This window comes from Strix aluco, chromosome 1, assembly GCF_031877795.1.
Source record: "Strix aluco isolate bStrAlu1 chromosome 1, bStrAlu1.hap1, whole genome shotgun sequence".
NCBI lineage: Eukaryota > Metazoa > Chordata > Aves > Strigiformes > Strigidae > Strix > Strix aluco.
The window spans coordinates 19,276,885-19,348,973 of NC_133931.1; the positions used below are offsets into that span (position 1 = coordinate 19,276,885).

Consider the following 72,089-nt stretch of genomic DNA (forward strand, 5'->3'; position numbering starts at 1 on the left):
TCATCTCTCAGAGGAATGAATGTGTTTCAGTCTCTCCCAATAAAGTTACTCCATACTCCCAAATTAACTAAATATAAGAAAGAATAATGTTAACATAGCACCAAGTACCAGCCTGATGCTACCAGCTCAGCATCACAGCTCCTAAGCTTTTCTGTATGTCTATCTTCTGGAAGGAGGAGTAAACCTCTAAATTATTCAGAAAATTCTATACAAATCGCATAATGTAACAGCAGGTGGCACTGTCACGTCAAAACTCATACAATCATCTTATGTTCATATTTAATCGGGTCTTATTCATAGATAATAGAATGGAAAAATGAGTGACATGCAAATTTGCACAGAATAATTAAATATGACTTGTTAATAATTCTTCTTCATCTCTGATTAACCATTTGAGTCTTGCAATGTTCTAATCCTGGATTTGAACTATCACATTTGCCAATACACTTGTGCTGATTCCTTTTGCTCTCTGTTCAGCCATCACAGCAGTTCTACATTCCCAGTAGAAATAAGCTGAAGCATGCATAATTATTTTTTCTAAAACTGTTCCTCATCACATAGCTAATAAGACAACAAAACTGAAATTTCCTCTCCTTTCACATACAGTACTATCTACAAAAGATGTAATGACAAAGGAAAAACAGCTTTTACTACATCTTAAAAGCAAACAGCTTCTTACTGAAAGGTTTACGAAATGGCTGGAAATAATCAGACACTTCATGAATGAGGAACAGGAGCAGTCTGACCATTCTGAAGCACCGATAGCTACAGCCATAACTGTGCATATGTAAAACCGTCAGCTACAACCACCTCTGGAAAAGGCCTCAAAACACATGTCCCTGTTTGGTACCTATGAGATACTTCTGAGTGTTTCTGCCCTTTACATTTGTAAGGCAAGCTGATATGTGTTTTTCAAGCCCCTTACTCCCACACTGAGGCCAAATTTCTAAAGCACAAACACTTCACAAGCCACTGGGCCATGTGATGGATAACTAACTTCAGGTCATGGTTATGAAGCCTAAGCCAACTATCGGAAGAGAAACTGTCTGTTTAACTACTAGTTCTCTGCCATGCAAAACCCTTCCATGTCCATTAATGACAAGCTGGGCTTCAAATGCAGACTCTCTGCCTTCTCAGGGTAGGCAACTTGGATCATAATCTTGAAGAAAAAAACAGTCTGTCAGAGATGAGAGCTCTACTTCCACAGAGCCATTCTGGCCCCAGGAAAGCTTTTCATATCAAAAATGTACTTCCAAATCAAAAGTGTAAGATCCCTGGATGGGAATGGAGGATGTGTTGGTCTATTTTTTATTGGTCTGAACTAAGAAAAGCTCAGTTTCATTTTGGGTCAAACATGAAACAGAGGATGTTACATGAGCATGTGTTTGTAAATTTGTCTGTGATCGCAACTCCTCCTTTGTGCTGTCACCACAGACCAAGGCACCACTCCACCCTACCCTCCACAATGAAGCCCCCGGGAACAGGGCACCAAACACCACATCCTCCACCATACACACCACGGAGTAGGGCATCACCCCATCAATTCCTCCACCATGAGGCACTATGCAAACACCACAGCAGGCCCCATCAGGCTGCTGAGGTGTACCAGGCAAACTCAGAGAAAAGGCACCACTGCAACTCTACATATTCTGATATTTTGTAAAATCTCAAAGGGTCCCTGAAAATTTTCAAAACAGAAAGCGCAGGGCAAGCCATCTCCTTCTCCTCTTTGAGGCAATGCATTGACTGCCACCTGGTTTGGTGACAGGGGAACAGCTGAAGAAGCCAGATCCCCTACGCCCCAACCCTGTCTCCAGTGAGGCCAGACATGGGCTAAACTACTAATGTAAGGCATTCAAATCCCATGAGATATTTTAAGAAGCATGTCTTTGAATACTAGTTTATTTTAATTCTCTCTTTTGGGTTTGGATTATGAACAAAAGATCAACACTTTCTTAACAAATATAAGAGCCAAGACTTTTATTTTACTTTCTATTAAAAAATGAGATTATTGTTTAACATCACAGGATTTCTGGATCCAAGACTTTACAGAAAACAGGAAAATAATATGAGATTTTAAAGAGAATTGTAGAGCTTCAAGTAGGGATTCATAATAAATGGGTGATTATCCATAAATGGAGTTAGAGGGAATCTCATCCCAGAGGGAAATTTTATATACAAACATTACCTTTGGCTTGCACTGGAAAATATAGATTAATAAAAATAAAATTCAAAATTATTTCACTATTGAAACACTGTAAGTCTTACTGAAATAGTTGTATCTGGTAATGTAAAACTGTATTTGTGTTTATAACTGAAAAGCCAAGTTTGTGACTTACCTTGGTTTTTTGGTATAATATCTTACAGTTATATTGCAGGAATCACAATACAAAAGATAAGGCCAGATCCAGCCCAAATCTAGATTAGGGCCCCTGTGCAGCAGCACATTCTATGTGCCTCAGAAGGCCAAAATAGGGGAGCACAGCTCATTGCTGCTCCAAGGCAACTCCACGCCAGTGTACGACACTGAGGGGAAGGTAGGGACTCTCATTTAAATAAAACAGGTGACATTCTCCCATCAGGATTCCATCTTCTTGTTGCTAGATGTCTCCAAACCAGGTCTAGCTCTCCTCGGCAGCACCTGTGTTTTCATTCTCATGGTTCTGCTAACAACCAGAACATGGAATGAAGTGCAACAAACTGAAGCTGAGCAGGGGGGATGGACCACATGACCTCCAGAGGTCTCCTCCAACCTCAGTCACCCTGTCATTCTGTCATTCCAAGTCTTGTCTAATCAAGATTTGCTAAATGAAATTAACAGATACTAGTGACCTGCTTATGAACAGCAGGAAAACTTTGGTGTCCTTTTCAAGCAGTTCAATTAGATTCATTTCCCTAGGCTCTCTCTGTAGTTAATGTGTTATCACCCCTCCCTGTCTACTATAAGAAATCCAGAGAGAAGCTCTTCAAGACAGCTGTGAGAGTGCAAGGATGTGATGCAGAATTTCTCAGCAATTGCCTCCATTTCTGGGCCGTTCAGCATCCCATATGAACATACTACCCGTGGAAAAGCAATACAGGCAAAACTCTCCCTGTCTGTAAGATACAGAGTGTATGCCATTGGCGGTACACATGTTGATGCACAAGTGGTATACAAGTGGAACATGCCCTTGCCGGATCTCTCAGAGGAAGGTCAAATCTCACCTATGCTGCTGAGATCTGTAGCTCACAGCCACAGACCCCTGTTCTTCACCTTCTTTTAGTGAGGGACAACTCTCTTTCTAGTGCTTTCAAAATTTGTTTTGTACCAAACTTCCTCTCAGAAGTAGGATGTAAAGGACTACATAGAAAATTCAGGAAAATAAGCTTTCTAACCTAAGTACTTAAGTCTGTAAAACTAAGTCCCTTAAAAGCCTCTTCATGTAGTTTCAGAAGTTTGATGTTTAGGATATGTTCTATTCTGCTGCCATACAAAATTAAATCAGAGTAAAAAAAATCAATTGTTCAATTTAAATTTAAGCTAAATTAAATTCAAACCCATGCTGTTTTAAATTCTTCAAAGGGCATATAAACTTTTCGGGTGAAACAGCAGAAATAGTTATTTGCTATCAGCAAGACCTTTCCTTCAAGTATTAGCAAGCCATGTTCCCAGATGCATAAAGCAATGTCTCAAGCCAAAGAAGCTTATTCTAATTTATTCCAACTTGTTCCAATTTATTCCAACCAAGAATCTGGCCCAGTACCTTTAAATTTTCTCATACTACTTTCTCACTCAATTATATTTCAGTGCACTGATTATGGCAGAATTACTGAGTTAGGTGATGTATTTAACATATTAGCATATTTTTGACAACTTTGGAAAACAAAGGAATATTCTTTCTTTCTTCTGTCCTCCAAAACTTGTACTACTGTGATGCTCCTTGTACTCTGAATCATGTCACAATGCTAAAACTGATGAAGGTTACAACTAATATTTTAACATGTGAGAGCAAGCCATTGGGCCTGTTTCTGATTTCACTTCCACCAGCATATTTTACATACTGCTTCAGTGAAACTGAGAGTCAGAGGTCTTTCAGAGGAGAAACAGATATAGACCAGAAAGAACTGAGCATTTGCTTATAACTCTTCTGGTGTGCTGTATTTTAAGAATTCATTAATCATTCACTAGGTGGGGCTGATACTTCACAACCAAGAAAAAGACTGAAAACAACTGGAAAGGAATTGCTTCAGTAAAAGTAATGCTTTTATTTCAAGGAAAATCTTTGGGTAGGGTAAAATTAATAATTAGCCTTAAATGAGATTTTTTTGAAGTTTGACTTTCTATATATGAAATTTTACTCATTTAACTATAAAGTATTTGAATTCTTTTAACATGGATATTTTGGGCTTAACTCACATTTTTAAGTGCAGGTGTCTACTGCCAGTTGACACTCCTAAAGGTACCTAAGGTACCTGAGATACCTGCTTAGGACTAGCAGATGTGATGCAAAACTGATAAAAGACCCATGCTTCCCCAAGGAAGCAAGTGAGGGCCAAGAAGCAGAAGCATGATTGTACATATAAGGTGGTATGAGATGCACACAGGTGGGTAACATTATGGCAAGAAGCAGCTGAGCTGAATATGATATGACAAGTGCAGGAAAACAACAATAGGGAAAAATAGTTTGAGAATAACCCTTCTCCAACTTATCCAGACCATAAACCCTCACCTCATCTGGACAATTTGAAAGCTGATTTGGAAAACAGGGGCGGGAGACCCTTTTTTAAAAGTCATATACAACATCACAAGCAAAGGCCAGAGACAAAATTTCTTATAAACCACTTTCCAGAAAAATGCCTTGGTTTAGATTTAACTAATGATGTCCAGCCTAGAGATTCCTGCCTGGCAGCTAGGATTTAGACAAATACCCCAGTTGGAGCCATGAAAAGGGAATGGTTGTGAAGCAAATAAGCAGCAGAAGTTTCCCTCATGCAAAGGCAAATTCTATCCCAGAGCAGCTTAAAGGGGCTGGCAGTCACATTGTGTTGCTGAAGCAGCTCAAAGCAGTCAGCTCTGATGAATGAATTGAGCCCTGAGTCACCAAGGTTCTGGAAGTCATTAAGATAGTAGAACAAAGGGGCATGAAACAGTTGATTCATACAGTTCAGTATAGTTATTAAACCTGATGATCTCAGGACAAAAATTTGTGAAGGGAAGGCAAGGCAAGGCAAGGCAATGCAAGACAAGGCACAAGACAAAAGCTGACATAGGGAAGGGAGCACAAAAACTGACATGGAGTGTAGCCACTGGCTAGTTTTAAATTTTTCATGCAGAAGGGAATTCAAGTGAAAATAAAATAAAAACTAAACTTGAAAGAATTCTTTAAGACAGTATTTGTTCCATAAATCACAGAAATCTCGTTAAAACTGCTGAAGTAGATTATAAGAATTTTGTTACTTGTATGAGCAGAATTTAAACCAAATGAATTTTAGCTGAGATCACTGAGATTGTGCTTTGCAGCAAGCAACAATGATATATAGAGAAGGACCATTCATAGTATCTATGAATTCACAGAGAATTTATAGCTCAGTAGCCTTTGCTCAATATTTCTGCCATTTGCTTTTAAAACATTTTTACTCATTAACAAAAAATTATTCCTACTATAAATGATCAAGTAAAACACTAATAAAGGTGCATACATTTAATTATGCTTTCAAAGACAAATCAAAAGGGATTATTTTACAGAATCACATCCCAATTATTCATCAAGAACACAAACTCTTTGATTAGGATTATTACACATGTTCAGTTACAGAAAAGCATATGTATGTGCTGGAGTTTAAGGCTTCTCCCTGAAACAACTGAGTTTATTTGCATGCTAAAGTTACACTTTTTTTTCTTGATGGTGGTCATTTTGTCAGGAATTTTTCCATTGAGTCAGAAGTTGAGAGCTATCAAGGGCAGCAGAATGATTAAGCCAAATGGAAATCAAAACAGAGTGGAAAGAAACTACACAGACAAAGCAGTAGTATAGGAAAGAGAAGGGAACAATATGACCATGAGTCTTTCAGGCTTTCTACCATTCCATTTAAACAAAACCTTGATGCAGCACAGAGTTACTGAAGAGCAGATTTGGGTATTACAATAGATTACCCTCTCCTTCTGGATTCTAATTCCCTTTCAGATGTCAGCATGACTGTAGTCTTTTATGGTTACTCATGGTTATTTATGGTTTTATTGACATTTAAGGTTATTACTGCTATCATATACATTATTGTTCATGGTTTGTATTACAGTAGTGTCTAGAGGGGAATTCAACTGTATTTGCTCCCAGGCAAGCTGAGAACAAGGTTTCACTTTCAAGGCTCTAAATACCAACCTTAGTTCAAGACACAGAAGAGAAAGACCAAGGGAAGGAGAGATGACTTCCTCTCTACAGCAGGGACAGGAGTATGTGCTCACACAACCAGTGTCTGGGCCCTGTCCAAAGTCTTTTGAAATCAAATCACTCATTGACTTAAATGGGCATTTAACCAATCTTTACATATACACTTACAAGACAGAGATCTTGAAAAGTTTAGAAATGTATTTTACAAGATCTGGCTAACAAGTTTCAGATCAAGTTAAACCTTCTGTGAAATTAATACATTTTCTTTCACCTCCACCCCACCAAAGATCCTCTAATACTCCATAGACTTTAGAACCCTAAAAGTCAGTGTTGCAAAATTCCCTTGGAAACTGTCTGTGGAACCCAAAACCTGAGTATTTAGCCATTTAGGACTGTCACCTGTGAATTCATTATTGACATTACCTAAGGAGACCTCCTGGAGTCTGATAGATTATGAATCCTCTCTTATTTGCGAACATTACATATTTGATTGAAGCTATAGCAAGTCTCATATAGCCTGAAGAAAGGAGTGAAATTGATCATCACACCCATCATCACCCCTAGGAAATTCTGTCTGACAACAATGAAAGATTTACAAAAATTGGAGACATTAAACAGATTTTTTCTGACAGCCTCATACCCATAAACATACACCTACTGACATATATAAAAACATCTCGTACTAGAGTTTTAATAAGTGAATACCAAAGATATTGACACTGAAGCAACGGTAATTGAAATACTGTATATGAGGGGAATCAATATTAACATACCTAGTTTCATAGATGTTCGAGGTGATTACTTTCATACATTTGCTTATACGCCATTATTTCCTCTTGCTACATGCATTCAACCAAATCAAGAAAAACTTACTAATGCTGTGTGGGAATCATCTGTGAGATTAAAAAAAGCCTACAATAAAGAAGGTGGTTTTTAGCTACTGAACAGAAATTACCATGATTGCTTATTACTGTTCAGATGTAATAAGATGTGACCAGATTAGTTAGAATCCAGTCTTCTCCTACATAAAAAAATGTCATGAAACATCATTGGTCCCTATGCCCACAGTCAGGTATGCATGTCACAGTGTATGAAACAAGGGAACTGTTCCAGTGATGTTCAAGTCATGTTGTTGATGCAGTTGAAAACCTTGGAAAATTTGTTATGGCCATTTATTATGAGGTACTATTTATGCAAATGTGACAGGCTGAATCTGAGGAACAAGGACTGTTTCTATCCGCAGAAGTTTTCTCAGAATTGAGTTCCCAAAGCTCTCCAGAGGACAAGAACTCCTCTCCCAACACAAATAAACTCTAATGCATGAGCTAAAAAGTCAACAAATACACTTTCCCTTCTATGCACCCAGAAGCAGTGATGAATGTCTCCCCCAAGAAGTTCAGCACTTCATCATGCAGACATATATGACACAGATCCCTCTAAACATTCAGTCACCTGGAAGCATGAGGTGTCCTGGGGTAGTACAGCTTAATTGCACATGGCATTAAATAATTGTCATCATTTAATCATAATGTTACTTACTTATTTCACAATGATGTTGTGAGGATTAATGAAATGCTGCATTTCTAAAATTATTTGTGCCATCCAGAACAAATGATGTTATTTCAAAAATACAAAGCATTTTCATAGTTATCAAAGTAAGTGATACACTGGTAATAAATGCTTGTGTTGGTAAGCAAGAACTAATAAGAACTAATAACTGTACTTATTTAAGTAGTAAAGAATTATTTTGTTTCTACAAAAACATAAGAAAATACAAACCAGTAAAAAACAGTTGAGTCAGATTCATCTGGGAAACCATATGCAACGTTAATACCTTATCTCAGATGTTGTATAGAGACCAATGGACCTTTGGAAGGTGCAATTAATCCCATCTTAAAGCAGGGGTGTATAAAACAAATAATTAATTGCTTCTTTGATGCTCCTATTTCTCTTCTTTGACTGAAGAGGGTGACTGTGAGGGCAAAGAAACCTCTGCTTTTCATAGGCAAAGTTGGTCAATTATGCACTTATATGCACAGGAAGTCAATTTACACATAATAGCCACTTAACAACCACAATTCCTCTTACAAAATTAATTATTCTTGCTACAGGATATATATGAGGTTAGCCAATATACCCAAATTAACTTTGTAAATTTAAAGGCTCTTAAGCTACTTTGAATTCATGAAAAGACGGTGAACAGTCACCTTACATACTACGCCAAGCACGGGTTTTTGCATTATTAATTAAAGGAAATTATTCAATACATAAAATGTAAACTGAGTGATTGTGGGGCAAAGAAACGCCATTTAAAGTCAGCAGAGAATGGCAGCAGAGATGAAGTTGCCTGAACACGTTTCTCTTTTGCACTGCATAAAATCATCTGAAGTTACTGCCATCATGGTGCTTTTTCTGTATGAAGACGTGCCTGTTCTCGTTCTCCCGTTTGTTATTGGATGCTCAGCTGTTATGCCTGTTCAGTGCTGTAAATGGAATTGTTAAGTACACAGATAGATGAATTGGATCTTTTTGTTTTAATGCAGATATAGAAATTATTACAATAAAAAAGTTTTATGAATCACTCAATATTTTAAATTGCCAGAGGTAACTGCAATGTTAACACTCCAATGGTGTTACACAAATTCTTAACAAATAATGATTAGTTTTGCCTAAAATAATTATTTTCCATACTAACTATTGCTCAGAGATTGCTACTGTTTGATACGTACAAGTAATATTTTTAATAGGCTGGAATTGATCATATCACTTCTAAAGAAGATATTCTTGCTGTTGGCTGTTATACTTTCTGTCCTTTTACAATTGGGAAAAATAAAGGCAAAATTAAAGCTTACACAAAAAGGATCATTTTGTTATCCAGTATGCCACCGGAAGATCATCATGTACTGCATAACACAATGAACATTCACAGATTCAGGAGCCAATTTCTTTGAAGGGTATGGACTTTATTGCCTGAGACATGTTTAAAGTTTAAAGAGCATTGTCTTCCATCTCTGCTATGATGTTCTAGGGAGAAAATAAAACAAATTCCTCAAAAAGCCTTCACTTTTGATAATCCTCAAAGATTCTTCACTTAAAAGTGAAGGGTCAACTATATATTTCATGTGAAAATTCAAAGTTCTGTTGTACACTGTACTATGGTATTGTAATATATTTTTAATATATTTACTTTCTGTTATTTATTTATGATACTCAAAATTACACATAGAATGGCTGAGATTGGAAGGGACCTCTGGAGGATATCTACTCCAACCTCCCTGCTCAAGCAGGGTCAATTGCCCAGGACCGTGTCCAGATGCATTTTTAGTATCTCCAAGGATGGAGACTCCACAATCTCCCTAGGCAACCTATTCAAGTGCTCAGTCAGCTTCACAGTAAAAAAGTGTTTCCTGATGTTCAGACAGAACTTCCTGTGTTTCAGTTTGCATCCATTGCCTCTCGTTCTGTCATTGGGCATCACTGGGATGGGTACTGTTCCATATCTTTAATAATGACATGGACAGTGGGACTGAGTGAACCCTCAGCAAGTTTGCAGGTGAAAACAAGCTGTGTGGTGCGGTTGATTCACTGGAGGGAAGGGATGCCATCCAGAGGGACCTTGACAGGCTTGAGAAGTGGGCCCGTGTGAACCTTATGAAGTTCAACAAGGCCAAGTGTAAGGTCCTGTATCTGGATCAGGGCAGTCCCCAGTGCAGACTGGGGGATGAATGGATTAAGAGCAGCCCTGCAGAGAAGGACTTGGGGGTACTGGTGGATGAAAAATTAGGTAAGAGCTGGCAATGTGCACTTGCAGCCCAGAAAGCCAATTGTATCCTGGGTTGCATCAAAAGAAGTGTGGCCAGCAGATCAAGGGAGGTGATTCTGACCAAGAAGATCTACTTGAAGATGCCCCTTCTCATTGCAGGGGGGATTCTCATTGCTAAATGACCTTTAAAGGTTCCTTCCAACACAAACTTTTCTACGATTCTAGAATTATTCCCTTCTACTCCACCCTCATGAGACCCCACCTGGAGTACTGCATCCAGCTATGGGGACCCCAGCACAAGACTGACATGCTCAAGCAGGTCCAGAGGTGAGCCATGAGAATGACCAGAGGACTGGAGCAACTCTCCTATGAAGAAAGTCTGAGAGTTGGGGTTGTTTAGCCTGGGGAAGAAAAGGCTTCAGGGACAGCTTACTGCAACCTTGCAATACTTAAAGGGGGCTTATAAGAAAGAAAGAGAACTTTTACCAAGGCCTGTAGTGACAGGACAAGGGCTAACAGTTTTAAACTAACAGACAACAGATTTAGCTTAGAAGAAAGACATTCTTTATGATAAGGTTTGCCCCATCCAAGTTGTGGATGCCCCATTATTGGAAGTGTTCAAGGCCAGGTTGGACGGGGCTTTGAGCAACCTGATCTAGTGAAAGATGTCCCTGACCATGGCGGGAGGGTTGGACTAGATGATCTTTAAAGGTTCCTTCCAACCTAAACCATTTTATGATTCTATGAAAAGAAACTGGCTCTGTCCTGTTTGCACCCTTAGAAGAGACGAAGTCCCTGACTATATAATGTCTTGAACTCTTCCCTTACCAGCTATTCAACTATCTAAATAGAGAATTATCTTGAAGTTGGACAACAAAGTTCATAAAGTGAAGGCTATGTATAATTCTTCACAAGATCTTTCTGCTCAGAGTGTCTCTGAATTCACCTGCATACAGAGGTCTCTCCACAAAACATAGCTTACAGAAATGTTTCTTCTCATCAAAGGAGAATAACGAAGAGTTATCAGAAAGTCAATGCTGTGTAAAAAAAGTTGTAACAGTTATACCAGTTTTTTATGTTCTGAAGGGAAGAGTGGGTATTACTTGTTTCATATACTTGGTTTTACTAACCAAGTACATAGTTGCAGCAGCACATCATGTTATCATATACAGTCTTCTGTGTTCCATCCTGTGGTGGGTTGACCCAACTGGCAGCTAAGCCCCCACCCAGGCGCTTGTTCATTCCCCCATGGTGGGATGGGGAAGAGAATAGGAAGGGCAAAAGCAAGAAAAAACTTATGGGTTGAGACAAAGACATTTTAATAACAGAAAGGGAAAAAAGAAAAGAAAAAAAAAAACCACAAGTGATGCAGAGGCAATCACTCACCACCTCTAACCAGAAGAAAAATGTCCAGCCAGTCTCCGAACAACGGCTACTTCCAAAAGACTTCCCCCTCCTAAGTTTTACCACTGAGCACAACGACATACGGTATGGAGTATCTCAGTTTGGGTCAGCTGTCCCAGCTGTGTCCCCTCCCAGCCTCCTGCCCACCCCCAGCCTACTCCTTGGGGTTCAGAGTGGGAAACAGAGAAGTCTTGATGATGTGTAAGCACTGCTCAGCATTAGCTAAAACATCAGTGTGTTACCAACACCATTTTGGTCACAAATCTAAAACACAGCACCATATTGGCTGCTTTGAAGAAAACTAAGTCTATCCCAGCCAGACACACTACGCTTTCCTTAATTTATAAACAAATGGTAGACCTTGAGAAAATGAGGTGTTGTTAACATTAATGATGCAAAGTTATATATGGGAATGTAGCAGCTGTCCATGGAGAAGAGCAGTGAGAATTGATGTTGGCTTGAAATTCCCGAGGGACCCAGAAGATGGTCCAGATGGTTTCTTGCACTGTTGACTAGAGACCAGCAGCCTAGAGTGCACTAAGGTAAGCACTTGCAACTCAGTTCAGATACAGCTATAGAAATAACTCAGGTAATAAAGTGTGAGTGGTCTTGAAGGAAAGCAAAAGTTTGGGTGGTAAATTAGCACAGAAGAAACTAGTGAAGAAACACAAACACTGAAAAGTAATCATCGAAACAGACCACAGGAAAGAATTAATACAAAATGGATTTAAAAGCTGCAAAGTTTAGCTGAATTGCTAGCAGAAAGGAACTGACATCTGAAGGCTAAGTAATTTCAAGTTTACATACAGAGAATACCAAAAGCTTTGCTCGTTGGCTGATCCAGCAGTGAGCTTAGCTGCTGAATAAAACCAGTAATCCTGGGGAGGAACAGTAGCAGGAACAGTACATAGATTTTTGCATGCATTTAATGTGCAAAACTTTAGTCTCTTTTGGTGAGGACTGAAAAGGCTTTTCTGTAAATTGATTCTGTCTCTGATAATATGGATTTAAATCTGATTGATTTAAATCTCATCCTGTGTCGAATGACTTCACTCTCTTCAATCTATTTTAAAAGTTCTTTTGAATAAATTTCTTTTGGATACTAAGCCATTGGAGCTTTCCTTCAGAGTAACAAATTATGGCCCTATTTAAAGAGAAGTACTCTTCCTCTTAATATTTGTATGTAATCTTCCTTGGCATTGCTGTGTTGCACCTGTTCATTTATAGGAGGATGGAGTAATAGCTCCCAAAAAATGCATTTGGTAGGTTAACAGGTCTGATTGCATACCTTTTATTCATCTCTGAGGACTCTGGGGCATTTGGCATAATGCAGCTAAAATTAAAATTTGAAAATTTTTATTAAACCCCTTCACCAATCTAATAAAATGAAAGCAACATTCAGTCTAGTATTAGACACACTGTTTACTAAACTCAGTTTTATATATTAAAGCCCATTTCCATTACAATTTCAACAGAAAATATCAGCAACTTGCTTTCCTATGCAGTTGGTGGATGCAAAGTTAGCCCTTACTTTGAAAATAAAACTGCTCATATGTGTAGGTTGCTCTACAGAACTACCTCCGCAGCTACTCTTTTTTTACTTCCTACCACATTGTAAAAGGCAAGAAAATAAATAGGGTCTGAAAGTGGGTAGTGTTCAAAGATACCGAAAACAGCTTTCTTAACATAGCCCTTATTCCATACTCTCTTAAACTGTTTTCACACAATGTGGACCAAACTGTGTGTCTTCTTCTGATCTGTCTGTTCTATGCAGCTAGCTCAAAGAAAGTGAGATCTGGCTGGTTTTGGCTGGACCATTTCCACAACAAAAGCAGAATATCCCTGGAGGGAATAAAGCTGTTCTGATAAGCTCTTATTTCACTTGTCAAATGAAACAGCAGAGACTTGTCTAGAGAATTTCTAAGTTTCATCTTTTCTCACCTGTTATTGCAAGAGCGAGGTTACAGCAGCTCTCAGACTACATGAAAGGACAGGCTTCAGGTAACTTGATTGTAAAGGAGCTACAACAGCTCCCAAAGAGCACTGCTTCACACTAAGCAAAGGGGAAGATTCAGCAGAGGATCTAGCCAGTACCACTGTCACGTTTAAAGAAGTGACTCTTGATCTGTGTCAAGGAAATTCAGTTTATGATACGGATTATGTCTAGTGTTGAATGCAATGGAGCTCAGGGCTCAATGGCTTGCACCTTGTCCAAAATTTGTAACAGACAAATACTGGAGCTGCCAACATCCATTAATTTTAACTCTTGATATGATGTATTACTCAAAAAGCTTGGCTCTGTATAAAAAACTTAAAGACGTATTATTGAAACTAGCCACTTCCATAGAAACTACTGTGTGGCAGATGTCAGCAAAATCATGAACGGTGCTGGCAACATGAGCAGGATGCCATTATTCAGCAGTCACGGCACCAGGACAAAGGAAGGTTTAACAGGACTGTATGGTATCTTTCACCCTGTGCACAGTTAAATTGTGGAGAACCTTGCACAAAGCGTTATCAACATCAAAACAGAAATTAGTTCAACAATTAATTTGCAACATCATGAAATGTTATTAAACATGTTTGGCTCCATGCAGCCTCTGGCTCATCAAGTCCCTGTGCTGCTGGACTATGAAGATGTTCCTGGAGAAAGTTTTCCCTAGATGTGTTCTACCTAGAATACTCTTTTCCTAACCTTTTCTCTCTATTCTACTACATAAAGTCCAGGAGAGACACTCCGATTTACATTCCAAATACAGACTAATATACAAGATCAAAACAATTTAAAAATTTGGAAATATAATGTGTCAGAAATCCCAGTAACTTACAATCAGTTGATTGTGAAGAACTACTCCTGTGAGAAGAGAATCAAGGCTATTTGAGAAGATAAGGACCAGTTTTGGTATCTGCACATCCTGGCTTTTTCCTGTATATCACAATATTCCAGCTGGAAAAAGTGACTACACAAATGACATAAAATCATAGCTTTCAACATGAGTACAGAAGATCAGGAAAATATATTATAATAAGAGGGTTTTTGTAACAGCTGGCTTTCTGCTGAAGCGAATTTTTCAACTCCCACAACAGACATACTGGGTTGCAACTCATATTTCAGCATTCCAGCAAAAATTTTTTTGTACTGTCTCTTGAAATAATGAAATCTGTTTTTTTCAGTCAGTAGTATCATACCAGGGAAATATCAGCTGGAGCATTGGTAAAGACAGTAGTTCAGACAGATGTCACTACCATTCAGTTGTTACAGATATTCCTGACATGACAAAGCAGTACTCTATAACCCCTTCGGTCTGAACCATGCAGGTTCACTTCAGCAGCAGCACTTCACTGGCAGAGTGAGTAAGATCAAATTACTCTCTTTGTACTGTTATATTAGTTTTTGCCGCTACTCCAGTGGCATAAGAATATGGTTGTCTGAGCAGGTTTGCTAAGGGAATGATAAAATTATGAAAGCTGTTGCTCTGGTTCCTCATGTACAAATGAGCAGGAACAATGAATAGCTGATCCTTTGAGTTCCCCAGAAAATGAAAAATGCACCAGTAGTCCCTGTTTCTTGTGTCTCTAGTGGTAGAAAAATAAATCCTCTATTTCTGAGCCTTTCTACACATAAAACATTTTTCTCACTTCCTTGAAATGTTCCAGCTTTATTTTATTGGTACATTTGAAAATAATTTTCTGAACAGTTTTCTGAAAGATTTTTAGTGAAAATCTAAATTGACAACTAGCAGAGAGACAGAACTCAGAAGTAAGATCATACTCAGATCTCCTGTCTAATTGTGGTGATGTGAGTTGACGTTATGGAAGTTATGGACACTATGGAAGTTGTTGGTAATGTCACTTTCCTGCAGTGAGAACTGAGCTTGAAGAATGCATATGAAGTGCACAAAACTTAATGGAAAACATTACCTTAACACATGGCTTTCTCTAGCGCCTTGAAGAAAACATTCTAATTCAAACAGTTGATAATCAGACAAAAAAATAACTTTGAAGTGACATAAATATACCTGTATACAGTCGTTATTCCACAAAGGACATAGGTAAACAGAAAACTGAACCCAGTCTCTCAAAGTCTTATACATGTGCTGAAAATGATACATCAGAGTATTTTAAGAACAAATGATCTAGAGTTTTAATGATGCTGTGAATTAGATACCCACTTCAACTAGACAAAATCAAAACTTTTAGTCAGGGTCTCCGAAATACCAGTGGATCTGGACTAACAGGGAAAGCATCCATCCCTTGAATCATGGTGAGGGGAGGAGAGTGTTTTCAGATCTCCCTTTTAACGGAGAAAATATGCCCAAAAAAGTCTTTCCAGAAGATAGAAAAAATGACTACTGAGGAGTCTGAAAAGAGGTTGAGTGAGCAGTTTAATGACTGAACAATTATGAGTCTATTACACTCAGTGAGGCATCTTGCTGCTCTGAGGTAGTTACTTCTCTTTGATGGTCATAATGAATTGGTCTTACTCGTGGTCTTAATGAATCTTTTAATTATTACTTTTAATTAAGTGCTGGCTTAAGTGCTATACAACAGAGGGACTGCACTCCTGAATGGCAATTCTGGACTAAAAAAGGGGTATACCTGAAAGCTGGCTGCATAACAGCAGTTGCTGACAGTTTCGATGGAAACTAGTGATTATTCACTTTAATTATTTATAAATTTGATTGTTTTAAACAATAAAAAGCAGAACATCTATGCAAATAAGTAGTTCTTTTTCTTTATGACACACTTGAAATACAGAATTATACATCTGGAAGGGGTCTCAGGAGGTCGTCTAACCCTTCCAGCTTGCCTCAGGAAAGGGAGCACCACACCTCCGCTATTCCTGACAGATCCTTGTCCAGTCAGTTATTTGACGAACAGTGAGAGAGAGACCAATGTCCCAGATGACCTCCTCCACTGCTTCACCAAAACCTTCCTAATGGTTACCCTGAAAGTCCTTCCTGTCATTCAACCTCATTACTTCTACACCTGTCCAATGTGGCCAAGGAGAACAGAGCATACCCTTCACCTTTGCAAGCAGCCTTTTACATATCTGACTTATAATACCCATTCCCCTCCACCATAGCTATCCTACTCTAGCTTTTCCTCTTCGGCCACGACTTCCAAACCTCACCCTTGCTGCTTTCCTCCGGATTCTCTCTGATCAGTGAACACTTTTGCCAACAGTCACCCTGAAGCAGATTTCTACCCCAGCAAGTGCTGAGCAGAGAGATCGCTGCGGGTGTTGCAACACTGCATTACTGTAAATGTTCAGCTAATCTGCATGTAAAATATGAAAGATTATCGGTAACCAAAAGAGGAACTGTTATGAGGTCTCTGAGAAATTAATGTTAGAAAGGTACATAACTGGATGCATCTGTATGCAAGTGATGGGGGATCAAAGACTAGTGGTACGACACACGATGCCTGGTGGCAAAACACACAAAGGCACATTTTACATGCTAGAGTTTCTCCTCCTGGCAGGCTCCACCTCAACGCAGGCTGGAGTAAGAGGCGGCAGAAAACGCAAATTTGCGAAAGTGAGTATTTTAGATTCGTCAGAAATAACTGTTCATAGGAGAAGAGGAAATGCAGTGAGGAGGGTGAACCTAACTCTTGCACTGTTTAACTGTGGAGCTACAAAGTCAGCACAGGACGGTGCCAAAGATGTTCTAGAGTATTTTTGAAAACAAGCTGACTGCGGCTAAGTTAAAATAGGCTGTTTCACGTACATCGACTGGCCTTTACAATGACTGTTTTACTTGAGTGACTTCAGACGTGTGGCCGTGGGAGTAGCGTGAGTGGGGATACATTATCTATTTAGAAACACGTTTGGGTTTACGTGTATTACAGGAGGGGCGGCTTCAAACTCGCCCCGTCAGCTCGCCTGCAGAAGTTCGCGGGTCTGCTCTGTGCCCGGGGGAAGCCCCCGCAGCCCGTCGGTGCGCCCGGAGCGGACCCGCCCCGCGCGCCCGCCGCGGGCACCGCGCCCGACACCCCGGGGGCCGACGAGGGCCGGGCCGGGGGCGGCGGCGGGGCCCCGCGGCGGGGAGGGCGGCGGCCCGGCCCGGCCCGCCCCGCGTCCGCGCTGCCCCCCCCCGCAGCACATGACCCGCCATGGAGGCGCCGCCGGCGCTGCCCAGAAGTTTGGAGCCGGGGGAACGGGCGGAGGCTGCTGCCTGCGAGGGCACGGCGGCACCCGGCGCCCGGCCGCGGGCGGCACAGCCGGGCGGCGCGCAGGTGAGGCGGGGCGGCGGCGGGGGGCGGCCGGGCTGGCGGCGGGGGAGGCGGCCGCGCCGAGACGCCCGGGCGGCGGCGGCTGCCCCAGCGGCGGCGGGGGGCGAGCGAGCAGCTCGGGCAGCGGCAGCGGGCGAAGTGCGGGCGCAGCGGCCGGCGCGGGGGCGTGGGGAGTGCCCCGGGACCCAGGAGGGAGCTGTGGGGCAGGGGCGGGCGAGGCCCGGCAGCGGCGCAGCCCCTGGGGATGCTGTCGGGGCGGCCCCCGGCTCCCGGGGACCCCGCTGAAGCTCTGTTGTCCCGGTTGGTTCCCCCCACCCTCGACCCAGCGGTGTGAGATGAGCGCCGGAGCGGAGGGGCCGTCGCGGCGGATGGTGCCGGCGCGGACAGCACGAGGTGACGCCGTCTGAGGTACCGCCGGTCCCCCGGCACCCTCCCGCGTGTCGGCACCGCTGGGCTGCTCGACACCCAGCCCGACCGCCGCCTCGGATGGAGGCGTCGCTCGGAGGAGGTGGGGACAGTGGGGTGTCCGTGGGGCGGTAGCCACAGCAAAGCGACACGTTCCTAGGCTGGCCCGGCCACCCCCCGCCCCCCCCTCCCCCGACGCGGCCGCCTTCTCTGCAGTTTTGTTGTGTTTTCGATCCAGGAGAGTGTGGGCTGCTGCTGGCAGCTACAGGATGAAGTCGCCTCCCTGCTGCATGTCTCTTTCTTCCCAAGCATCCCTGGAGGAACCAGGGAGTAGCACATCCCTGGGCTCCCTGGACTCCAGTGTTTTCTCCAGTGAGGAAGAGCGGGGACCCCTGCTCCAGAAGGTCATTCCCTCCTTGGACTCTTTTACTATCAATGTAGGAGGCAGCCGCTTTGTGATGTCCCAGCAAACTTTGTCTTGCTACCCTGACACCCGTCTTGGCAAACTGGCTGTGGTGGTCTCTGCTGCCCGGGATGTGGCCTCTGGCCTCCTTGAGCTTTGCGATGACGCCAACCTCGTGGAGAATGAATATTTCTTTGACCGAAGCTCACAGGCGTTTCACTACATTCTGAATTACTACCAGACAGGGAGGCTGCATGTGATGGAACAGCTTTGTGCACTCTCCTTCCTGCAAGAGATCCAGTACTGGGGTTTGGATGAGCTCAGCATCGATTCCTGCTGCAGAGACCGGTGAGTTGTGGGAGGATGCGGCGCGGCGGTATTGTGGGCTGGGCGAGCTCAGCTTTGACTTGTGTGCAGGGTCACTCAGGTGACAGAGGCAGCAGTGAGGTTAGGTGAGATGGCAGAGCACTGGGAAAAGTGTGCTCAAAACTGGATGAGTTCAGCTCTCAATCCTGCTCTAGAGGTGGATGGGTGTAAAAAATGGGACATGTGTTGGGTGAGGTCACTGTTTGACCCTTGCTGCGGGACAGGTTGGTGGTGGGGTCAAGATAGTGAGACCCTAACAGGAGCAGGGTCTGGGTTGTCCTGCACTGGCTTTGAACTGGTCCTGGACAATGTCAGAGATGAAAAAGATTGTGAAAGCAGAGATGTCCCTTCAGTCATCCAGTTTGGGATTATTTAGTTAGAGGGATTGGATGTGGAGTCAGGCATGGTGCTGGGAGGGTTTGGAGCCTCCCCACCCTGCACTTTCCATTCTGGAGGATTTCCAGATCCAAGCTGGAGAGGCAGAAGGGGGGTGGTCACCTGCCAGGCTGAGTGTGGGTGGCATGGCTCCAGGAGGAGCAGTGATGGGCAGCATCACACATGGAGGTAGCACCTTACAGGGAGGGGGCATCAACAGCAGGGACATGGCTCACTGGAGACAAATGGTAACAGGCAGTTTACAAATGAGGTGGGTGTTAACTGAACCACTCCCAAGATGTTTCTATTAATTTTATTTGCAGTTAATTTTATTTTTTTCCACCATTTTTAGTGCTACTGGTTTGTTAGTATTGAATAAATGAATTCTCTGAAGAGCGTAATTGCTAGTTATCTAAGGGAGTTATGTCAAAATTATTAGAAACAAACAAGCCAGCCCACCCTGAAAGGATACTGAAGTCATCCTACCTCAGTATGGTCCAGTTCTGCAGCTGAGAGTTGGATCCTAGTTTTCATCCCTTTCTTCCATCCCTGGTAGGTGTAACTGAAAGCTCCTCCTTTGGTGGTACAAGGAGCTACAGACCTCTTTGGCATATATGCAGGAGTAACTGTCTATCAAATGAAGGCAAAATTGCATAGCCCCTTTGTCTAAAGCTGGAGATTTGCAGCAGTCAAGAAATACAGATACGAAAGAAAATTATTTTTTTAGTGTTCTTTGGGAATGTTTTTGTTTAATGAAATTGTTCTGTAAATATACTCTAGATCTAACAAAACACTCAACCACGCAATTACGATCTGTAAGTTTGTCTCAGCACAAATGTTTTGTGCACTTTGTTGTGTGAGGATTTAGAGAAAGTTAACTCGTTGTCTTAGTGTGTATTGATCAAAACTTCATCCGTGAAGGGCATGGCTTTTATTATGCCTTCCCTTTTAGTATTACAGATACACATCAATGTAACAAATATAATAAAATTAATAAAATTGAGGACAATTTAGAAACAGAGGGTCTGGTTGCACCGGGATTGTCTATAAGAATGCATGTTAGGCATGCAGCAGATCCTACTGTAGTCAACATGATCCATGTAAATAACATGCTATCAGAATAAAATTACTCTGCATATACAAACTGTCACTGATGTGAAATGGGGGAGTAGAAATACCAGGTCAGTGGAAACATGCTGCAGGGTCTCAATTAATAAAATCTTCAACCGTATACTTTGACATCAGAGTTTTCTGAGCTCACAGAAGGTATGCTTTAATGTATGTTCTTATGCCTCACATGGTAGAGGATAAGAAAAACATACACATATTGCTATTAAAAATTTCTTTGGGGGGGTTCCTGGGCAGGTACTTCAGGAGGAAGGAGCTGAGTGAGGCCTTAGACATCAAGAAAGATGCAGAAGAACTGGATGCCCAAGATGAAGAAGAGGACTTTTCTGGTAGCCTCTGTCCCAGTGTCAGACAAAAACTTTGGGAAGTTTTGGAAAAGCCTGGCTCCTCTGCAGCTGCCAGGACTTTTGGCACTTTGTCCATGGCTTTTGTTGTTGTGTCCATTGCCAACATGGCTTTGATTTCAGTAGAGCTAAGCTGGCTGGCACCACCGCTACTGGATGCCCTAGAGTACATGTGCATTGCGTGGTTCACTGTGGAGTTTGTTCTGCGGTTCCTGTGTGCACGGGATCGGTGTCGCTTCCTAAGGAGTGTGGCAAACATCATAGACCTCCTTGCTATTTTACCTTTTTATATCACCCTGCTGGTGGAGAGTCTGTGTGGTGGGGAGAGCTCCCAAGAACTGGAGAACGTGGGGCGCATTGTCCAAGTGCTGAGACTGCTCAGAGCCCTGCGGATGTTGAAGCTGGGAAGACATTCAACAGGTAATTTTGGCCATGGCAGTGGTACTTCTCATTTTTGCTGCCTGCAACAGTTCTCCCTGGGCACAGTCCTCCATATTGTATGTGTTTCTGCCTAAACTTTTTTACCCGATCTGTTAGCAGTAATGGCTCTTGAAAGTCTTACTTTTGGACATTGATAATTGAGTGACAAGGGCCTTCTCCAATACATTTCAGGTCTTCATAAAGCCAGTATATATTGTTTGCATAGAACATTTACAGAAACAGGCCCCAAAGTTGCGTGCTGTAAATCATGCACCAGTCATTCACAATGCCATAAATTTACAAATGTGTATTTGACTTGATTTTATTAGCGATGAAGCAAGGGAAGAAGCAGAGATCACTGACCCATGCTTTTTGTATTATCAAAGGCCCACTAATGACCGCTTACATCTACCAGTCACAAATTTTTTGTTAAAAAGTATATGCAAAGATATATTACGATTTTGTCTACATCATAGATCCTGAAAACAACTGCAGTAGAGAATGTTTCAAGAAAACTTTAAACTGAATCTTACGATATTCAGTTAAACACACTGGTACCTGTTTGGATGTAGAGCACAGCTGGGTGCTTCTTGCCGAGTTGGACCTAGGTGGAGTGCAGAGCATCAGTGTCAGGTTCAGTCAGAGTTCACCCACTGGTGTGGGGCCCTTCATGTCCAAGTGCTCCTGACAAGTCAGCAGACGGATGAAGAGCAAGCAGGGGTAAGGTGAAAGGTGAAACGCATTTCTGAGAACATTTTTGTACACTCTGAGTGGTGAAAGGAAGGCATAAAAGGTAATGGTTTCCGGTGGGAATTTGTCAGAGGAAGCTGGAAATGACTGGAAGATGTTGCATTTGCATTTACCCTATTTTTATTATTACTTCTTGACACATGCATGTCTGGCTATATGAAAGAGTAAAAGCTGTACTCCCACCACAGCCTCTGCATGCCATGATGTTGTCCATTGCTTGGCGTTTTCAAAATTATTTAATTATGTTCCCACTTAAATCAGTGGGTGCTGAATTTGACGGGAGAAATGTTCAGTCAACACTTGGAGCTTTGAAAAATTAGATCCTAAGAGTAAGTCATTGTCTCTGTCCTGCAATATTAGCCTGTTCTGAAGACAGTGATGATCATTCTTACATGACGCTCAACATACCCTTCCAGGCTTTCCTGCTATGAAGCAGGAATGGGTTAATGCCCCTCCATTTTTTGGAAAGCCATCTCCACCCTCTTTGTGAACTGTCTCCAACTCAGCAGGCATTACAGTGTGCTCACAGCAGCAGAATGTGGGCCTTTAATTTTGTTGCCTACCAATGGCAGGGAGTAGCTTTAATATTACTGAGCATAATCATAGTGGTTTGGGAAGTATTTTACTTGTCTACCCTAGATTATGCCTATAGTGATGCATAACTGTCCCTTAGAAAGCAGTTGAAAGGAAGCTTGTAATGATTCATTCAGTCAATGAGTTTGTTTTGCTTCATTATCATTTTTGCAGGGTTGGGGCGGGGGGCTTGCAAGAAAGGCTGCTATCCACTTTTGATGGTAGCTGTAATGTGAATGTATTCTTCTCTAACTGTATTTTGAAAATAAGATTTGAACTCATCAAGGTACTTTTGTGCTGAATAACAAAATAGTGATCCAGAAGTATGTGGATTCTAGTTCTAGTTTCCAGTTTATCGCATTTTACTGTTACAGAATGAATGCATGAAACTCAGTTCTATGGCTCAGATGTTTGTGTAATAACTGTTTGTTTGTGTAATAACTGTTAACTTCCGGTATATTGACTTTCAGGGATGGTCTAAACTTCTCTATTTATTCTTAAATTCATTAAAATATTACCACAGTTTATATCACAATATTGAGTGCCATTAATATTGAGTTTAGTAATTCCGTGTTAGGTAGAAGTGAATTGATTGTATAAAAATCTATTCTCCTAATCTGGAAGTGAGCTATCATCTTTCTACTGGTACCAAAGTACCAGTTTCAACATACAAGCAGTGACATATGTATCTGGATGGTTTCATCCAGAGCAGCATTACCATCGCTGTGCTTGCTTCTTTGGTAGTGTAGTTGCTACCCACTTAGGCGCAGAACACTAAATCAAATCTGTATCATTTAAATGTAGAAAGTCACTGTTTTGATCTTTGGTCAGAGGAGATCTGTTACTAAGATGAAAAATATCCCTAATAAATCAAAATAGAAGCATACAGTAGCAGACCTGAAGCCCTGTTTCTGACCACTAGAGGTATGTAGCAGAAGAGTTTTGTTAACATAGTTCTAAACACATCCTTAACCACAGCTGCTAATGTAAGATGAACCCCATAAGTACCATACACAGAGACCATCCTCCTTGCACATACCTAGGCAGTCCTGATAAATTTGTGTTTAGGGGTGGCTCTTCTGTGCCCTTGCCTTGGATCTGGCAGCTTAAAGCTACCTCCCAGTGAAGCTTCCCTCTGATTCCTGCACTCTCAGGCCAGACAAAGCTTCAGGCACTGCTCACCTGATTTGTGTGGCAAGAGCAGTATGAGATCAGAAGAAAAGAGATGAGAAAATTTGTAGCTGCAGGCAGCAACTCCCCTTTCACCAAGTAGGGGTGTTCACAATCATAAGGAGAATGTAATACTGTGCAGCCCCACAGCAAAGCTGGGATCACAACAGCAGCCTGGCTCTGCTGTTGGGGGCAGAAATGAGTTAGGAAAAGATGTATCAATTCTTTTTTTCACTTTAAAGAAATGGCAACTTAACCCTTTTTGTGGGGTTTGAAAGCTGAACCCAGCTAATAGGAGGGATGTGATGCCTAGAAACACCTGGGCTAGACTGTCGTGAGTGGTAATTATTTATGCAAAGTGCTATACTTCATCAAGGAACAACTGAGAAATCAGTAGTACCTCTACCCAGAAAATGTATAGCTAGAAGGTGAGACTACTCCATGGATTTGAGTGGCTTCAAGAATAGGTGAGAAATGAACCTGGATTTCTCACATTCTCTGATACTCCTCAGCTGTTGCCTTCCTCCTGGGGCCATGTTTTGTATGATGTCTTACTGATCCTCTGGGAAGCACTTACAGATTGGCTCCTTGAGAAGAATTAGGATGTGAGCATCTTACTTGTGATGGCAATTGGGCATATGTTTGAGAGAAGGCTGTATGTAGCCTATGCCTCCGGAGACATGAAAAAGCAAAACTTAAGCAATTTTACTACCAGAAATTTAGGATTATTTAAATACTCTGTGTAAACTGAAGTTTCCGAACATCAACTTGTATTGCCAAGTCTCTTTGGGCAGTAAAGAGATGGAACTTGACCTGCATGGCAGAAACACTTCCCCTTCCTCCTGCTAGCCCCAAGGCTCGTGCTGCTCGCCTGCCCCGCACCAGCTCTGTTACAGCACCTTAGGATGAGCAACCAAGCTGTTACAGCTCCTGGCAAGGAGTTCTCATGGAAAGTCATAAGACTTCCTGAGGTGCCTGTGCTGGAACAGCCTTAGTTTGGCTGTGTGCTAGGACTCAGACGTTTTTACAAGTTGCAAAATAATATAGCAGAATACATGATTCTTTTGAGTACACCAACTGATTCCCGCTTAGAAAGAGCTGTGGAGTCCAGTACTTTGTCTGATTCATAGATTTGTCTAAAAATGTCTCCTGAATTCATCTGAAGACATGAAGAAATGTATCTTTTAGATGCAGATAATAGAACTAAGAATAATAAAAATATTCAGACTCATGAACCGTCAGAATAATTAACCATAGGAACAATATTTTACAGAAGGTGTCATCAATGTGATACAAAGAGTTAGCAGTCACTGCCCTGTTCCTCCTTATTTTGACCTGGTTTATGTGAGAGTTGGACTGTTTTTCAGCTATAGTATTCTCAGGATCCACCATAAAGAGCAAACCCTGGTTTTCATAGTACTCATTTATGCTTTGAAAAGAAGTGCTACAGAGGTAATTTTAAATTGGAGTGCCTTCTTCCCAGGTCACCTGGAAGGACTTATTCTTCTACATCGTTCAGGAGGAAGCTTTGCAGGGCAATGGATGATAGTAACTTCCTTGCAAGATGAGAGTGATTTGGATCCTTGCTGTTGTCTCACACAGCTTTTGCACTGCTGATATTGGTGCATTTTCAAAATGTGGAGGCAGTCATATTAACAGAGAAAAGGTCACACTGACATATCTTACTCCCCTTGTGTTGCAGATTTAAACTATATCATTATAATAAACATTCTAACCAACAGATCATAGTTACGGTAATATAAAACCTGAATATGGACAAGTCCTTAACTGGAGTTGGTAGAAGAAAACATTGAAAAAGGAAACATTCCTTACAAACTCTAGTGTGTACATCCATTGTTTGCTGTATATAAACAAAAACTTTAAAACTCAGCAGACATGAAGGGGAAAAGAAAGAGCCAAAAAGCAAGAAGAAATTTTAATGTCTTGTAGTTTGGGATTGAGGAAAGAAAAGCAAATCGAATTGCTTATTACACTTATGAGCATATGAAGTCTGCAAGCAGAGGCAGAGCTCCAATAAGCTATTTTACAAACACTAGTTTAGTTAGAAGTGTACCCCATGAAGGGCAATTCATAAGTATTGTGTTTTTCTCATTTATTAAAGAAAACATACCACATTTTTAAAGAACAGTACTAAAAACCAATCCAATGTCACTTGTGATTCAAAAGATAATTTCAGTCTCCCCTGTGTCTCAGCTGAGTTTGTACCCTGTTATCTTCCTTCTTTGTTTATGTGCGCATTTATCCCTTGCACTATTATTGGATTTACTTTCCTGCTTGCTTTGTCAGGCAGCCTAGCCTTGAAGCAGCAGCTCTAAAAGGAATGGGAGAGGTTATGGAGAGTGGTGGGCTGCATGCAAACTCCCTGTGCAGCTCACGGACAATGGGACCGATACAGTACGTCAGTGGAGTAACAGAATACCATGTTTGCATTGGGAGGCTTTGCTATCTCTGGTTTTGGCACAAGTGCAGCTTGCTGCTGGAATACTCTATTTGTTTTGATGTCTAGAGAAAGATACTGATACGTTTTGGGGGGAAAGAGAGGTTGAAGAGAGGCTGTGAGAACTATTAAAGTGTTGAAAAGAGTCCTTAGCAAAGTAAACGTTACTGAAGGGCTGAACTGGGCTCTAAGCACCTACCTGGAAACATGAATTTGGTAACTGAGGGTTGCTCAGTGCAAGAGAAAATATGACAATGACTGGAAAACAGAAGCTTGGCACGTTCAGACTCAAAGTAGGGAGCAGGTGTTTTTAGTATGTCTTTAAGAGGCTATTTAGATAACTAATTAAAAACTGTGCTAGATCTTCTGTTATAGCCAATTACTAAATCAAGATTGGTTAGTTTTTCTAAATTATATGCATACATAGTTCAAACAATAAGTAATGAGGAGAATTTCTATGCTCTGTGTTAAGGAAATGGAGATGATGTCAGTGGTTCAGTCTAACATTTTAATCTGTTTCTTTAAATCACATTTTCCCAGTAGTGTTGAGAGCAGCACCCCTATCCTGGTTTGAGTGAATGGTGGGGTTTTTTTCTTAAGACATGGTCACTAGCAGTCAAAGAAAAACATAAGGCAGTCAGCTTTTAAATAAGAGATATTTTGTGAAGTTATAACAGCTACATGAATCAACCTACTGACAGCATTTCTTATCTTTCAGGCTTGCGGTCTCTTGGAATGACTATCGCACAGTGCTACGAGGAGGTTGGCCTTCTGCTGCTTTTCCTTTCTGTAGGAATATCTATATTTTCCACTGTGGAGTACTTTGTTGAGCAAGGTGTGCCAGGCACAACTTTCACAAGCGTACCTGGTGCTTGGTGGTGGGCAACAACTTCCATGACAACTGTTGGTTATGGTGACATTAGACCAGACACTACCATTGGTAAGGTAGTGGCCTTTATGTGTATACTATCAGGAATACTGGTTTTGGCTTTGCCAATAGCTATAATAAATGACCGTTTTTCTGCCTGTTACTTTACACTGAAGATAAAAGAAGCTGCTCTTCGGCAGCGTGAAGCTTTAAAGAAACTCACAAAGAACTCATCCAGCGAGTCAAATATAAATGTTAATTTGCGAGACATATATGCACGCAGTGTCATGGACATGTTACGGCTAAAAAGCAGAGAGAGAGCAAGTACAAGGAGCAGTGGAGCAGATGATTTTTGGTTTTGACTTTTAAGTTATTTAGCCTTGTATAGCAAATAAGACTACTTCAAAAACATAGTCTAAGCATCTCTTTTTTTATTATTCGCCACTTATTGTATTTGCTTTTCCAGCTGGAGTTTTACTTACTTGGACAGACTGAGATAACTATTGTATACAAAAGGCAGAATTCATAATATTGAGTCTCCTAAGAGACTCTAAAATCTGCTTCCAGAACTGGATTGTGGTGAGTGAGACAGGAAATAATGGGTCCATCAAAGTAAAACAGTGATGCAAACACTTGTATATGAATCTTATGCCCTTGCTAATGTATAATAATAAAGTCTTAGTGAAAACTGCCATGGTGTTTTGAATTTTAAAGATCTGTAAGATTTGTTTTCACATTGGAAGAAAAAGCTAAAGACACTAAGAAAAGCTGAAAAGGAAAGTCTAAGGGAGTGAAATGTTGGATAAATTTAGGATAACATTCCTATAACAAGCTTCATCTTGACCCTCTTTCTTATCCCCATCTTTTCCATTTGCTTGAAAAAGAGGTTACTAGACCCTGGGGGGGTAGAGTTTCCTCATTTGAAGAGAAGCAGAGGGCTACCAGATACATGGTGGGTATCAGGAGATAGGTAAAACCATTAAGCAGATGCAAGATCTGCAGCAAGGTATAAAGTAGTCATGAAATAGGTGCCATAATGTAGAGCATCCTCTGCAGTTGCTCTACAAATTGCAGGAGCTGATACAGGCTTTGCAGCATAGAAGTAATTTTCAAACTTAGTTTCAACTATGACTTTTGTATCTCTTTTGATTCCCATAACTTATTTGTGTAGCTAAGCAGTTTTTGTGCTCAAGTAAAGTCACTGGTGGATATCAGAAGAAACAGAAATGGTGAAAGATAAGCTACTCGTTTATCAATTTCCCATTAAAATCAGTAGGTATTCCAGGTGGGACAGATTTTTAAAAAATTAATAATCTTCACTGCCCCATTATTAGAACAAAATCTTTTGCTCCAAAGGAAAAAGGAGCACTTGTTGGACTGGATGTTTAGTCTAATGAAGTAATCAAAGTACGGAATTAAAATAATCAAAGGTATTTTCAGTCAAGTTTCCCACCACTTACCTCTCCAGTGGCCCAATATTATTCTTAGCAAACAAAGCTTTTCTTTAATATAATTTCACTGTCATAGACTATGACATGCCACGGTATGCATATAACTCAACTAGTAAATTAAATTTTAAAAAATCACAAACCTCTCTCATTTCACGTTTCTTTTGGGGAATGTAAGTACAATCATTATTTACATTTGACCTTAATTCAACATTCTAAAAAAAATCTATTAACTGTGGTTTATTTAATTTTATAAGGTATTCATGTATGCAGAAGGCTTAAACTGCCCTTGAGGGTATATGAATGGGTGAAATAACCTGCTTTTAATAAACATTGGATAATACTTTCTTTGAAACAACAGTATATTTTCCTCTCATTCCCTATGAATGGTGCTGTAAACATAATACAGCAAGCAAAATTTTCAAAGGCTCCAACCTTGATGCAAACCGAGCAGCATTTCAGCATGAAACTTCTGATTTGTCAGCTGGCATCATTCAGCATTTGGATTTGGGACCAATGCAGCACATTCAGCTGTCACCAGGGTCGGAAGGTAGCCAAGGAAAAATCTGGAGACTAAAAGAGGGTGTCTTGCTCTACCAGAAATTGTCTAGGTGTGAAAATTAATAGGTCAGCCTCATGGTCTATGTCACACAGAGAGCAAACTGTTAATCACAGTGTTCCCCTCTGCCCAAATACTCTATGAATCTCCATCACAAAACTCCCGTTGATGTCCAGGAGACAAAACTAATTCTGCAGGGGAAGGTTTGATGCAGCACACTCTAGGTTATTATTTCATAGCTCCTTGGAGCAGGAAGTCTCTCAGGCTTGCACAAATTGTACAGGCTGTTTCTCATTCAAAAGTCAGTCTAATTATAGAGAATTAAGAAGAAGCTTTCATTGTGGGAAGGCTGTTTTGTAATGTCTTTTGTGCTTTCTTGTGCAGCATCTGATCTGAGAAAGGAAATGCAGTTAGATAGCTGATTGATTCTCTTTAGGGAAAGGCTGCTTTTATTGCATCCTGTGCTTTTTATGAAGGACTCAAAAGAACGAGAGAAATGTGCTGGGATGTATCAGTTGATTCACTCCTTTCACCAGCTCTGGAGATAAAGTTTCCTAGAAATGCCCATGGGGAAATACGGCTGAGACTTTATCCTGTAGCTGCTTCGGTTTCTATTTTCAGACCTCTTGATTTTAAATTCAAAGTCTCCCAAGAAGTGTTTGTCAATCCTGTTGTTTATGCAGCAAGGTTATCTATCCCATTATGGGCTGAGACTACCAAATCATTTTACAGATGAAGGCCAGTTCTGCTTTCAGCTCTTACAGACAGAAGAACCAGAGCATTCTTACTGAGCAACAAAACTTGACCTTGTTGTTTACCTTGACTTCAGTAAGGCCTTTGACACCATTTCCCACAGCATTCTCCTGGCGAAACTGGCTGCTCGAGGCTTGGATGGGCACACGCTTTGCTGGGTAAAAAACTGTCTGGATGGCCGGGCCCAAAGAGTTGTGGTGAATGGAGTTAAATCCGGTTGGCGGCCGGTCACGAGTGGTGTCCCCCAGGGCTCGGTTTTGGGGCCACTCCTGGTTAACATCTTTATTGATGATCTAGACGAGGGGATCGAGTGCACCCTCAGTAAGTTTGCAGATGACACCAAGTTGGGTGGGAGTGTTGATCTGCTCGAGGGTAGGGAGGCTCTGCAGAGAGATCTGGACAGGCTGGAGCGATGGGCTAAGGCCAACTGGAGGAGTTTCAATAAGGCCAAATGCCGGGTGCTGCACTTGGGCCACAACAACCCCCAGCAGCGCTACAGGCTTGGGGAGGAGTGGCTGGAGAGCTGCCAGTCAGAGAGGGACATGGGGGTGTTGGTTAACAGCTGGCTGAACATGAGCCAGCAGTGTGCCCAGGTGGCCAAGAAGGCCAATGGTATCCTGGCTTGTATCAGCAATAGCATGGCCAGCAAAGACAGGGAAGTGATCTGATCCCTGTACTCGGCACTGGTGAGGCCGCACCTCGATTCCCGTGTTCAGTTTTGGGCCCCTCACTACAAAAAGGACATTGAATTACTCGAGCATGTCCAGAGAAGGGCAACGAGGCTGGTGAAGGGTCTGGAGCACATGTCATATGAGGAGCGACTGAGGGAACTGGGGTTGTTTAGTCTGGAGAAGAGGAGGCTGAGGGGAGACCTCATCACCCTCTACAACTACCTGAAAGGAGGTTGCAGAGAGCTGGGGATGAGTCTCTTTAATGAAGTAATGAGTGATAAGACAAGAGGGAATGGCCTCAAGTTGCGCCAGGCAAGTTTAGACTGGATATTAGGAAGTATTTCTTTACAGAACGAGTTGTTAGGTGTTGCAATGGTCTGCCCAGGGCAGTGGTGGAGTCCCCATCCCTGGAGGTGTTTAAGAGTCGGGTTGACATAGTGCTGAGGGATATGGTGTAGTTGAGAATGGTCATTGTTAGGTTAATGATTGGACTGGATGATCTTCAAGGTCTTTTCCAACCTAGACAATTCTGTGATTCTGTGAAACAGTACAGGACATTACAACTCTGAAACATGAAGCTACACCATGTACTTACTACCACAGTTTTAGAAAATAGCTCAGTCACCGCTAAGGTACCAAATTAAGAATGTTACTCTGCTATCTTTAGAATATCACACTAAGATAAGAAACTACCTCTTGTCCTCACATCTGTCCTGCCATTTCCATCCCACAGCAGACATGGCAGAAAGGATCATGAGTTAGAACATCAGTTACACTGGATGAAAATTCAGCATTTTAGCTTAAAACACCAAGTACTTTAAAAAACTGACATCAAAGGGTGTAGATGTGTTACTCAGAGCAAGTCCACATTAACCTTGGTTCCCTAGTACAGGAAGCAGTAATAGTGAAAATGCAATGACATAGACTACAGTGAAAACTAACAGTCTGAAAAATCATATACTTGTTTGTAGATGTTTAGGGGCAGCTTTTAGTTGGGGACAGTGTGGACCAAACTCACCAGAAGTTTTTAAACATCACTAAAATTGTTCTTTGTCATTCTTACTTTGAAGAAAGCAAACAGACTCCTGGGGTGTATCAGCCAGAGCATTGCCAGCAGATCAGAGAAGGTGGTCCTGCTCCTCTGCTCAACACTGATGAGACATCTGGGTAGTATGTCCAGTGCTGAGATCCCCAGTACACAAAAGACAAGGACCTAATGGAGATACTCCAGCAAAACATTGGAGTGCCAGGTTGCAGAGACCAGCACATCAGGGAAGTCCCATGTCCAGGAGAAGTGGGTCTACTGGTAGCTGAGGGGGGATTTATCACTTCTGGGGGTAACTTATAGAAAGGTATTTAGAAATTCGTGTTTGCTAATATTTGATAAGTGTCTAAGATTGTGATTTACCTGTTGCATTACTGATATTAATCCTGAATGCATAGTTCACTACATAGTTCACTTAATTATGTGGTGTTAGTAAGTCAGTAAAACACTTCAGTCTTGATTTGATATAAACTAAGTTGAGCAATTTCCGCCCAGGACAGGAGTTTTGCTACCAACTCTGAGCTTGTGGGATTGCTGTATGGCAAATCTGGCAAATCAGCTTGAGCACAAAAAGTACCAAAAAGGAAAGGAGAAAGTTACGAGGTCTTTTACAAGGTAATGCCCATTTTTTGTGTTCTGACATAACAAAGTATTGTCATACTGTTATAATTATTTTGATAATGAGTGACATGCTTTTATCATTTTCCATGGTATTATCCTCTCGACCTCCACTGAGGTACACAGGCATGCACACAGCTCTACCAGAACATACTCTGTTGAGATGATCATCATCTAAACTGCACTAGAGCAACTGTTGCTGATGCCTCTGGTACTTAGTTGTCTGTGCTCTTTATCACATAGCCTCACTGCAGAAAGGGCAGAGCAGTGCAGGCTGTAGTCACACCTCTGATTGCAGACAAGGGGTCTCCAGGGCTCTGGGCTCTTGAAAACATTATTCACTAAAGAGGAGGGCTGGAGCCAATAACCTCTCTAGGACTGAGATGCATTTTTTGATTATAGCCTCTTGCCAATTAGGGTTTTTGAGAGTTTTAATGAGTCCTGTAATTATTACAGCTTTGCCTTTTATTTAAACCCAAGTACTAGAAAACACACACCTCTCCAAACAAAAGCAGAGCTGTCACACACTCACTGTTCATAAGAGCTTGATGAGACATTTGAGTTTGGTGTAAATAGTGAGCTTGACCTGATGAGCAGTCATTAACTAAAGACATTCCTTCAGAAAATTGATTTTCATGAAAGTCTAAGCTGAAGAATTCCATTATAATTAACTTTTTTTTTTGTTTTGATATATGAAATAGAATATTTTCTGACAAAACTTTGACCCCGATATATAGGAATGGTGCTTCTGCTAGACGATGGCACTGTCAGCAACAGGGACAGCACAGGCCATTTTGCATGTGCCTTTCACAGGTGTGCTTGAAAAGCATGAGCATACACACCCCTTCTCACAGAAAAACAGGAAGGAAAGTTGGTGCAGGGAGGTACTGCAGACTGCCCTTTTATAGGATTTCTGTGTGAAACAAAAAAATCTAGACTAACAACAAAGCCTATTTAAAGGTATTTGGAGCACTATTATCTATTTTACTCATGCTATATTTCTGCTCTGCAGACATCAGCAACCCCTTTAGCTGGGTGAGGGAAAGGAAGGGATCCCACTTAATGTCACCAGCAAGCCCAACACCAGCCCACAGAAACATCAGTTGCTCCCACTCTGTCTCGGAATGCCAAGATGGATTTATAACATCCCAGAGAATGAGGAACCCAGAACAGCCTGAAGTTAGGTTGGGTTTTTAAAAAGTCCATAGTCGTGTTCATCTAATTAAAAGTATGTACAAATGCCTACTATGATGTGAGAAAAGCACGCTTTTGTAACAGCTTCTGAAAATGAAATCTTCCTTATCAAGTAAAGCAAGACTCCTATAGATGTAAGATTTCCTCTATACTTAATTTTGTACAGCTTTTAATAAAACTAAATGTGCTTGTAAGTCATGTAGTATTAATGTGTAGTGCTGTAAGCTGATACACGTTTCATTTCCAACAGCTTGATGCAGAAATGCAGCTCTATTTCCAACTCTGTGTAGTGGTGAGACATCTTGGCAAATGGCTGAAATGTGCATGACTCTTCACTACCTAATGCATGAACCAGTTTCTCAGGGTAACTTGGAAGAGAATTCATAATGGCCTCTTGCAATTGCCGTAAAAACCAAGCACAGTGAATTCACTTGTCCTAAGCACATTTTTTCAACACAATCAAAAAAGGCAGTTGGCTTGAAAATAGTTAAAATATAACTAATGATGTCACTCTTTACAGCTGGCCCTGTGTTACAGATTTCTGAATTGTAACTCTCAGCCCGAGGTATGAAATATATTATGCAATCCAATCATGTTGAATTATGGAAAAATATTCCAAGATGTACACGTCTCTGCTTAAGAACTGCTGTCCAGTGAAGCAACATTCATGAACTCAGAACTCCTTTGTCCTACACTAGCAACATCATTATGACCTTCAGAATATGATGTCAGAAACTGTTAAGAGTTACAGGCTCCATGGGATCCCTCCATAGCTTTTGCGATGTGTGTTAGCTGCTGCAGTGATAAAAGCTATTACTACTGAAGCCCTAAACAGACGGATTGAGCCATTATTAATACTGAGTATGAGAAGAAAAATAATGAAGATAGAACAGGAAAGAGAAAAGTAATTTAAATTAATTTAAATTTAAAATAAGAAATTGACATTCTTCAGCTGAGATTTACCAGTGACTTTTTGTGACCAACTTTGAGTGTTTTACTCCTCATATCTTTTCACAAGAACTGAAGAACACAGTTCAGTGCAAAGGAAGACATTCTTTTCAGCTCATTAACTGACATGCATCATAGTCCATACCACAGATTAGATCACATACTAATAATTCATACTTCATTCTAGCCATTCATCTCTGTACATCAGACACACCTCTGCCCTGAACTGTGTGTAAATGTGTGGCTTCATATTTGCATTGTTCTTCTGTAGATCAGCACTAAAAAAATCTTTTTGTAAGAAGTAGACTTCAGGTTAAAGGAGTAAGATCAGATTTAATCTATTTCCAGTTCCTGCTATTTGTTATTTCTGCTGTCAGTCCTCATTTAACCCTCCCATCTTCTTTTCCTGGCAGGAATTGCTGAATAACAGATGGAAGAATTGCCAATCACAGCCTTTCAGTGTCAAAATGTAGACAAACCTACCCCACAAACCTGTGTTCTGTTTTCCTATATTAGAAACAAAATCCAAGTCAAAAGAAACAAGTGTGGTGTTTCTCTCACAGCTACAAGGACAGCATTGATTAGGAGCCAACAGAACCACAATTTCCAAAGTACTGGAAGCATTACGCTTACAGTTGGTCAAGAACGACCTGTCATGTAACACATCTATTTATATCACTAGGAAACCAGACTTCAGTAACAAATAAAGAAGGAATACATTCTGAGAAAATATCTGTCTTCTGGGTTTAGAGAGTTAGTATAATTAGTACTGCAAACACACTCAAGAGACAAGATCCCATTGTGCAAGTGTTGCACTAAATCAAAACACAGCCCTTTCCTAAAGACCTTTCCATCCCAATGTGTAGGTCAAAACAAACCCTATATTCAATTTGACAGTGTAAAGGAGCAAAGCTTGTCCAAAAAGCCTTCATATGGGTTTGTTGTAGGAATAATGCGACATGTTCCCCATGGCAAATCTGCTGATGTAATGGAATTACACCAGGATGAATTTGGCCCACTTTCCAGCCAATGCTTTTTATAAGAGGTTTTGTTGTGTGAAAGCTGGATATGTAGTTGGACCACAAAAGGGACCAAAACCGACATCCAAATTATGGCCTCTGTTACACAGACTGCCTCCTTCCATATGGAGATGGATCCAGTTTGCTTGTACAAGCATAACAATAGAAATACTGGCAGATTGAGCTAACAAAATGCCACTGGCCATCATTATAATACAGAGGCTGTATTATGCTACAAATGCTCCCATCAGCTGTCCAGCAGGAGACTTCATTAGAACAGATGTGACAATACACAAGCCAAAAAAAAAAAAAATGAAAAGGGAAAGGTCTTGTCCTCACCTGGCACCAGGATTTCAGTCTGGTTGAGAGGCAGTGCATCTTATTAACAATTATTTAATGTTCCAACACTAGAGTAAGCAAAATATTCAGTGCAAAAATGACGGGTGTTTTTTATGTGGTATCTTTCTGTATCAAGAATGTCACTTTCTGATGACAATTCAGTACTTCAGTAATCATTGCTTATGTTCTCTATCACATACATCATCACAGACTGCAGACCTATCTCCAGCTGGTGGATCAAGACAGTTTCATTTATTCATGGTATGCTTCCATTCACATTATCTCTTCAGTTTAAGATCAAGCATGCTATTCTTGCCTGCATTTTTTCATAAGTCTCAGATCAGAGCTATATTTGCCAGAGAGACATGGTCCTTTAGATTATTCATGGTAGAATGATGTGGCCTGTGTTGCAGGTACTAGTAATACTAGTAATAGGCAGGAGAAGAGAGTACGGGGGCAATAACAGGACAGAAAGTCGCACAAGTGCCTGTTTCAGAAACAAAAGATGCTATATGGGATGCAGTAAGCCACAGCTTTTGACATTGTACCCTGCAACCCAAATCCAGTCTGTGAGGCAAAACCAAGTGGTCATTAAATGACCCCAATGAAATGCAGACCCACAAGGCACACAGGCAGAAGGAGCTGCTCTCCACATTCTCAGCTCCCTCTCCAGCTTGAGTATTCATATTTTTCCTGGCCAGTGCCCCAAAACTGTGGAATATGCCCCAGTAGGTCAACTGCACCTATAAGAGAATGTATTTAACACCACTGAACTCACCCAGGGAACAAATATGCTAGAATTTGAATGTGTTGAGTGATAAAGCATTATTTGCACATTCAATTTTAGCCAGTGCAATTTGTTTTTTTCCAGACAATCTCATTTCCACACTTAACCTTCCTGTGAAGAGGTGTTCAATTAGCAAGGTAAAATATAATCTGCTAATTAAAAGCAATACTGTAGCAAAAACAATTAAGAATTTAAGTAAGGCAGGCAAGCTGAAAATACATGATAGTTTGCTAATTGTAAAAATATTTAAAAGAAAAATAAAATCTTAAAAGACTGAATTACAGGTTAAGTCTGGGCAAAGAAAGGCAGAATAGTCAGAAACTATTAGAAGAGATAAGACAAGTCCAGAATATGAGATTCAGGTTCAGATAAAAAATACGTCCAACCATCTAGCATATGGCAACTTCCATGCAAGCTACTAACTGTTTTGAAATGCACCTCATCCTGTACTCTGGGCAAGGATTAGAAATCTCTCGTGTAGGATTCTGGCTTGCCAGGTTAGGTATGTAAACTCAAACATTTAACATTTTAAATAGATCTGGACAAGACCTGTTTTTGAGTGAGGGAAAAAGCACTGTAGCTGGATGTATACTTTCCTTTTGTAAACTGAATAATTATTAATCCTTCACACTTTAAAAAATCTTTTTTTTTTTCCTTTTTGGAATAAAAAGATCTGAAGCATTTGTTTAAAATGCAAAACAGATGAACAGTCATAATGCTGCAGAATCAGGTTAAAGCTTTGCCAGGTTCACCTCCTCCATTCCCGCTCCAGCATACACAGAACAGGCTCTTTTCCAGGGAAAGGTTCCTGAAAAACCTTGGAGACATTGTAAAAAGAATATTTTAAGTTTGTTGCTGCACATTTGGGACAAATTTCATATCAGGGCAAAGGCTAAGTGATAGATTTGCTTCAGATATCTGAGTAGTATCTGCTGCACAGTACCAGCATTATGATAAAGGGATGAGAGAAAAAGAAAACAAATAATTATATTAGTGAACCAGCTGGTGGTTTCTGACATGAGCATAACACAATACAATCCAGACAGAAAGGACAGAGAAACCACAAAAGAACAGCAATTAGTTTTCTCCATTGGTCCCACTCCTCATCCACAGCAACCAAACTAAAGGCAGGAATTGTAGCACACAAAGTAAGTCTTCCGTGCTTATTCAAGCTCTATAAAAATTGATAGGCATATTCCTGTCCTTCCAAGGAGGAGGCTGACAAGTCTCAGCACTGGTGCTCAAAACGGCTTTGGAGCAGCAGCACTTAAGTGCTGCCAAATGGCCTAAATCACTAGGCTGCACTGCCTAGCAGGAAGGTTTATATCCCTTCTAATAGCTTGCAGGGGGGTTTCAGAGCTGTCACCCACACCTGAGACAGTGAGTCAGTGTTGGGGTGCTGGGGAAGGTATCATTGCTGATGGACCTCGGTTTCTGACTCAGCAAAGTGTGATCCTTACTTTGTGGGGTTCCTAGAGTCACACCAAACCCAGGCTCAAGAAGAGGGACTGCAGGTCTGAGACTTGTAGAAGGCCCCCTCATACAGCCTCTCAGGGCTGCTCTGGGGCCTGGTAGTGGAGAGAGAACTCTCCAGCTCCCACCTGTGCAGCTGCAGGGAAGGAGCAGCCATGCCAATGACCATCTGATTGAGCTGGTCTTTTTTTTTTTTTTCCTTTTCTTTTTTATTCTGTAATTTGGAATCAGTTTCTCTCTCTACCCAGAAAGGCAATGCTGGAGACTTTCTATAGGTCTATTCAAGTTTCTTCCTATTTTGTTGGGCTGTGTGCTCAGAAAATTATAGAGGATTTTGTAAACAAGCAATTAAAAGCGGCTTGAAAACTAATTCTGCTGCCAGAAGGATACAGTCTCAATTGCTGTATTCATATGATGCTATTACTACAGCAACCAAGCTTGTAAACAGTACTGGTGGTCATGGATAACACATCAGTACTTCGTTTAGTGATTAGAAACAAAAGCTTTGTCAGACTGTGTTTCTTTCCTGTCATTCCAGGCTTCCTGATGGAAATTCTATTTCAAGGGCTTTGCTCTGAAGTATAACTAAATTAGTCTTTGTCGGACATAATATCTGAAAAGAAGGTTAAGTTGCAATGCTCTACCAGGCCATCTGGGCTGCTTCTCCTTTACATTTCATTGTTATGATCTGACATGGTACTCATGCATTACCAACGCATACCTGCCAGCACAATGACAACATATTTATTAATGCATGTGAGTCCTGTTCCTTCTGAAGTAAGACAAAACTATCAGTCAATTCTGGTACCTACAGAGTGGGATCAGGCTTTTGAGTTCCTCATGAAAGGCATCTAGGGGATTCTGCAAAACCTGCTGTACAGAAATATTTAACTCATCTGCACCCTAAAAACTAGATAAATCTAAAGAAGTGACCTTTGTAGAGCAAGATTACTAAATCCAGAATAATATACTCAATCTGTGCTTAATAACTTAGAATGAAGAGTTATTTTGGCATTGTCTCCTGCAGGGCATTGCTATGCCTGAGGCAGCTACATAGCACTAATGAAAAAGACTCAAAACATTGAGGGTCTAATCTGCTGCCTTAAAACTCACAGTATGGACAAGTTATATTACAACCAGGAGTGAGAGTCATCTAACCTAACCCTAGATAAGCACAGTGTAGAAAACCTTACACTGAAACAGGTCATCTTAATGACTTTGCAGTCATTTCAGGATGTCTAAAATAGAGTCATCTATTATTTTCCATTGGCTGAAGGGACCTTTAGGGTGACTAGCTCCGGTTTAGGCACTTACATCTTAGAGCTCAAAATCAGGGAGAGACGAATCATTCCTCTTGAGCCCTTTTTGGTGCCAGCAAGTTTATTGTCTAAGCATTCAACACACAGATTTCAGGGAAGTTCTTCACTCTGGATTCAGATAGGACTGCTTTGAATCAATCTAATCAGACTGCAGTTGGAGAGCTATGCACAACTTTGGTGATGGCCCTTTCTGGGAAGATTTATTGAATTGGAAATAATAATAAAAAGCATTTTCTCCTTTTGCTCAGTGAATCAGTTGAAAACATTTCTTCAGCTCTCTTAGTGCTCCCCTCCCTTAGCACAAGTAAATCCAAGAATGAAATGCCTCAACTTTGCTGGAATGAATCCGGGCATAATTATTTCATATGTACTACAGGACATATTTTTAACTCCGGTTCCATGTAGCTTATGTCCTCCAGATGTTCATGGGACAAACCAGATAAAAATCTGAAAGGCTTAAAGAATGATAAGAATTCAGCAATGCAAACTTTGAGACCAACCAAAGCAAAATGTTTCACCTGTGGATTGTTTGGGGACTAATGATTACATATTTATCATCTTATTTCTTCAGTCTTGCTTGTTTTCTATTACTCTATCACACATTGGATAATTTTAAAAAGTTTATGAAACTTAATGTTTTCTTAAATTTTAGTTCTATTTCTTCCATCCATCTAGAAATTGAGTTATAGATTCACCATTTTATGTCTTCCTCTCTTAGAAGGGGAACAATACCATGTGTTTTTAGTGATCGGTTACAAAACATGAATCACAATTACTGAATCATTGAAGTGAGCATTTCAGAAACAGCCTTGAGTCTGAAACTTATTTATGCAAAACTATTCCACAACTTCTTGTGAATAACAAATAGTTGAGAAAGAGGAAAACTCAGTTTTTTAATTGCAAATCACACACAGTGCTGCTTTAAAACTGAACATTAACTGTAATGACCAATTTGAGCAACCACATAAATCTACTGTGGGCTCCCTTCCAGCAGTAAAAAAGATATTCTTATGCTTTAATTGACTTTTTTCATGATTTGCATGTCAACAATGTTATTTTAAACACCTGTAAAAGACTGATCATACATACCTGATGTTCATTTTACTTGTAAGAATATATAATCTAGCAAGTTTAAGCAGCGTCTGTTACAGCTATATCTTAGTAAAGGCCAGCAACTCAATGACAGAGAGACTGCTTTTAAATTATCTTTCATGTTTCATGTATCTGTTCCACAAACATTATTACTCTTTCTGATCTGAACAGTAAGCAAATGCAACATTCACACAATGACTTTAAAGTTGTCATTCTTAACTGAACGGGGGTTGCAAATAGAGAAAAGAAGGATCACATAATGGAAATGCATGAAATAGTTAATTTGTATTTTTTAGAGACTGCTAACATAATTCCATTCCAGATGGCAGTGAGAGTGCAAATCTGTTCTGTTCTGTGAGGATATGGGTGTTATAATAGGCTCCAATGGATCAGTTTTATTTTTCAATGTTTTTTTCACAGAACACTTTAACCATTTCAGTCAACTGCTGTTTGATTTTATGCGCTCAGTATGAAGCATTCATATAAGATACTGTGTATCATTACTCTCCACAAAATGCCATACCATGGAAACTTTTCTAAACAAATGATTCCTTGCCAGGGGCATTTCCTCTTAGAGGCTGGTAAGTTGATAAGTTTACTACATGGAAGATCTTATCTTAAGGCTAGTCAGTTTAGGAACCAGACTCTCTCAATTACCGTAGCATTGTCCCTTGTTTGACTTCTTCACTCATGTTCCACCTAAAAAGGTGGGGGTTTTTCCTACATCAGGACTCCAGTGTCTTCACACTTATCAAACCAAGAAATCTTATGTATTACTTCTTCACTCTGTGATGCTTCTGTCTCCCTGGATGTTCCCCCCAGCAGCGCTACAGACTTGGGGAGGAGTGGCTGGAGAGCTGCCAGTCAGAGAGGGACATGGGGGTGTTGACTGACAGCCGGCTGAACATGAGCCAGCAGTGTGCCCAGGTGGCCAAGAAGGCCAATGGTATCCTGGCTTGTATCAGAAATAGCGTGGCCAGCAGGGACAGGGAAGGGATCTCACGCCTGTACTCGGCACTGGTGAGGCCGCACCTCGATTCCTGTGTTCAGTTTTGGGCCCCTCACTACAAAAAGGACATTGAATTACTCGAGCGTGTCCAGAGAAGGGCAACGAAGCTGGTGAAGGGTCTGGAGCACATGTCGTACGAGGAGCGGCTGAGGGAACTGGGGTTGTTTAGTCTGGAGAAGAGGAGGCTGAGGGGAGACCTCATCGCCCTCTACAACTACCTGAAAGGAGGTTGCAGAGAGATGGGGATGAGTCTCTTTAACCAAGTAACAAGCAATAGGAGAAGAGGTAATGGCCTCAAGTTGCACCAGGGAAGGTTCAGACTGGATATTAGGAAGTATTTCTTTACAGAACGGGTTGTTAGGTGTTGGAATGGTCTGCCCAGGGCAGTGGTGGAGTCCCCATCCCTGGAGGTGTTTAAGAGTCGGGTTGACATAGCGCTGAGGGATATGGTGTAGTTGGGAACGGTCAGTGTTAGGTTAATGGTTGGACTGGATGATCTTCAAGGTCTTTTCCAACCTAGATGATTCTGTCATTCTGTAGGATTTCCATAGCTTTACAACTAGGATGTCAGTCTGTCAGTCTGCCCTTCAGCCCTTGATACCAGAGTCCTAGGGAAATCATGAGACCATTAGCCTGGGGTAGATGAGGGTCTTTCATCAGTTCTTCCATGTTTCAGTGCAGAACAAAACTAAAGGTTGTGAAACCTTTAAATTTTAAATCTAAGAGGGATACTGATCAACATACAGGTCCCAGCCCTCTGCTCTGGGTATCTGTCCACAGCTGCACAGCCCCAAACCGATCCTTCAGCACCATCACCATGCTGCTTTTTGAGGGCCCAACAGCCAGCAGTTTTCTCCCAAACTTTCCTAGATATCCCCTGTCCTAACTGATGGCACTCTTTCCTTTAGGAAAGACTCTTTCAACACAGCACATGGGTTTGTTTTCTTCAGGAGCTTAATAAAGCATCACACAGTGGAATACATTTGATACAGTCTGTGGAATACCTACTCCATTGTAAGAGCCCAGAATCTGACAAATACCTTACATATCTGTTGAAAGAGACAAAGAAGAAATGAGAACTTCCTTCACTCCTTCCAGTTAGCTGCACCTCACCACTCAAAAACAATTTTTGAGGTTTCAAAATCTAATCTATGTTTTCTGTCCTGCTTTTCCTTGTTTTACTGAGGTTTTGTATTTGTATTGTTAGCCAGTTGTTCAAAACATGCTCTAGAATTGCCTTCAAAAGGGACTTCTCTAATATAGGAAAGAAGAACTGCAGTCTCCATCAGTCTCTGTTCTGCTTTTGAACTGCACATTAGAGACATAATTCCTTGCTCTACTGTAAGGTGACCTGAGGAGTCTTCAAGAAAACTGGCTGGTTAATTCATTTCAGCCTACTAATGGTTGACATTGAAGCACAGCTACGCTGAATTAACAGCATATCTATTTAAGCTAAAAAGCAAAAATAAAACTAGTTTGCTTTAAGATAACATCTTGCTCTGATACAAGGTGAATAACGACACTAACAGGTGAATAAATGGGTCTGTAAGCACTGGAACTTGTAATCATGGTTTGTGTAAAAACAGAAGAGCTGGGAGTAGAAGAGCTCCCATGCTCTGGACCTGCCAGTAATAACTAAGAGCTATTGCTTTCCAATAATTGTGATATAATGATATCTGGGTTTATTTTGTAATTTGTATTTTCTTCATCACTCTTAAGTTTGCAATATTACTTAAGCATGTATGGATTTTTGTTCAGAAATTAAGCTGCCCATAATGACCATAATAATAAAGGATTAAAGGATAGTGTTCTCTCTATACTGAAGCTTAAACAAGGAGATGAACTATTAAAACAGTGATAAATCTTGGTTCTCCTCTTAAATAAATTGAAAGAAGGAAAGCACAACCCCCAGCTCCCTTCTTAGGACTGTATAACTGTACTGACAATTTTCATTATAGAATTTCAAACAACTTTAGTTAAGTCTCTTATTAAAAAAAAAAAAAAAAAAAAGACCACTGAAAGTGGGTGGCTGCTACTGAAAATGTACCTATCCAATGCAATTTATGTCATACTATTAAGGATCTATTTCATCTTCCTTTAATGGAGTCTTTCAATTGACTTGAAGTGAATTAAATCTTATAAGTAATATTCAGGACATGTCTATGGCATAGCAGTTGTTTACACACTGAATATTCTCATCTGCATATGGCTGTACCTAGAATTCTGGTCCTGAGTGCTACTCATTCCCTTATAAAGCTAAATTCAGGTAGTAAATCTGACTCTCTGCATCTGATGAGATAATTGACATTGATTTCTAAATAGGACTACACACAGCAGGTGGAAAGAAAGGTGGAGACATTTCTCTCAAGTACTTGCTGAAATTTCTGAAATACTTCATTGCAAGGAGACCTGAGATATATATTTAATATATAAAAGAAATACTGTATGTGGCTAGCTTGGATGTAGCATATGCTTTAAAACAAGGTCAAAATGTTTTCGATAATAGAAATTTTAGGACAATGTATTGTAACTAACCAACTAATTATTCTGCTTCTCTGCAACTTGTCATTTTGTTACTATTCAGAAAACACATTTGTACTTTAGTATCTGTTCATCCATTTTATTGCTATGATATTCAGATGGTTTCTAAAATGCCAGTCATTGTTTACAGAAATAAAAATTATTTCTGATGGCTGCCAAGTGACTAATTAACTATACATTAAGTATACCCCATTTTTTTTTGTCTAGGGTTGTTTGTTTATTTTTAGTATAATTATTAAATAATTTATAATAATAATACTACTAATTTGAAAAGAACAAATTCTCACTGTGGAGAAAAGTGTTCTTATTATACCTTCAAAAGTCTAAATGTAGTGTCCTTCTGGGTTTGTAACACTGCAGAAATGTATCTAAGGGATAAATGTGCTTATGCTTTGATCAGATAGGAACCTGGAAAATGGTAATTATGAAGAGGAAAAAAATGCTTTCAGAACTAAATATATCTGTAAAAAGAAACTAGATATGTCATAGAAGACTGATTAGAAGACCTGCTGCTGCATGAAGGGAACGATTTGCCTCTCCAGGAACACTAAGCAGCACCACACTGAGTGATATGCCAGGGAATAGCAATTGATATGAGTGCAACATCAGTTCTTGCTGGACAGGGTGTTAGAGGTGTCATTCAAATGACAGAGACACTATTAGTAACTGGATTTCACTTTTCCCATACAATATAATGTTATTTCAAACATGCATGCAAAGTGAATTGGACTTTCTTGGCAATGGTTTCAAATTATGTTTAAGGTTGTTTAAAATGGAGAAGAGGATTTATCTAATTAACTGAAAATGTTTCTCAGCAAGACATTCCAAAAAATGAGAACATTTTTATGGCAAAAGAAAAATCCTCTTTTACTTGCCTACTCTGCTGAACTCTTACCTTTTTTTCTTTAACTGAGGATGCATCTCATTCTGACCTCACATCACAAGCACGCAAGTGGAATCAGTGGCAAACAGTGAAGATTAGAGAACAAGTATACTTGGAGGCTATGGAAAAATCTTGCTATTCTGCTTTTTGCAAATGGATTAGTGAGAAAGGGGAAAGTAGTGGGAAACAGGACTGAATGACTAGCAGTGATTCAGCACTGAGGAGCTAATCTCAGAAATTGTGAAATATTAATCAGAAAAATGTGATTCAAAACATAATACATAAAGTTGTCCAGCTTCCAAATTCAGGGGCTCTAAAGCACTGTGAACTGACTGTTGGGTTTCAGAAGTCTCTATGGACTATGTGAATTACGCAGGGTTGGCAACCTCACATTTCTATCTGGGCAAAGGAAATGGTTTGCAGGGCTTATTGCACTGGAGGTCAGTAGGCTGGAGTTACAGATGTAGATAGGTGTCTTCAGATGGGATGGGACAGTAGCATATGTATTATTGCCATTTGTTCTCCTCTGATTTCAGTGGCCTTTTGCTGTGCTACAGCAAGTAATTTTCACTCCAATACTAAAGACTAGGATTTTGATCTACAGCTCAATAAACAAGCTTGATACAAATCGGGGCTTCTGGGCATTACTGTAATGCAAATAAATATTACTCCACATACTTATCACAAAAATCTCCTTAAAGAAAAGATATTAAGGTTGTATATTCAAGCACACAAAAGTTAAGAACAGCTATATTTATGGTTTCTCATGTACTTTTAATTCTATCACATTGTATTGCCACCTGGTATAATGAGTTCTTCAGAAGAAAAAAAACAGCTATATAAACATGCTGAATTTTATTATATATCACAAGTCTGACAGTATTTGTGAGTTTGTTTTTCAGAACTAAACCATGGTCTTTCAGAGCATTTTAATATCTTGATGATCAAAAAAAAAAAAAGAGGGGAGCAGAATTTATGTTTTAAAGTAATATTCCTTCCCTTTCACAAATCAGCAGTTTTTCTCTTGGCCCTTGATCACCCCAAGACAACATAAGCTTCCACATCATCTAGAGGGTTTACTGCTTTTTGACACCTCCACCAGAAAAAATCTGTTATAAGGAAAAAAGAGGAAAACCAGCTAGATTCACAGCCAAGTATGAACCAATTTTGATGTTGTTACATAACAAGAACTGGTGTGGACTGGCCTGAACTGGTGGCAGTACTTTAACATGAGGTAGGGGTATTGACCTGTGGCTGGTCATGCACACACTTTTGGGGGACAAGGTCAGCTGGAGGACAGAGGATGGATGCTCATACCAGCCCTGATTTCTTCCTCCCCAGAGCCTGTCACAGCTGTGCTACCATCCATCTGTGGGAAGAAGACATCAGGACCAGCAAAAGTTCCTGCCCATGAAACACAGGAGTGTGTGTTATCTATAAGAAGCTGTTATTCTCTCTCACTTTCCTTCATGGCCTGTTACTGTGAACCCAGACATAGCTCTGGAGAGTCAGGGAGCGACTTGATCCCTGAGAGTGGGAGAGCAAACCCCTCAAGGGTTGTGTTGTGTCCAGCATAAGGTAGAGAGGTCTGCTGAGCTCAGGGCTCAGCTCTTCCCAGTCTCTGGCGGGGCTTAGGCTTAGTCCCAGGGTGTTCCAGTGTTCAGTTATTTTGCTGATCTGCTAAATCTTTCTAAAGGAATCCTGGGAGACAGGACCTTGAGTGGCACAGCCCAAAAAAAGCTGAGTTAAATCTTCAGGGACCAGGAAAAAGCACTTTCTGGAGTTTGTGTATTCCCACTGCTGGGTATCAACAGTGGGAATCTTCTCCAAATCAACAGATATCCTCCAAACAGAGCTATGAGGAAATCCTTTACAGAGGGAAGCGGGTACCATTTATACAGAGGGGTGAGTACTGGCTGCCTTCTGACTAAATTGTCCTTATAGTCATGGACTGTTACCATTCCTTACATAAGCAAGAAGGAAGTTTGTTGAAGTCTGTGAGAAATTAGTTTCATACAAGTAATTCCCCAAATGAGAATACTGAAATATTTGTGAATGTTGCCCCCTGTCAGAGACTCAGCACAGTCCAGGACAGAGTTGCAGTGACTGGTATACCCTGGGCACATCCACCACATCCTCAGAGCTGTCTCTACAGGTCCCTGCACTGGGGGCCTTCAAGGAGTCGTGACTAAAGGCCAGCAGTTGCCACACAGTGGTCACTTGGAAAAGGACAGAAAAAATTCCACACCAGATTCAGGTCAAAGCCTGCCCACAGTCACCTGGACCAGCACTCTGTGAGCCACCACCTGCTAACTGCCTGTCCCCATGAAGTAAGGCCAACAAGAAGTCTCATCTTCTATACCCAATCTTTGCTTAACTAACTACTGACAGACCCTGGAAGTAATGGGGCTAAGAAGTAGGTGGGAGATCACTTGCAGAAATGGATTTGTAAGCATCTTGTCACCAAGAGAGGGGCAGGCCATTCTGAAGCATCCAGACTGCACTGAACTGTTCCATTATTGTGCACTGATGCACCAAGTCCACACCTGACATGGGAGAAAAGTAGTGTGGGTTGCATGGAGTCATGATCCATGTTGTCCTTGTACTGTTCACCCACACAGCAACCCAAGTCCAGAAAGAGGAAAGACTAGAAGAGTACCAGCATAGCGATGAACAAATGAGGGCATCAAGGCTCATACAACATGAGACATTCTGTATCCAGATAAAGAATATTTCTATTTGGTGTTTTAATTTCTATGTTCATTCTATATTGATCAAATCTGTACCAATGTTCTTACATAATGACTGTGGATACTGTTGTGACCTGGTTAAAAATGGTGCAGCTAGACTGAGTAGTCCTTTTGGAGAAATGGAGGGTAAATCAGTCCAGACATGCACTGGATGGGGCCAAACAGCTTCATATAAATCTCACTGCTCATCTAGATGATCTGTCACTGACCAATACCATGTCAGCTTGTTCTAGTAAGCTGGATTCAAGAGAAGTCTCAACAAGTTAGTCAAAGAGAAACCCATTAAATATTACTAAATATATAGATAATATCTTGCACTGCAAAGCAGAGGCTGGGGAAGTATAGAGAGAAAATATTACATACAATTGCCTTGTTACGTAACATATTTTTCCCGAGTCATTCACTTGGTTACTTTCAGAGACAAGAGCTTAGGTCTAGCCTAGAATGGTCACTTCAATATTCTTACAGCGTGGGAGGTTGTTATGTAAAATTTGGTCTTCTGACAACATTGATCTTGTCATTTGTCTAGCAGTGGCAGAACAGAAGCCCTCGGCAGGGTACACTGTCTCTATAAATCAAAGGTCTTGAAAAGCGTAAGTGTTGTATCTATGCTTCTATCATCCAAGTGGCTCTCAACTAGTCATTTAAGAGGAAGGCAGTTTCCGGCTGAAGCTACAGTTGTGCATGTGGTCCACCCTTACTAGAGTCTTTCACTGGAATTCCTTCTAGATTCAGGATAGCAACCCTCCTGGCAAACAAAAGAAGGCTAGACATTTACCAGGGTGTAGTTGGTGAAGAGACATGTTAGCCCATACAATCAACTTCATAGGTGATGAGGACTCTGCCACACCTGGCCTTTTGGTTTACGCATTTCAAGAGTGCGTGATGAGGAGCAGTGGCTCCCTGTGCAGCTTTCTCAGGGGTTCCAGCTCTCCTAGACTGCACGTAAGAGGTCCTTGACATTTCACAGAATCAAAAGAGCCTGGATAGTTGAAGAATTCATCTTCAAGGGGCTTCAGTGGGCACTCTTAAATAAGAATACAGACACATTCTTGTGGAGTATCTCTGCTGAACTGGGTAATATTAAGCAAATGTCACTCCTCTAAGTGATGAATGGGCCTGATCTTCAACTTGCTGAAACAAATTGCCTTAGGTTATTTCCTTCAAATATGTTCTCTTTAATTTATTACAAAGTAATTGAAATTCTGCATTAGGAAGAGTTCTTTTAAACATAATCTTACAGCTAGTAGATTTGAAAATTCCTAAATTAAGAAGATCTGACTCAAAAAAAGAGCTTTTGAAAAGATCAGTAGTTTTCATTGCCTGTTTGTTTGTTCGTCTGGTTTTTCCCTTCCTTTAAAAGCTCCTAAATATTGCCAGAAGGTCATTTGACCATATAATCTGAAGCAAAGGTTAGCCAAATAAATATCTTCTTCTGAGAGCCAAAGCTGTTCTAGTTATATAAGGAGCAAAACCTAACCAGGTTTTTTTTTTATGTCAATACATATTTGCGATCTTGACTGTTTTTAATAGGACTTCAGAGATTACAGCATTAAATTAAACACAATAGATAGAAATTTTAATGACAGTTACAGGGAAATGAAGAAAAGTTATTTCAGAATGTACCACACAAAGAAGAAATATTAAAATACAATACTCTTTTCTGGCTGTAAAATACATCAAGCATAATAACATTTCACAGGGAAACTGCTTATAATTACTCATCCAAATGAATGAGGCAGCCTTGTCTCAGAAGTAAATAACTTATGTGCAAAAGCTTTCATCAGTGCTGAATTTGTTGATAACACCTTTTTGTCCAATATATATTCAACTTCATATCTCCAGAGTGATAAACGCCTTATGTCCATGCATATTCTCAGCTTTATGGTTTCGGATGCTCAGATCTCATTACAAAAGATTAAACTTTCAAGGATTAAATTCTCCTGTATGCATTAAAGACCATATCCACTAATATATTGTCATTGAGGGCTAACAGTAATTGCCTTTGGCTTAGTTGCTTACTTGGAGGAGGGCTGAATTTTTGAAAAGGAGGTATTTCAGAAAACTGTCAGTGGAGGAATTTTGTGACATTAGTGTGCCCATTCTGAGGTACAAAATAAAAATAATATCACTAAGAGGTAAGAAGATTTCTCATTAATGTTTTTTCATGAAGTATGGCTCTCAGAAATCACACTACAAAGCTGCAGTGGAGGAATTCATAGAACAAAAATAAAAGTTGACTCTACTCTGAATGAGACTTTAGAGCATTAGCAAAATAAACTATTCTCTCAAGTTTTATTCATACATTGTAGATTTTACAGGCAAAGTTTATCCCTAACATAAAAATATGTTGGTTATCAGTTATGTGGTGATGGACCACATACAAGAAGTAAAATCGCCACCCAAGCTAGAGCAAGAAGAGTCATTAAATTCCCTGAGACAATTGTAGGGTGAATGTCTGAGCAGCTCTTCATGGAGTTTGATGAGAATTAGAAACCAAAAATAAGAGTGTCTCAAAATTAGGGGATCTGGCACATGAGGGGAAAGATCATGGGAACAGTGATGGCTACAGTGTAGAGGGATAAGGGAAATACAGAGGGAGTGTAAGGAAGATTAAAGCAGTGGAAATAATGAGCCACTGTAATGGCAAGAACAAAAGAAGTAGCTGGAATTAGAATGAGAAAAAGGAAAATAGACAAAATAAGAAAAAGGGAAAATATAAGGAGAAAGGAAGCTGAAATAGAGTGAAGAGAATAGGTTGATGTCTCACATTTGAAAGAAAGGCAATGTTGACTAGAGAAGAATGTGAAGGCACACTCGGGAAGGCAACTCAGAAAAATGAACATTTAGATAGTCTAGTCTTTTTCCAGGGGGAGATTCTTTTTTTATAGATTTCTCTTTGCCACCTATTCAGCTGCTACCACACAATCACTTTACAGGAATCTTCATCTAGGAAGACTAACCTCAGTGATTTACTAATAGGAGGAGCTCATTTAACTTAAGATATTAAACTTCCAGCTGGAATCTGGGATGAGATGAAGGGAGAAACTGCTCATGAAAGCATAGGAATAGGACTGGATAAAACCACTGAGGAAGTTCAGCACTACTGTCGTGGCTACCTCTTCTGTCTGGGCTCTCTAGGTGATGGGTCTAACTATAAGATCTCACAGCTGGATTTAAGAGCAGTCAGTTATTTGATTTTAAAAGCTTTTTTTGCTTTTAAAAAGAATGTAGGGCACTTCCAACACCTTTCAATCCACTTAGCACACCTTGTTATTTCTCCTTCCTAGAAAATCAGAGCAACAAGTCTGAAATAACAAGTGGCAAGAGCATTTATAACAAACATAAAAAAAGCCAAGCAGTGCAGAACCATTAGTCCTGACAGTTTTAGTGCCATAGATACAAACAGTAATAAAGTTTTAGGAACATAGTAGTAGCATGAAGGCTTATTTTCAGAAATTACTTTGAATTATAATTACCTTAATGAATGCACTAAAGCAAAGGCATAGCATTATATAAGAAATGCCAGATGGGAAACATAATGAAATTTGCAGATGAAATCATTTAAGAGAGAAAACAATAATCCCAAAGGTGAGTGCACTGAAATGACTTATGTTCATGGAAAAGAGGTATGAACTCTCATATCCTAAATTATAAAACCGTGTTTTATGACTTTTTATCTGAGTGTATCACTGATATGTACTTTAACTGTTTGGGGTTTTGGTTTGTTGTTGGGTTTTTTTCAGAAAATAGGTTCTATTGAGTTCTTATAGTGTGCATTTCTTTGTAGTATCTTACCATATATTCTGTGGATTTTTTCTCTCAGCTTAACCTAACCAAGTGTAAAAAAAAACCAAAACAAAACAAAACAAAAAAAGGCTCAGTGAATACGAAGCAAATACTCAAAGATACTTTGAAAAGGAGATTTTTAATTCACTTACAATTGCACCTTTATCCTTCTATTTACAGTGCAATTTAAGTGAGTAAGAGGAAAATTAACCAGATCATGAGCTGATTGTGAACTATTTAAAGGTCAAGAACAATAAAAAAAATTCCATAAATAGATTGAAAGCATTTGAGGAAATCAGACGTTGAACTGTTCACATAAGAATGCAATGTGCTATATCTTTCTATTATGAATTATGTGCCATCAATATGTCAGAGACATATACTTCATATGTCTCTTCAGAGACATATACTACAGCTTTAAGTTTCTTTAATGCATGCAACCCATTCTCTCATAAATCATATCTTAATATGCATCTTAACATTATTTTGCTATGCAAAGAAGGTAAAAGACACAGAAATCAAGAAAAAATTGGCAGCTCTGGAGCCTTTAACCTGGCAGTCCCTCTACCTTAAGCAGTGTTTTTTCACTTTTACAAGTTTTTGCAAGATCAGCACTTTAGTTTAGAATCTGAAAGAATCTAATTTAACAGGGGTAATTTTCCATTCCCTTTTTAGCTGCAGCCCCTAATTTACCTCATTGAGAGTTGAGCGGTTTTTACTTGTAGGGCACTCCCATTACACAAAAAACAAGACGAAGCATGAAGCAAGAGGGAGTCATCTGCAGTCATCAGATACATTTCAGTTTCTCAGTGTCCTAAAACCCCTAAAACACACTCAAGTCTTCCATCACTCGCTAGTGTTAACAAAGCTGAGCACAAAAACACAGACCTTGAGAAATGCAAAGAAAAGCAGGCAGAAAATAGGTATGAAATGCTCTGGAACTCTAAACAGAATATTAAGGTTGCTGCCTATGAAAACTGAGTCCAAACAGACAAAAAAGACAGGGTCACAGATCATGCCTGCCCCACCCAGGTGACCCAGGTCAGGTGTTGGAGGTGACCAGTCCCAGCCTGATACCACAGGCACTACATGAGGTCAGCCTGCAAGCTTGCCCAGGAGAAGGGACAGGAGCAGGACACAGATCCTAGCTAAAGAAAGCCCTCTCCTTGAGGGCTTCTCCCTTCTGAGGAGAAAACCCCATCTCTGCACAGGATCTTCTCTAGTCTTTGGTCCCCTTCACATTCCTCCCTCTTCTTCCTCACCAATGCCAGGTGCAATGAGCCAGTGGATCCTGGGGATGCTGGAACTATGGGCTGGGGACCTGATGAGAAGGCAGCTGACTATTTGGTGGGGAGACAGAGGAGGGGAGGCCTGAGAGGTCTGACAGCATTCGCAGGAAGGGAACATGCAGGTGCAAATGACCAACTCCCACTTAGAAGGGGACACAGGGAGGACCCCAGGAGAAGGCATCCAAGCAGCACACCGATTCAGCATGTGCCATGACAGGCCTCCCTCCTTCAAGGGGAGACCTGAATCATAGCTTTCTTGGAAGCACACCCAAAAAATGCAGTGGCACAAACACCACCTGCCCTACCCAGGAATTGCCTTGATCGGTGTCAGCTGTTATGTTGCCCATATTCTAAAACTTTTTAAACTGCAATTCAGTGACTTAATCTGGATCAGAACAACAGAGAAAATATTATCAAGTGAGAAAACTTCTTTTACAAAGCCCCACTCTGACCATCAGCAACCCAGCTGCCCTGCCAGTGACCTGATCGCCTCTCCATGCTGTGAGTGAACCTCTAAAACTCTTCCACCTTCAAGTCAGAGGTGTCACAAAGTGTTCATAAACAGAAGGTGTCATAAAGAGGATGTCTCAAACAACTCGAGTGGGATGCCCTGTGGGGGAGAAGCAGAGCAAGCTCTGCAGATCTGGGGCGGTGCGCCATTTCTTTACCCCTCCCTCCTGTGGTTGCCCCGAGACAGAACTTGCCTAACTGCACAGGTACAAGCCAGAGAAAATGAGAACCTTCTGGAACAACCTATTGTGCATGCCTAAGAAAGACTATATAAAGGCAACACCCCACATGGGTCTTTGTCACCCCGTCACCTACAGACCAAGCTGGCTGCTCTGTGACAATGCGGGATCCAAGGGTGGTGATTTCCACTTTTCCTATCCCCTCCTCCTCTCTTTTTCTCATTCTGATCTCTCTTTCTTACATATATTCATGTGTATAAGTTTTGTACAAATTGAATTGCGATTAGTTGATCGTTGATGGGTTATTAGGAAAACAGTCTCATCACCAAAGTGTCTTTATTCATTCCCTGGATGGTTATCAGTTGATTGTTGCCAAATTATCTCCATTCACTTACTAAAGTGGTCAGTTAATAAAATCACCAACACAATTGTTCCTCTGAGTCATTGTGGTGACTTGGCCCACCCTGCAGCTCTGCCGAGCAGAGACCAACTCTTCCACTGGCATGCAGGCTCTCGAAGAATTCAAAAGACTCACCCCCCTCATAACCCACCACGTAGGATGAGACAAGAGGAACAAAATGCAGTTACTGCACTTTGTCCCATTTCATGCGCTCATTGCTCTGTTATGCTCCAAGTCTTGCTCTGGGCAGAAGGGAATGTACCACATGGCTCATTGGCTAGTCTGGCTTCATGTTCACTGCCGATGATATGCTGACACATGTACCCACACACCACGCACACACTCCAGTCTCTCCAGTTGCTGACACTGTGGAGACACAGATGCCTCTAACCTATGGCCTGACTCCAGTGTGCTGCACTCAGACCCCAAACTTGTATATGCACGGAGAATAGAGAGCCCACATCAAGCAAAGAGTTAGAAATGGAGTTTAATGAGATGACAGGACAGACCACACTGACCAGGCTCAGGGCATGGCCAGACAAACATACCAACCAGCAAACTGTTTACAGCCAGCTGGTCCCTTTAATCCCCTTATCCCTCTACTTTCCCATGCTTGTTCTTCCAGAATACACTTCAATCCCTTTACCCACCTTTGGTTCCTCCCTTAAGAATCCCATAAGACTCACACAATCCCAGAATGCTTCTCTCATCATCCCACAATGATCCCCATTCCTCAGGGCAGGGACCCCTCAGTCTGTGCAATGTCCCAGAGAGCCACCCCTGGGGAGTCATGGTGCTGGGTCTTACCTGATTTGTGGGACTGATGTTCTGCAGGACAGCCCTGGCAAGGTCAGGGCAGGGATTTGTGTCTCTGACTGGGGCACTGGGCCTCCCCCACTGCCCTCTTCCTCCACGCTCCTCTGTGTGGGGAGGGGTAAGCCTTTAGCACATACCCTAACAAACATCAGCACCACCAGCGGGAAATATTTTGACTGCTACTGAATCAAAACAGGTAGGTGCCTTGTGGTCATTTATTCTTCTGTTCTTATACAGCAGAAAGAAAAAGAAAGGAAAAGAAAAAGTAAAAGGAAAAAAGAAAACTGACAGCACTTTCTTTAATACAGAAAATAATGCTTAAAAGAAGGGGAAAAAAAGGATGGAGTGGAAGGACCTGTCGTTGGTCCAGATGAGTCCCCACAAACTGGAATTCCTTGGCAGTACTGATGAGGCAGCCAGGCACAGCTAACTGCTAACACTGCACCAATGCCCCTAGGTAAAACGGTCTCACATGACACCAGGCTACCAGTCCAGCTATGGAGGAAGGACTCTGAATCAACCAATGATGATAACATCTGCAAGGTTGTCCATGAAAAACTCTCTTCCCTACTCTCCTGTGCCCAGTTCCCATTCAAACTGACTCTCTAGCCAATGTTCCTTTACATGGCAGGATATACCACCAAGCATCGCCTTGCTGAGATGGAAAAATGGAGCTAAGCCCAACCATATGGACAGGTGGAAAGGAGCAGGTGCCCCCTCGACTCTTTTCCAGGAGATGATCAGAAGGGAGCGCTCAGGGATTATGTCCCAATGGTAAAAAAGCACAGAGTGGACCACTGAATCCTAGAAAAAGGGCAAGGAGACTCAGCAGTAAGGCCAGGCCCACTCTGAGGAACAGAAGTAGTACTATTTAGTGAAGATCTGGCTACAGACTAGCTTCTGAGCCTCAAGGCTTGTTCCTCTACAACCTTCCTGGTTGTGAAAGGGCACCCAATAGAAGTCATGCTGCCAGCTGTACTAAAAAGATGCTTCAGATACATGTTGGACAGAGAACAAATGGAGAGAATAGCAGCCAGATGATTCAATGCTGGCTGCACATCTTTTCTCAGCTGCCAATAGCACAGGGTCTGAGTCAACGGGTTGCAACAGCCTGTCTTATAAATAATCCTCCATCTTTTTTCTCTGCTGCAGAACTAACCCAAAACAAAAAAAGAGATGGCATAAGACAGTCCATAGTCCTCTCTCCCATGTAACAAACAAGACTGTTCTTACCGCCTCCTGTGTCATTCCCAATGGTATGTCTTTGTGTTGCAGCAGTGTATAAGGGTGTCAGTGTCCTCTTGAGTCATTCTGGACAATGATTTCAGGTATCATGTGTTGGATTGCCTTTAGAAGCTACCACATCTCAATATTCCCTGTGAAAAGAGAGAAATCAGGATGGTTTTGAATCTAAGGTCTGGATAAGATGTTACCAGTAAGGTTCCTTAGTGCTTCAGAGACAGCAAGATACAGCCTACTCTTCTGAATAACTCACAACACAAGTTTCTTCTTCATGGAACCAGATCTGAAAGTCTATATCTAGGTAATGGAACTGCACTGACTCTAGGGTACCCTTGAGCACAGATAGCCAAACCACCAACAGGTGGGGAGGATGCACTCTTACAGCAACTGTCACAGCAACATTGTCCTTTGATTCGTATTTTTGCTTTCTCTGAAAAGGCTTTTAGGTCATTTGTCTTCTACTGCTAAAAGGAGCCAATGTAATTACAGAAAGCACTCATAGCACCCAGTGCAACTCTCTAGTGCAGGATTCAGCTGCAAGGTGCACCAGGGTATCACTCCTCATTAGGGAGCAGCAAGAGTAGGGCTGCTCGCTAAGAGAAGGTGAGCTAAGAGCTAAATGGAGCCCAGGGCCAGCAGGGCAAGGGTCTTACCAGCCCGGGCCAATCTCACAATATCCAAACAGTACAGATCCAGAGGTAGTGGCCAGGTGCAGCCAAGAGTCTAGATCATAAAGCAACATCACAGTGATGATGCAGGGCCAAGGTCAAGGTCGTCAGTCCATGGGTTGAGGCCCAGATCAACAGGTTGCCTGGTCAAGAAGGGCAAAGCTGTGGCTGAACTGGAGACCAGCACTCCTCCAGTTTAGCTGAAGTAGAGGATGAATCTCCAAAACTAGGCTTAAATAATGCTCCTGGACCCATGGGTGTGGGTAGGAGGTCTCAGGTGAGGCTAGTCAAGGCCACTAAGACTCATTGATGCACCTAGACTTCTGACATCCTTGGCCTCTAGCTGTCACTGGGGAAAGGTGGTGCCCTTTCAGAAAGCCTGTGTCATAGCTGCAGCTTCACATGCATGTCACAGGTACCCTCTGGGTCCTCAGATGTTATTGTCCACCTACATGTAGCCAACTGAGTTAAACCTGTCAATGGATGGGATTCAGCTGCAGATTAAGATATCAATACCCACATATCACACACATGTGCTAAGTTTTAAACTTGCTGTATCAGTGGACTTCTAGGACTTGATTCACTTGCCTAATAAGAAGTATCTAGTGCCATCTGAGATGCTCTTGGGTATCCAAAGTATCTCTAGTGTATCTACAGGACTGACAGATATGACAGGAAGAGTTACATGCTATTCAATACCTTTTGGAACAAATACTACAGGAGGCCAGGCAGGATACTTTGGGGTGCCCTAATGATGAGACACTCATGTTTAGACAATCAAATCACAAGTTATTACTGTCAATGTGATCTAAAGAGCTATTTGGACAGGCAGGTGTTGTGTGTTTACATTAAGGTGGTTTGAACGGTAGTTTTGATTTTACTAACTAGACCTCCTTTGCTCATACTACTTCAGGTGTGAATTTTGAGCTAAATCCTAACAAAGCCATGACCACTCTTCCTCTTCAGTTAGGCCTCAGAGGCACATTTGCTCTACAGTTGTGTTTTACAGTACAATATATTGTCTGTCTGGGATTGCAGCCCAGACTGACTTTGCCTTGGCATAGCTGAAGAGAGAAACACTATTGTTCCCATAATTAATTTTTTAAGATTTCCACATCAAGGAGCCAAATAAACACAAAATTCTTATAGGAGGTCAATGTTGTGAGGAGGGACAACGAATTTTACATGCCTGAGTTCAGAGGTTTGCCACCTTGGAACAGTGCAGTGTTCAAAACTCGCTAAAACCTTCTGAAAACCCTCTCCTTTAAGGCATTACAAGTCAGAACTCAAAAATGCTGTGCAAAAGAAGCATTAGGTAAATATTCCCTTAAAGAACCTGTCTTAAGCCATGTCAGCATATCTTCCATTTCAAGAATACTTGGATGTTGTATTTCAACCACTGAAACTGTTCCCAGGAACTTACGGTTTTTACAATAATTATGACATTGTGAATGCTATGTTAATTCTCTTCTTCCTCAGAAGAATCTAATTATCTTTGGTTTTTATTTAAAGATATATTAACACTCATATCCCAGGACATACTTTTGATTTACTTGTTGTCAATTAAATTTTCACTTTTCAATTTGTCCAAAACTGTATGTGAGCATTTCATAATTGTTTTTAATTTTATTTTAAGATCTTCCAGTTCAAATTGTCTCCAAGCACTAATTAAATTTCATTCTCAGGAGACAGTTACTCAATCTAGATTTTTTAATAGTTTATCATATAGTTTATAATAGATTTGTTAATAATTATTCGACTGCAAGGGTCTGTGCAGTTGCCCTTAGAAATATGACTCACAAACTTTCATCTCCCATAAGTTGTTTTTAGCTGTTACAAAAATAGGTTAACTAGATTTTAAATACATGGGGGGAGGTACAGTTGTGTGGGGAGTACCATAACCAGATTTACACTCAATTTCTGTTCAAAACCCACCAAGAACATTGCCCAGAAGAGACAAGCGATGACAAACTGCATTTTTCTGATGGTCTATGCTCACACAAGATGCTTCACTGGAGGGTTTCTCTCATCCTGGGGGGATACACTAAGCACCAAGCTCCAGCCTGCGAAGGGTTGGGGTCTCTCCGCTCCCCACGGGTGGGAGCCCCTGCTGCCTGGGCAGTCACTTAGCAGAACGGAGGACTGTATGTCTTACCTGGTTCCCCAATGAACAAGAAAGTGTGTTTATAGCCTTGAAGCACTTTGACAGTGGTGATTAGAAACACCTGGTCTTTGATATCCCGTGAATTATAAATTAGGATACATTTCTTTGGTACAGGTTCCAGTCATTTTAGGGAAAGAATGGGGCTGTACCCAAGGGTCTAGAAAACCTACTGGATACTCTAATCATCAGTCTACTGGATAAAGGAGACTTTTCTTTCAGATTAAGTTCTGAGGAGAGTAAACCATACATGGGGTAGTCAGTAGATTTTAATGTTAGCTCTGCAGCTTGCAGAGCAGATTTTCCTACCTGAAACTGGAATGCAGAAAAAACATGAATAATGTTGACTCTACGCTCTCAAACTTCCATTAAGAAACTGTTACTTAAAAAAAAAAAAAAAAAAAAAAAATCTAGCTACTAATTATGAAGTAGTTCTCAGAAAACATTTAAATATGCTTTCTCAGCTGTCTGTAAATTATTTACATTGGGCTTTTATCCACACCAGCTAAACCTGCAAAATTAATGGTATTATCAGAAAGGAAAACTAAGTATTAAGAAAAACTACATCATGCCCGGCAAAAGGTCAAAGGAAATTGCTACTCCACTGAACAACACTGAGAAAAATGCATCCTTCAATGCACCATCTCACAACCTATGGTAACCTGGCATGGCATAGTAAAATCAGGCAACATGTGTCTTATGACAGTCCTGCTAATTTGGGATAAGCCCATATTTTGAGGCCATATTTCTTGTCTCCGAGCTTTGACGAGGCAGGCGAGTCTGACACAGCAGTTGTATGTGCCTTTCAGGATTTGTCCTCCTGAGTTCCTCACCCTGTTTATAACCCCTTGTTGCGGGGCAGCTCTTGGTGTGGTGTGGAGGGTATTGCAGGGAAAATGCAGCTTCCTTAATTTTACTACTGGTTCAGAAAATGTCCTGCTGCATGGCCACAGATGGGTTAATCTTTCATGCCACATTAGGTGGCCACATCCTTCAAGTACTAATTACTCTTGAAAGATATTAATATATGACCCTCTCAGCACTGTTAGCCTCTCGCCTCACCTGGAGTTTCTCGACAGAATTTACCTTCCCAAACTATAAGGCTAAGGTTTCATTTTTGCAGCTGTTGTTAGGAGAGGGAAGGGATTCAAATATCCAGTTCAGGACTGCCTGGAAGTAAGCACCCACACTACCCTTTCTCCTTCCTCCAGAGAATTTTTGTGGTCACTAAATTTTTTCCACTGTTACTGGAAATTTACTATAGAAAAATTGGAATGTCAGAAATATTTTGCCCCTTCTATAAGTGGAAAGATGTGTTAAAATGGATTAAATTCCATTTATATCCGGACCCCACTGCTTTCCATTGGCTAAGCCTTTCTGGAAGCACTTAGGTAAAATTTAGGCTTTAAAAGTATGAGTCTTCACATGAAATTTATTTGGAGACAAAGAAATATCATGTCCAATTTGGGTAGACAAAGCAACAGTACACACACAGGTGGTGTAATTTAGTAACTTAAACAGTAGTTTTTCAAATAGTCAGCTTTTTTAATTGTATTTCTCCTCTTTCCAGAATCTTCCAAATTATTCTCACAGGCTGTGCAAAGGGATAGAATAATCCCAAGATAATGAAATTTCCAAAAACAAAGAAATCTCCAGTCCCTAGAAAACTTCGTGTAGTCCTGCAGTAAATTACATCCTCTTAATTCAATGGTAGTGACTTCAGCTGTTTGTAGTGGTGAGTAGCAAAACAACTATAAGAAGGAATTCAATCCCTCTATGGCTCTCTACTACTCCTAAAATAATTTTTAAATCATTTGCTGCCAGGTTGCACACAGTAGAGAAAGATTTAAAAACTAGCAAGATTTTTGCACCTCTGCTTCACCGATTTCTGATGTACTATGGCAACTCCCAGCAGTCCCTGGAGGAATTCTAGGTATAAGTGCTATGCATAATGGCATATTGTAATCTTGTATCTTGTAATATTTCTCCTGTATAATAGATGAGGATGTAGCGTCTAATCTCTAGCACCTCTGGTTACACTATTAAAGATATTTTCCCATTTTTTAGCATTTTCAGTATGACACATAAAAAAAACCCTGAAGAAACCTGAGATGGCATTTCACACATCAAACAAAATAAAATATTGTTTAATTAAATATCACACTGAAATGTATATGGTCCAGTTCCCATTGGTGCACTGATTAAAATTCCCACCACCTGAAGCTATGCAGATTTTGTTAGGTGTGGGGCATCTCTGATGCCTACAAACACCAGTAAGTCTCAGAGTCAGAGGGGTCTGGTTTCCTGACTTTTTTCTTTTTTTAGGGGGGAGCTCCCCACTTCTTTCCCACTCCCTGGGCTAAACCTGTCTTCTCTTTTGCTACCCACAGTCCTTGGTATTCTTTTGGTGGCATAGCTTTAGCTGCAATGTACACAGGTCAGTTAATGATCCTGCTCCTCTCTGTGCCAAGTGTGATTTATAACAAAAGCATTTCTATCCAGTTTTTACACTGAAACTTTATAAAATGTAATTAACGGGTTTTATTGAACAATTGCTCATAAGTAGAACTTGACAAACATTATTAAACTGACTAATTGGAAACACAGATTTCTCATTCAAGTGCACAGGAAGATAACTACTAAAGTGATAAAATGTTAGTTTGTAGTCCACAGGGAGTTTTCAAGAATAAGCCTGAGTCATTTCTATAATCTGAGCTGTTCTAAAATCGTGATGACATCTGTGTGCAATGACATTCATAAGACTGTCAGTAAGGATAAACATCCTTCAATGAAAACATGATAAATTAGGATCGTTAGTGCTAAAGTTGTGTTAAAAGAAGTTATAATAATTTACTAAACATCCCATGATGGAGGGCTGATTCTCAGGAGTTAGTCCATTAAAATCAATAGGAGGTTGTGTCAGTGATGAGAGTGGGGACAGAGCTATGCCTTGTCACAAGTTATGGGAATAAGTTATTTCAATCTCCTTGTCCTCTTGTGTCTCCAAGTTCAGTTACAGACTTGATGGGAGGAGGACCAGTGCTGCTCTCCCCGCAGTTCCTACTTCTTTTCTCCCTTCCCAAGCACAGTGTGAAGGAAATGAGCAGGACCAGACTGCAGCAGGTCATAGGAAATAGAACAAACACAGAACTTGGGCAGGTCCTCATGACTGTGATGCCTGAGGTACTCCTGCTGTTCCCAAGCCTGTCGTTCTGCAGGACCAGATTCAGCAAAATGATGAACCTCAGCTCTGCAGAGGGTAATGTGGTAATCCCTCACTGGGGTACATACTTGTAGGTCAGGGAATTCTCCAGACTTCTCCCAGGGAACTTCCACGTGGAAAAAGTGATGTGATCAGGTTGGGTATAGGGCACAGACTGCCTGGGAGTGGCTATTTGTGAGGTGCGAGCCATTCAGTATTCATAAATAACAGTGAGAACTAAGTTTCTTCCGTGGGTTTGAAAACTGAACTGAATGAAAATGCGATTGGATGCAACTGCAAGTTGCAATTGGACAGGGTGCTAGGTAATCTTGTCTAGGCTCCCTTTCCCACAAGGGTTGGACCAGATGATCTTTGGATTTCCCTTCTAAACTGGACTGTTCTATGATTCTATGAAGTTTCAACTTATCCTTCTTTGTAAGGGTAACATGCAATATTTGAACTCAGGAGACTAATTAAAAATATTTAATTACAGACATCCTTGTTTCCTCATATAGTATAACTTGTTTTATTTAAAAAAATAAATTAAGCTTATGCTAGAAACAGAGGTCAAAATAATGGATCAAGTAAAAATATATTTCAGGTCATCTGTGATGTTACGAAACTAGAAAATTTCCTCCTACAGCAATAGTTTTTGTAAGGTAGAAAGAATGTTGTTACCATTTTTCAGTCATAGTATAAACTTTTAGGCCTCTCTGAAATAACATCTTTTTTTCAGTTCTGCTTGGGTAACTTCATGCTTTCTCAGAAACTGATTCTCCACAGAAATTGTGGCTTATGACCAAAAAAAAAAAAAAAAAAAAGGCGCTAAAACCTGACACATAATGTACATAAAGTACCAGTTATAGAATTCAAAGTTTTTCTGATACCTAAGTGAGTGGTATAAATCCATTTTATTGAATTGCTCATATCATCATTGCATCTTGTGTTTGGAAGTGCATGTCCTTAACTTGGAATCACACTGCCAAGGGCAGGAACTGTCCTTCTGAACCTCTCCTTCACAGTCAGGTTTCTCTGCCCTCTACTTTGCTTTCAACTACTTTAAGGCAGAAGAAAATCAGTACCAGTTTGAAGGATTTTTTTTAAAAGAGTTGAAGAGTTGTGTTTCTCTAAACTCCCCAGGTTTGTTTGGGACAGCAGGGAGGAAACAGCCATCAATTAGGTAAAATTTTATGAAAAAGAATCTCACTAAAAGAATATCTCAGTAAAACAGTCTTCACTAAATGAAGAAAAGTTAGGGATGATTTCCAGAGGGCATTTCATTCCAGCTATGTAATTTTCCAACTGTGTTAGCCCTAGGCAATAACTAGTTAAATTGCCACTTTAGTAAGAAACATTAACCATTTTCCTCTCAATCATTTGCCTTTATTTCAGTTTTGCTTTTAGCTACTCAGTTCCAAACACTGTTTATTAGTAGTGTTTGCACTGGAGGTACATGCAACAGGTAACACTTTTACAGTCTCTTGTTTTCCTCTGAATACTTTAGCAAAAAGCAATATTTGATGCACATCTCTAGTAGCATCCTGAAAGACAGAAGACAGCTTCTGCTAATAGTGATTTATTCTCCCATGTGAATGAGAAAATTTTCACAACTGAAAGCATGTTTTAACAACTTACATTTGAATATTGCAGGACCCTCTATAAGTTTCTGACAAAAAAACATAGGTACTGGGTCTACCTTGAAGGGGCACATTGCTTTATTTCTCCTCCTGCTTGCATTATTTCTTTCCTCTAGAGAGCAACTGCTATAAAATTCAGCTACTTTATTCTGTACTTTAAATAAGTGAAATCAAACACAAATGTGCTAGCTAATTATTAAAAATCATCTTTAAATATCCTCTCCAATTACTACAGGTTTCTAGCATCTCTTGTCCAGAAAAAAATAACTGATTTTTGGTGAGAAATGTAAGACCACATCAATAGCACTCACCATGGACAATCACAAGCTATACAGCTACAAGGATGCTAGAAGACAGGTTCTTCCAATTTTTTCTTAAAGGAACAGCATTTATCTCACTGATTGATAACTGATATACGAACTTGACCTGTGGGGTAATGTTTCCATGACTGTTGGCAGCCTTTGAGACAGTTGTCCATCTAGTTACATGTTTCTGGGAAAGAGCAGCACTGGATAAAATCACACCAAATAAGTTCCCCTCCATTTCTGCCGAACTACAGTGTCCTGCAAGTATTTCAATGACTGCACAGTGAGTTCTGAATGCAGAGAAGCAGTTAACAAAAGATTACTTTTCTTCTGCCTTCTGTTACATTGGTGCATGGGGCGTGGTTGAAATTCAGGAGTCTTGTACCCAATTTCACAACACACAGACTAGCCAGGGAGACTCTGATCACCTCCGAGACAGACTTTCAATCTCTGACCATCCAGAAAATTCACAGACACTAGAGGAAACATATGGAGCTGCAGGACACCAGCAGGATGTCTGTATGGGTTGTCCATGGTCTTTTAGAAATATGGCCACTTTCAAGATTGTGTTTTGAGAAGCATTTAGCCCAAGTTTGAAGCCGCAAATGCCATCTAGTCTACTGAAGGACAGTGTTGGATTTTTTCCTTCAGCAGTGATGAAGATTAAGGACAAAGTCTGGAGAATTATTTCTCTATTCAAGTCATTTGAGAAGAAAAAATATAAAGTAGTCATGTAGCATCACTGTATATATTATAAACAGAAATGACAGATCACAAGGGTAAACCTAGGCCATAAGCAGTAGTTTATTCAAATAGTACTTTAATCCATGATCATACTCCATATGTTCTGTAAGACCCTCTTGACAATAATCTTAATATTGTATTTGATTTGTATTATTAAGAAAATCATAAAGCTAAGTTGGATTTGTAAGGACTTGCCATTTAGGTAAAATTACACTCATTGAACCAAATCAAGACAATGTATATTTTAAAATGAAAAATTAATAAATTAAAATTTACCACAAATTAACAACACAATTTCTGAATGCTTATGTTATATGAATTGTAAATACTGTCTAGCGCAATTAAAATATGCAGCAGTGTATAATACAGTATTTGCTTGGCAATATATTAATAGCCACGTTCTTCTGCTCAGGTGCAGCTGACATCTGTTCAGCAGCCTCAGGAGCATTAAAGAGAAAAAAATAATCCCTAACACAAGCTTCTTAATGTATTTAAACACAGAAGGCCCTTCACATGCAAAACACAAAAGTTATTAATTTCCTTATGATTAATATGGGGATATGAACAGTGATAAATTTTACTATTATAGAATACCAGGTTGGAAGGGACCTCAAGGATCACCTGGTCCAACCTTTAAACCATTAGTATGCATCTTCACATCTTTCTAAAACCACAGCTACACATTCAACTCATTCTGGCCATGTACAATAGTCACACCACCAGGTTTTCAGCTGGATCAGCTGACATAATTCCACTGAGATGAACACAGCTTCTCCACCTGGCATCAGGTAAGAATGGACAAACAGTTGTTTCTCCTTAGTGCACAGAGACAATGGTGATTCACACTGCAGCTTTCATGTGAAAACATATTCCACTGTGGGCAGTTAGTAATTGATAAAAAATTGGTATCTCTTGAAGATGATCCCACGTGGATGGCAAAGCAGTCAGCAGTGCTTGCTCTGCAAGACAGTCCCAAGGAAGGGCAGATGTGAACACTTACATTAAGGTCCTTAAAAGATGGCAAAGAACACCCAGCTTCTGCATGTGGGAGCTCTCTGCTGTAACTGGAGCATCTGTCTTAGGGTGGTCTGAGCTTCTAACGAGCCAGAAACAAATTGGCAACAAGCTGTGATTGCTAGCTGCCCTCTTCTATTCTCCCAAGCTTTAGACTACACATAGTTTCAGTAGCTTTGTTCAGACACAAGGCAGGTATTGGATAAAATATATCTTTCTGAATATAGGAAACATGCCCATGTTATGATTAGGATGCTGATAACCACCCTTTGTCCCCTACACCAGGAACATGAACAGAACATGGGGTTAGGGCCGTCCGAAACAGGGAGCACACCACAGGCTGGTGGGGTCTGAGGGCGAGGTTCCCCTCGCATGGCCAGGCAGACGGTTTGGAGCCCTGTGCAGGGAGCGCCATGGATGAGGTGGTGGAGCTGGGCATGCCAGGTAGTGACAAAACAAGGAAGGAGGAGATGCAGTGCTCAAGTACCTGGCTCAGGATAGAAACTCTTTGAGCAGTAGAAACAGAGCTGGGCTGTTTGCAGGCTCCTGGGGAGTCTTTGCAACTCCAGATTTGTGCTGGCAGCAGAGTCCCTTTCAGTCTGGGAAAAAACTGTTTTTCCAATCAGTACAAATATTCCTGAAAAGAGGAGAGGGTTCAGACCAAGGGAACAGAGGAGTTTGTGGATCCTCATATTAAGCATTATAAGCAACTAGTCCTTTTCATGGTGGAATTAACACGGCAGTGAACATGAGAGCAGGGCTGAGACATCTTTATGAAAATTAGATCCCCATTTTGAAAAGTGCTTAGGACTTCAGCTTTAATAATGTTTTTTTGTATTTCAGGTTATAGTTGCATACAAACAGGTAAATTCTACTTCTGATCTTCTTAGCTCACATGATAGAATATTAGTATATTTTGTCTGTGTATTAGGATCAAACTGGTAATTCATATTAATTCAATAGGGCATGTATCTTTAACATCTTTATCATACTTTGAGGGAATGATAGTGAGGCAGCCTGCTGGATCCAGTTTGTGAGAACTAAGCTTTTCATGCATCTTACAAAACAAATGGCTTCCCCCCCTCATTCTAACAACAGTTTTCATACTTACCTTACTTATAGACACATTGTTTTTCCAATCATAATAAAAGTCACATTTTTCAAAATACAAAAAAATAATTAAAAAAATAACTATGATTTATCAAAGAAATAACTGGGATGTGTGACTTTTTTAACTGACTCTTGTCCATATTTTGAAGACAGATCTAGTCACAATTATCTGCAGTATAATAGTAATTGTTTTCTTGTAAAGCACAGTGTATGACTATTTAATTTTTAACACTGAAATTTGGTCTTTAACAATATTAGTTTGCATATTGATAAATAGAAATATTACTTAATTTCTTAAAATGTAAAAATAATGTTAGAAATAGGTTTTTTTTTTTACTCCCTTAAATACCATCAAATTCCTAGTTGGAATATTTTGCATATATTTTGGGATAAACATGGAAAGATTTTACAATATTATGCATAATAACTTACAGTAATTCTCTTTAATTATATAAATAGCTCTTGCATAGGTTTTAATTTAGGAATTTTTCAGAAGTTTTTCTATTGATATGGCTATTGTCTTCAAAACCAATTTAAATATTCCCCATCTTGTTAAATAACCTTTTAAATTATCTAACTTGCTATACCATAGTATACTCATATACAAAACTGTGAGCATTTTCTCTCAATACCTTTAATGAGTTGTCCCTTTCTCAAATTTTTAACTCTAATTAAACATTCACATGCTTAGTTGACACATGGGACTTGAACTAGGTGTCTCTGAAGATTGCCATCCTTTAGTAGGAGTATGCAAAAGAAAAAATCCCTTTTGTCATCATCCTAAGACTTTTCACTGTTGTATTATTTCTATTTATCACCAAACCAATGAAGTATCGCAAATACACATATAGACAGATTTTGAATTAGAGCAAAACTCAGTGTGAATATCTTTCTTAGTGCAATGCCTGGCTTTTATTTTCAGGTATTTATTGCTTAAATGGAAACATTTCCTTTTTTTTTTTTTTAAGAGGGATAGTATTTCTTATAAAAATATTTAGCAGCTGAAAGCCTTTAACCATTCTTGCTTTGTTATTTGTTCTTTTTTGTGCTGACATTCTAAACTCTTGTTTAAAGCTATGCTGGGCCACACTAAAAAAAAAAAAAAAAAAGTATTCAGGTATATAAAGTAGATTCCAGTAGCAAAACTGTGATCCAAAAAAGCAGACGTTAAATATATGTCAGACTGTGGAGGTACCTAAAATCAGTATGTGCACATGAAAGGCTTCCCAGGCTGTAAACCACAGGGAGAGAAATGCCTCCCTGAAACACTGATTAGTGCTCAACTTCTGGAGAGCAGCAGGGTTTCAGATGTTCCCCTGTAGTCAGCGTTTTCGACCAGCTGCTCCCTGCTCAGCGCACAGGCTGCTGAAATGCTCATCTGTCCCCAGGCAGTGGGGTCCCCACCAGGGAAGAAAAATCACCCTGTTTCAGCCAGATCCTTCTGCCAGCCCTGGCAGCTGTGCTGACAGAAAGCAGGCAACAGCATGGAAAAAGGAAGGGAGATGTTAGTGTGAGGGCTAACAAAAATCTCTTGAAATCCCGGACGATTTTTTATATGTGTATCTATACTTTTATACAGATAATCATATTTTATAGATACCTAAACTTTAGTTGTCTCATAGGATCTTTACACCACTCTGGCCACATAAAAGTGCTGTAAAGCAGGTACAAATTATTTTCATGATTTTTTTTCAATATAAGGACTTTGCTTATGAAGGAACTTACCATAATAAAAAATGTCCAGGGTGACTGGAGAAGGTTTCACTACAGCTCTTCTTCCATAGGAATACCTAGAGCTATAAGGCATCTCAAAGCAGCAAGAGGGTTTTGGGTTCACTGAAAGGCAGAGGACAATAAAGCAATAAGAAAAAACAAGCAAAGGGATAGAAAGCATGGTGGGAAATCACAGAAGTCTCTCTTTAATAAAATACATGAAAATCTGATATACTTAAAGGAGAAATGTGGTGTTTCAGCCAGTCCTTACACTAGAGTTATTAGAAACACTCAAATCAAAAGTAAACCTCAGGGCATCTAACCCGGGCAACAAACCCAAGTCCCTTGGGGAGAAACAACTGGCAAGCTCAAAATCTTTGTGGAAAATCAAGCCACTTTTTCTTAGTCATCAGGTTTTTATCTCAAGACTATGCTGCCTGTGTGAAATTGCATGAGTTGCAGGTTTAAAGCAATAAAGCTTAGGTCAAGCTATATTAATATTTCAGAAGGTCACCTGGCAACATTCACTAGGTTACTCTATGCCTCATTTTAATTTAATTCTGGACCTTATGGTGCACCAATTTTATAACATGGCTGAGGAGCTGGAATAGCTGATGTATAATTTCTGCCAGCTAAAAGCAATATCAAAGTCATTCCATTTTTAATAACTGTGGTATATTTAATAAATCATCAACTAATATGGGAACAAGGATATTATAAAAAGTAGAGCTACATGTATTGTCTATCCATGTAGACACTGGTTTGCTTAATGTATTATATTCAGGATTTCCTTGTACATTTTGAAAGAACAGAATGATGGTTTTTATCCAACTACAAGAACGTTTTATTGGAGGTACCAGACAACCTTGACTCTGTGACACTTAGATGAAATAAAGATGAATAAAACATATTTTCTCCTTAAAAATCAGTGTCAGAAAGGAAACCTTCTTTTGAGTCCTTGCCCCAGGGACTGCTAATGCATATTGCATGAACCAATCAGAGAATAAAAGAAAAGAACATAACAGAAAGTAGAATTCTATACAGCCCCATTCCTCTTCCAAAGGGAAAATATGTATCACCAGCTCCAGAACCATGCTTCTTCCCACCAACTTCAAAAGGCTGAATGTGGACAATGCCCAGCTCCATGTCTCCAAGTTTCTGCTTTGCCTGAATGATGTTGTTGCCTTGGGCAAGAAAATCTTTTTGAAGCTGAGAGGTATCCAATTTTTCAACTTTGTAAGGACACTCATAATTTCTGAGCAAAAGATAGTCACCATCACAACAGTATTTGTTTCCTCTTTCCAGTTATTTGGTTTGGAAACCAGAACTAGTTTAGAGTTAACGGAAGTGGTCATCAGTTGTGTGTCTTGAAAGGCTTAGAAAGAGCACAAGGGCTGCAAGGGAGAAGATGTCCTGGACCAGCAACAGAGCAGGGAAGCAAGCACCATGGCTATAGCTATTCTCCAGACACTCTCTTACGCCTGTTACTCTTTAATGGCTGTCATTACAGGTTAAACTGCCAACACGAAACAGAGCACAGCCAAGACACAGTCATATGCCTGCTCCCAAATTATGACTTTGCTTTCCCCACACACACCCCTTAGCCTAGAGAGCGATCTTGGGCTGTGAATTCCTCTATCTTCATCCACAGCAATGAAAACTGGAGAAGGTGCCTGCATCCTCTCTATCACAGACTCCAGAGGCAGACATTGTCTAATGTCTGCATTCACTGTATGGAAATGCCTAAATTGGGTTTCTGAATCACAGTCCACATGCCAGTTTACTAAAGAACATGTGAGAGAAGACTAAAGTTTGGGGAGGCAATGATTCCTCTAAAGATGGTCAAAAGTCTGGGTTTTCCATTCCTTGGAAAATTCTGGAAAAAAGTATTTCTGGTTTAGAATGAAAAAATACCCTGTGTTTTATAAGCACCCATGAAGGAAAAATCCCCTTCCAATCAGATTCATATTTGCGTCTCTTATTCTGAGGACCATGTAAGACAAGATATAGATTCTGCATCTGTTAATTGCAGTTGTGCTTTTTTTTTTTTTGTAAAAATATTTTATCACTGGACTAGAGATGGATGCAAGACACAGGAGTTGTAACCCAGTGATCATGACTGTTAATAGTGATAATGAAGCAATGAAAAGCTAAATACTGTAGAGACAGCAGAAAAAGTTGCAAGTTTTTTTCCTGTACTCTATTTGGCTTCCTTCCATTTTTCTTGAAATCTTGGCTGAAGAAACTTCTGCAACAAGGCTGGCTCAGTATTTTGTTCATATTATCTTGTTGGAGACCTCTTCTCCTCTTCTCTTCTCTTCTCTTCTCTTCTCTTCTCTTCTCTTCTCTTCTCTTCTCTTCTCTTCTCTTCTCTTCTCTTCTCTTCTCTTCTCTTCTCTTCTCTTCTCTTCTCTTCTCTTCTCTTCCCTTCTCTTCTCTTCTCTTTCTCTTTCTCTTCTCATTATGAGCTTCTGCAGAAATTAATTTGAGATGCACTGAAAACTGGTTTTGTTGTAATGGCTAATAATTGCCATAATTTAATGGGCAAGTAAAATACACTAATTTACATTTTGGAGGCACAGAAATATTTTCTTTCCTTCTGAATAATGGTTGTAAATATGATTTTTAAAATAGGTTTGCTAAATGAAGCAACCAAGTAAATATTCAAAGGAGTACATACTAACTATGAAATATTAATGCAACAAATATTTGAAACAGCAGTAATTGTGGAAGGACTTACATTTATGATTGAAGTTAACTTTTAATTTTAAGCCTATTTTAAGACAACAGATTACAAGGTAAAGATGTGAAAGTTAGTGAAATGTACACATTTGAATTGCACCTGAATTTTCATGCTGGTGAAATAAAAAGTAGGACCTTTGCTTCATATTGAAAGAGACATGTGAAAGAGATGAAACTCTGAGATGAATTGATCCCTCGTGTCTAACTAAACTCAGCTGCAAAATGACATGGCCTAGAAATGCCAGGCTATTTATATGTTTTAGCAAAAATGACCCCCCCAGGAAATGGCATGAAGGGTGCTGGGATGCTGTCTAAAGGAGGTGCCCAGGGACCATCTCAGCCCATTGATTCCTTCAGCATGCACCCTTTCACTGGTGCTGGTTCCCTCCAGAGGCTGTTGTGGGGTGGTACTAGCAGCTTCTCATAAAGAAAAGGCTTAGATTGCATAGTATGACTACTGCATATCACAGGCAACAAAACTGTAGGTGGCTCAGGGCAGTAACCTACATTGCCTTTTACTTAGACATAACCTCTATGAGGGCTTCTAGTGCTAACTTGGAGGCTTGCTGCTTTCCTTGCCAGTGTGATCCAGTGATCACCTACACAATCATGTTTCATCTGAATTCCCATCACTTTATCATCAATCCCCTGGCTCATTCATTGCCTTTCCATACTTAGAGAGACCACTGGTATTCTGTGTCCACGGAAGCATGGTTCTAGTTTAATCAAATTACTTCTCAGTTATCTAACAATTTAGGAGCATGAACCACTCTTGTGTTCAGACTTGAAGATGAGAAAAGGTGATGAAGCAGCTAGAGTTACAGTAGCCCTAATCTTCATTGCAACTTGTAATCCCTAGTATAAATTTTAGAGATTTCCACCAGTGTACCTATTCAACCAAGCAAATCTGGGGATTTAAAAACTGACCTTTCCCTTACTGCTCTGCAAGTAAATAGATGGATATAGTCCTGTTACATGTTTAATCTCATATTGTTCCAGTGTGCTGCTCTGGACTACTCAATCACAGAATTATACCTGGTTCTTTGACAACAAATTAGGCATTATCACATACAATTCTCCCTCTTACC

At 40.4% G+C, this 72,089-nt stretch overlaps 1 protein-coding gene across 1 annotated transcript; it reads left to right on the top strand.

Annotated features, from left to right (window-relative positions):
* The first annotated feature begins 17,596 nt into the window (after positions 1–17,596).
* KCNV1 (potassium voltage-gated channel modifier subfamily V member 1) lies at positions 17,597–27,724 on the top strand. Its single transcript, XM_074846690.1, has 5 exons — positions 17,597–17,775; positions 18,099–18,180; positions 18,416–18,928; positions 20,687–21,213; positions 26,883–27,724. Exons 3-5 carry the CDS (start codon positions 18,447–18,449, stop codon positions 27,392–27,394), a joined length of 1,521 nt encoding a protein of 506 aa, XP_074702791.1. The 5' UTR covers positions 17,597–17,775; positions 18,099–18,180; positions 18,416–18,446; the 3' UTR covers positions 27,395–27,724.
* Positions 27,725–72,089: the final 44,365 nt, after the last annotated feature.

Bases quoted from the DNA above. Each gene is read 5' to 3' on its own strand.
- KCNV1 (XM_074846690.1), top strand. From the start codon at position 18,447: ATGAAGTCGCCTCCCTGCTGCATGTCTCTTTCTTCCCAAGCATCCCTG. The intron at 18,929-20,686 runs GTGAGTTGTGGG...GTTCCTGGGCAG, and splicing joins GATTCCTGCTGCAGAGACCG to GTACTTCAGGAGGAAGGAGC. The intron at 21,214-26,882 runs GTAATTTTGGCC...CTTATCTTTCAG, and splicing joins GCTGGGAAGACATTCAACAG to GCTTGCGGTCTCTTGGAATG.